Source organism: Oncorhynchus clarkii, chromosome 30, assembly GCF_045791955.1.
Source record: "Oncorhynchus clarkii lewisi isolate Uvic-CL-2024 chromosome 30, UVic_Ocla_1.0, whole genome shotgun sequence".
NCBI classification, from domain to species: Eukaryota; Metazoa; Chordata; class Actinopteri; order Salmoniformes; family Salmonidae; genus Oncorhynchus; species Oncorhynchus clarkii.
In genome coordinates, this window is record NC_092176.1 from 12174321 (window position 1) to 12237408 (window position 63088).

The 63088-nt window shown below is 42.8% G+C and overlaps 2 protein-coding genes across 2 annotated transcripts; one reads left to right on the forward strand and one right to left on the reverse strand.

Moving 5' to 3' along the window:
- The first annotated feature begins 2018 nt into the window (after window positions 1-2018).
- On the forward strand, window positions 2019-28994 carry LOC139389717 (adhesion G protein-coupled receptor D2-like). The gene is made up of 25 exons (XM_071136624.1): window positions 2019-2063; window positions 2326-2386; window positions 2581-2826; window positions 3237-3866; window positions 4983-5108; window positions 5360-5454; window positions 5574-5873; window positions 6910-7021; window positions 7432-7566; window positions 10661-10769; window positions 11026-11131; window positions 11299-11354; window positions 11719-11845; window positions 13256-13359; window positions 13608-13710; window positions 14014-14167; window positions 14642-14775; window positions 14939-15054; window positions 23992-24112; window positions 24913-24954; window positions 25097-25150; window positions 25300-25447; window positions 26904-26965; window positions 27100-27130; window positions 28924-28994. The coding sequence occupies exons 1-25, from the start codon at window positions 2019-2021 to the stop codon at window positions 28929-28931; spliced, it is 3225 nt and encodes a 1074-aa protein (XP_070992725.1). The 3' UTR covers window positions 28932-28994.
- Window positions 28995-32948: 3954 nt separating this feature from the next.
- LOC139389451 (nuclear receptor subfamily 5 group A member 2-like) lies at window positions 32949-58964 on the reverse strand. The gene is made up of 7 exons (XM_071136214.1): window positions 58943-58964; window positions 56761-56879; window positions 56519-56660; window positions 51637-52295; window positions 47432-47551; window positions 46314-46461; window positions 32949-33377 (listed from the first exon to the last, which is right to left on the reverse strand). Exons 1-7 carry the CDS (start codon window positions 58962-58964, stop codon window positions 33124-33126), a joined length of 1464 nt encoding a protein of 487 aa, XP_070992315.1. The 3' UTR covers window positions 32949-33123.
- Between the last annotated feature and the right edge of the window lie 4124 nt (window positions 58965-63088).

Sequence of the window (63088 nt, forward strand, 5' to 3'; positions counted from 1 at the left end):
TAAACAAACTAACCTCTGATCAAAGAAGTTTCCTGTGGTCTCTTGTATGAACTTAGGGCAGAAATCCCTGACAATAACTAGTTTGTTTAATAAGGATTGCAAGCCGGATTGCAACCCGGAGTGTTGTCAGTTAGTTAATGAAACCATAAATCAATATGTTTTTGAATGGGGATTTAAAATGTCCTATGCCATCAGAGACCTTTCCTGAATTCATGCCCCTTTCACACCAACACACAAGACAAATCCCTTGATTCATAAACTTCAACCCCCATGTTAAACGCACAACTTCTTTTGAAAAGTCAAATGACATGAGCCGTCAATACTCCAGTAAACATCATCATGAGTTTCAAGTATTTGCTTGTGTGTCCTTTGCTGCCATCCTGAAGCAGAGGAAACAACTATACCCATTATTTTTGTCAGCTCAGTGTCTAGAGCGAACAGGTGGTAGTTACGTTTTATGCATCAACCTCTAATGTGTTTTACTGCAGTGAGTCAGCAACACTGGGCTTATACTGTTTACACAGAAGGTGGACAGAGACACGTGCTTAGAACCTAATTTATACTCTTCATAAAGCCTGATGATTAATAGGCAATGCAGACAATAGATTTTCTGCAATGAACTGAGGAATTTGAAACAATCTGAAGGTGCAAGACGTAGCCTGTTGCACATCTTCAACCCTTCAATACATCTGGGAGACATGCATCCATTTAAATTGTTCCAAATGCAAACTTGCAAAAGATGTTTACGTGGTCAAACCAGTGTGTATGGTCTGGATGAGGGGAGACAGCCGGCTTCTGTTCAGGTAGCAGATAAAGGGAGGGGAGAGTTGGCCATCTAGATGCAGCAGCAACAGGCTTTGTGGATCTGGGTCTGTGGTGTGGCTTTCAGAGTGTGGGTTAGTTGGAGCTCGGGGGAATAAATAATGCAGCTCTTTGTCTTCCACGCACGCACGCGCGCGCGTGTGTGTGTGTGTGTGTGTGTGTGTGTGTGTGTGTGTGTGTGTGTGTGTGTGTGTGTGTGTGTGTGTGTGTGTGTGTGTGTGTGTGTGTGTGTGTGTGTGTGTGTGTGTGTGTGTGTACTACCTGAAATAGATGATGCCAAATCATTTACTTTGCTTGCATTTATTATCATCTGTAGTGAAATGGCATCTCCTTGACTAATGTACTGATACCGTATGTATACAGTCAACTTAAAGGAACTCAGCAGCAGTAGAAGACATTAATAGAAGGGGTGCTGAAGTGTCTGCCTACCCTGCTGGTCTTGATGAACTCTCTGTGCCAAACGCTTGACACTGCTTGCGTTAGTAGAGATCTTTTTTTATGGCCCTATTTGCATGACAAAGTGTGCTTCTGATTCATGGGTGCTGAGGAAGGTGGAGGGAGAGGGGGGAGAAGGCTGGCTGGAGGCAGAGGTGGACAGAAAGGCTGTGATTTTGTCCCTCCTGGCTGGCAGCAACAGACAGACGCTCCTCACCATGTATGACAGTGGCTTCTCCACAGAGGCCAGTTAGCCAGCACATGCTGGAGACTGGAGCTGGACACTGGATGAATGGACTGGGCATATGTCAGAGGACACACAGTACATGGGAGTAGTGGTCATCAGGACTTAAGGAGAGTTACAGCAGCCTTGGAGTAACACTGAGCAGTAAGACCTGGAGCGTGAGCAGTCTACAGTCTACAGTAAGCCCAGTTACTCATCACATGTTGCAGTCTGGGTCAGAGGTACCGTTCATATGTGTTAGATAAGGAGTAGCATACAGCTATTTTATTTGACATAGTTCTCTTAGAAATATACCAAAAATATAGTATAGTATCTATCATCTTTCAAATATTGTTTAACCACACGGTATGTGTGTGCGCTTTGCTAGACATTTTATTGTTGAACAGAGCTGAATTTGTCTTTGATATGAAAAGAGACGATTGTATGATCCATTGAAGTAAACCTAAATGTTCGCTGAAAGGCAGAGGCCAGTTAAGCGTTGTGTTTTCTTCCAGCTGTGGGACATAGAGAAGTAGAGATGACTGGAACCCTGCTGACTCTGGTTCCGCTCTGTTGCATAGCGGTAATGTCTATTTCTTTCTTATGTAAACTAGGAAATCAACTGGAGAGAGAAACAAGTTCACCATTTTCAGTGTTCTTTTTGAGAAATTCATGCTTTTGTTGATAGACCTGATACGTTTCAAAGGCTTAACACAGCTATTCATTTGACTGATTATTCTGTTTGTTTCTATTTTGAGATTATTGGATAAGTACACATCAAGGATATTACATGTCTATGCCATAGCCAACAGAATAAAGCAAAGTAAATGTTTCCTCTATGGTAGGTGTTGTGTGAATGTGAGCCAACTCAGCCAGGGCTAGACAGAGGAGAGAGGGGCTCAGATGGTGAGTTCTGGAACTGCCAATCACAATCTGATGCACAATGCTTGAAACTCTTTTGTATGCCAAGGCTATTCCATGTTGTTTCCATAGAGATTTGCTCAAAGAGATGACAGAAGTGTTCCTGTAAAGTATAATATCCACATGTGGACTGATCCATGCCTATTTGTGGTTGTGTGTTCCTGGTGTCATATTGACAGAGGGCAGCAGTATGCGCCTGGTCCATCAAACATCAGACTGGGTGTTCCAGCTGGTCAATGTGTCCCTGGCCCTCTCCCAGGCAGGGAGCTTCTGCAGGGGCCAGTTCAGCTCCCTCACCACCCTGGGCCAGCCTGAAGACGAGGAGGGAACCCTGGAGCTCATCAGGCAGGCAGGCCTGCAAGGACCCATGTGGGTCAGAGACCCCAACAGGCCAATCAGCAGGTCTCTGGCCCTTGCCAAACAGTGTGAGTTTAGCAACTTAAACACCTAGAGATGTAGGATCATAATTTGATCACTCTTTTGTTGCTGATAATTGTCCTTCACAGCAGGAAACGCAAACTTGTAGTGTATTTGATTTTTAAAAAGGCTACTAAAGTTTGTCATTTCCACTTTGAAATTTCAGACTTGATTTGCCCTAATGGAAAAATGTATCAGCCCCTACAAAAATGTCCATTAATTATAATCCACATAATAATTCACATTTCCAATTGCTGCAGGATTGTTTTCCTGCTGTAGAAAACTGGCTCAAATTAAGATCTTACATCTTTATGTCCTGATGCCATATTGCATGATGATCTGTACTTGGGTGTTGTGGGTTAGGCTTATGGTTAGGGTTAGCGTTGAAAGTGATCCCCTCCTGTCTCTACCTGTTCAGATGTGTTGTTCCAAGCCCTGAACTTCCCCAGGGACTCCCAGGAGGGCTACGGCCGTGTCAACATGACATTCCCGGCCCTGCCAGCTGTGAGCGTGTGTGTCCGCGTGCAGTGGGACCCCCAGTGGTACCAGGTGTCCACCATGTACTCTTACGCCGCGGCCGTCTTCACCAACGAGTTCCAGCTGCGCGGGCAGTTGGACGGGGCAGGACGCATCTTGCTGGCGCTCATTGTTCATGGGCAGCACCGCCCCTACAAGGCATCCTTCCCCAACGATGGCGCCTGGCACCACCTCTGTGTCACCTGGCTCAAGACTGACGGCCACTGGGCCATCTATGTGGACGGGGAGAGGGGGGACATGGGCTCCGGGTCTGACACCCCCAGGGACATACATGGAGATGGCATACTTATCCTGGGGCAGGATCAGGACTCGTTTGGAGGGAACTTCACCGAGCCCTTTGTGGGGAATATCACAGATCTGAATGTCTGGGACACAGCCTTGGAGCAGAGGCAGTTCCATGCCCTGAATGGCTGCTCATCTTTGACCCAGGACGCTATCTTTACCTGGAGTATAGATAATATGACCCGTCACCCAGTGGTCAGAGAGGTGCCAGCCATGCTGTTCTGCCCAGGTGAGACTCCACCTACAGTCACACAGAATTGAGATACCCCTACATAAAATCTAGCTATAATCTGATCAGCTCTTTTCTATTGGTTGATCTTTTGATTCCAGGTTGGTATATTTTCAGTTTTGGTTGAATTGTCAACTTAGTTGAATCTTTGCCATAACTTACCGTCAGCCATATTGTTTCACCTGCCCCCTTGCTCCTATCGAGGTGCTTCCCATTTATGAAGGATTTGCTCACACATAAAATTCAGCTCACGTTATTTGGGTTGCCTCCTGCAGGTTTTGATCAGAATGTTGGTCTTTCGATTCTTTCACATCGCCTTTCAATGATCTTATGGTACGTCCTCTATAGGACTTTCTATGGCAAACCTACAGCCCTTCTTCCAGACCAATCTGTTTCTATTACTCATCCAATACTGAGGCAGTGGTGGTTGTTCCCAGTCTCCCATCAGTTGGTTGTTTGAATCCTTCTGGGTGATTTACCTCGAAAGAGGCCAGTTAACCCAGTGGCTGTCTGCCTTAACACATCCAGGATGTCTGTCTGAGAGACATACATGGGGGAGAGGAAACTGTTTAGCGTGGTTCACTGGCTAACGGCCATGTGGAGGGCAGAGGGAGGGGAATTCGCGCAAGCATGAGGTCTGCTTTACGAAGAGAATGGAGCTCTACTTAATAGTGAAAACCAATCAAATGTTTAACCGTCATGAAAAATGTCATTGCTGTGTGTAACAAGGGAATTGACTCACAATGGAGGGGCTTTTTGCCAGCATACATTCTCAGTAAAAACACGGTCAAATCAATTGGAAGGAATTGTCTACGTTTTCAAAGGTTGTTGAATATGTGGAATATGAAAGTATAATAGTATTGCACTTGTAAATTGCTATCGATTTCAACAAAGTTATGTTAGGCTACAGCATGCTGAATTAAACCAAAAACTTAGAGGACTACTGATGTGTGTGTGTGTGTGTGTGTGTGTGTGTGTGTGTGTGTGTGTGTGTGTGTGTGTGTGTGTGTGTGTGTGTGTGTGTGTGTGTGTGTGTGTGTGTGTGTGTGTGTGTTTGTGTGTGTGTGTGTATGTGTGTGTGTGTGTGTGTGTGTGTGTGCGTGCGTGCGTGAGCAGCGGTCCACAGGCATAGGGAGATGCAGGGCTGCAAGACTCTGGAGGGCTGGTCTAGCCAACAGCTCCCCCTGTATGACTCTGCAGACTGCTCCACCACACTGCCCTTCATCTGCAGGACCAGCAGGGGTGAGTCAACCACTACCTAGACTGCCACGACCTACGACCAGACCATTACTTACATACTGTAACGAACATGGCTCTTTACTGTACACCCATAAGTTGTCTATTTCTGAACAGACTAGTGAAATTCATTTTGCATCACATTAGGGAAACTGACTGAACATTAATATTTGTGACTTTGTACAATGCTAGTAACTACCGTCACCAAACATCAGAGAGGAACCAGGGACTGTCTTTGACACGACTGTTTCTTACAGAGAGCTATGTTAAGATGAAGGAGTTCAGTGAGTTTCATCACTCCCATCCTAGTCCCTTCATGCACCACCTCATGCAGATCTCCAATGGAACGCAGGTAAAGACTGATTACTATAAATCATTTGTTGCCTGTCTGGATTAGGACATCTCCATCCTCTGCGGTGTATGTGTGGATGCGTGCGTCCCCGCGTGCATCTATCTGTGTGTGTGTATTAGGGCGTGGAGGGTGTGATGGGGGGGCAGCCAGGGATCCAGATGAGCTGGGGTCAGGCGTCCAGTCTGCTCAACATGTCCAGGCAGGCCCTGGAGGACACCAGGGAGGGGCTGCAGCCTGGGGACATGCTGTCCCTGGTCCAGCTGCTAGCGCGGGCTGCAGACGTGCCCACAGACACGGCCGCGGAAGGCAACGACAGCCTTGCCACCATCAGCGCCGGGGAACTCAGCCACACCTTTATCACTGTGGCTGATAGCCTCATCAGCCAGGACAACGCCCCCAAGTGGCAGGCCATCAAACAGGTACCAATCAACTATTCAAATGTATTTATAAAGCCCTTCTTACATCAGGTACCAGAGGCAGGCTAAAACATTGTCTGGGATACGGTGGCGGTATTGCCGCCAAGGTGTTGGGAATATAAACAGGACTACTGGAGTGTTTGGTATTTTGGTATTTTATTAGGATCCCCATTCGCTGTTGCAAAAGCAGTATCTACTCTTCCTGGGGTCCACACAAAACATGAAACATGACATCATATGGAGTGTAGCAGAATTATTTGAGCATATCTCCACTAGAGGGCAGTAAGATCAAGTGGATACTGTGAATGAGAAACTATCAAATGAATGCTTACGCTTGGCTAGATAAGTGTACTTGTACAGAGCACATAGGGTTGAATCTTGATCAAACTTCATCGCAGATACACTAAATTGAATCATGTCATGACAATAAACAGGTCTAATTTGTATATTGTAAGCAGCACTTTTTCACAGACTATTATGATCTCTGGTCATGTTTAAATGTGTGTGAACATTTTGAAGATAATATCCATTATTGTCTTTGTTGAATGTTCTTTAAAGGAGCACAGTGAAGTGTGTTGTGCTATTATGGTTAACATATCACATCCAAAACAATTACTCAGACATGTCTAACATTGTACTTCATATAAACCGCAAGTATTGCAAGTCTATGTATCCTAGTGCTAGGCATTTGAGAAGCATTCATATTGTTGCCGAGATTTTGCCTCCCACATTTCACCCACCTCCCCTCCCCCAGGCCTTTCTACCCTCCAAGGTCACAGCAGTACAGCACAGCCAGGCTGAATGTAGTAGAGCAGCTAGAGGACTGAAACATCCACATAGCAATGCTTCACCCACAGTCTCTGCTCTATCCAATAACCACAGCCAGGAGTCTCCTGACCACCTGACCAAACTCTGGGTCCTAGTTATGGGCTTAATATTCTGGTTAGATCACGTGGTCAGGTGAAACTCCTGGCCCTACCAATGACTAGTGTATCGCCATGATTAAACCCCATTCCCTTATCCCCACCCTGTGCCCCAGGTGGTGAGTGGACCGATGGCTGTGGTCAAGAGCATTGACCGCATGGTGACCAGTCTGAGCACTCAGCTGATGACGGAAACGGACCATCTACTTATCCATAGGTCCAACATCAGTGAGTCACTTAGTAGAGTGCAGTGCATTCTCTAGAATGTTAGTGTGTTCTGTGAGCTGCTGAAAGGCTGAAAGAGCGAACCGACCATAGAATTAAGCAATGAGGCCCGAGGAGGTGTGGTATGTAGCCAGTATTCCACGGCTAAGTGCTTTTGTTACGGATACAGGCCTTAGCCATGGTATATTGGCCATACACCATACCTTTAATGACAACATTCCTATCCACAGTGGCTCTTCCTCAGGTCCCAGCTGGTTGATAGCAAATAGGAACATTTAGTGTCCAGGCCTTTCTGTCCTTTCCATGTTTACTCATTAGCACTTTTTTGTAGGATGTGCTGTTGTTAGTACAACCATTCCTCTTACAATAGTATTCTGTTCATTCCACTGAGAATATGTCTTTATGTGATTCAGAACTGGAGATTCAGCAGCAGAGTCTGGGAGAGGGATCGAGCGGGCCTAAGTTCTGTGGTCCAGACGTAGAGAGCGTCACCAACATAGACTGTATCTCAGTCCCCACGCAGAACATGCAGAATCTCCATGACAACGGTGAGAGACAACCCTGAGAGTGTCCGTATCTCATCTGCACTCCTTCAGCCATGGCCTAGTGCTTTACAGTCTCAACCATGCATTCCGCATTCCAACAGTAAACACCTAGTGAAGAAGGATTCTATTCGAAATACCACACATTTATCAAGCAGTGTTTTATCAGCACATCCCACTGGGCACACCATGTCATTTCAATGTGGATAACTGGCTCATTTTTGGTTGAGATGTTGATCAATGAGATTACAACCTACATTCACCCACTCAAAACTAAAACGTAAAGTTTGTTACATTTCCAGTGTGTTGTCACCATGCTTTCAACCATCTAAAAGCACAACCAAATTGCAATGGAAAAACAATGTCAGATTATTGGGTTGCTTGTCACCCACTGCACTTTCAACCATGTAAAATCACAGCAAAGTTAAATGGGAATACAATGTCAGATATTTTGTTTATTTATATAACAGATTAATGTGTTATCACTGTGCTTCATCTAATAGCAAAACTAAATGAACGAGATTGCATTTGAGATGACGTTAAAAGTACATGGTGCAAGTGATCAATGCCTTTTGAGATTCTGCACAGATTATTGCAGCAATTGTGAAGATCTCCACAGACCTGCGACAACCTATCCATGTTATCTTGAACCTCCACACTTTATATGATGACATAAGAAGACATTTATAGTTACAGTAACTTCAAAATGTGGCCATGGAGGTGTTACTCATTTTAATGTTGAATGTTATTTTAGTTTGTAATATAGGCTATTTACTGTATTACAAAAGTAATATTAAATTGTGTTTGGTTCGACAACCTAACCTAATATCAACATTTAACCTCTTAAAGTTCGGATCCTTTTTGTCAATGTAAAAACTGGTTGTCAGGAAGTTAATGAGCAATTTATTTTATTTCAAAAGTGATTTTGAATTGTGTTTGGTTGTCAACGCAATCAAATATCAACATTTTGAAGGATATTTATATTCTGTATATATATATATATATATAGTTCCATCTGTGCCAATGGCTTTAATTCCAGTTCGTCTACAAATGAATAATGGGTATGTTGAATTTTCGACTCCATCTGCAGCAAAAATCGTTAAAGAACTAAATCATATCAAACATTAAATGCACTTTGAATAAGGTTTGATGGAGACGTGAATACAACCTATCAATTATTCATTTGTTTACAAAGTGGAATTAAAGTCAGACCAAGTCAGTGGCACAGATGGAGCTATCCAAGCAGAAGATCAAGTATCAGTCAAAAGTTTGGACACACCTACTCATTCAAGGGTTTTTCTTTATTTTTACTATTTTCTACATTGTAGAATAATATTGAATACATCAAATCTATGAAATAACACATGGAATCATGTAGTAACCAAGAAAGTGTTAAACAAAGCAAAATATATTTTATATTTGAGATCCTTCAAAGTAGTCACCCTTTGCCTTGATCACAGCTTTGCACACTCTTGGCATTCTCTCAACCAGCTTCATGAGGTAGTCACCTGGAATGCATTTCAATTAAAAGGTGTGCCTGGTTAAAAGTTAATTTGTGGAATTTCTTTCCTTCTTAATGCATTTGAGTCAATCACTTGTGTTGTGACAAGGTAGGGGTGGTATACGGAAGAAGACCAAGTCCATATTATGGCAAGAACAGCTCAAATAAGCAAAGAGAAATGACAGTCCATCATTACTTTAAGACATGAAGGTCAGTTAATCTGGATAGTGCAGTTGAAAAAACCATAAAGCGCTAGTATGAAACTGACTCTCATGAGGACCGACACAGGAAAGGAAGACCCAGAGTTACTTCTGCTGCAGAAGTTCATTAGAGTTACCAGCCTCAGAAATTGCAGCCCAAATAAATGCTTCACAGAGTTCAAGTAACAGACACATCTCAACATCAACTGTTCAGAGGAGACTGCATGAGTCAAGCCTTCACGGTCGAATTGCTGTAAAGAAAACACTACTAAAGGACACCAATAATAAGAAGAGACTTTCTTGGGCCAAGAAACACGAGCAATGGACATGTTTGAAATCAAACAGAACCTGAAACTCTAGGCCTAGTGTATAAGTTGAATTCTGTGTTGAATTGAAACAATAGCTGTTTATGAATTTGGCACAGCAGGTATCCTAGTGGTTAGAGTGTTGGGCCAGTAACCGAAAGGCTGCTAGATCGAATCCCTGAGCTGATAAGGTAAAAATCTGTTGTTCTGCCCCAGAATAAGGCAGTTAACCCATTGTTCCTAAGCCCCAGAATAAGGCAGTTAACCCATTGTTCCTAGGCCATCATTGTAAATAACAATTTGTTCTTAACTGACTTGCCTAGTTAAATAAATAAAATAGAAAATTCTATATAGGCCTAAATAGCATTGTTAATGATATATGAGTGATTAAGTATGTTTACATTTCAGTTGCTCTGTTAAACCTACCCTTTAGAATGATTTCCATAGCAACAATGAATCTATTTAGATTTTAAGTGGATATCTCTCAACATTCATTCTCACGATAGCACATTGGTAATAGTCAGTGACAAAATATCGAAGCTAAGCAGGGCTTGGCTTGGTTTAAACCCTGGATCGGTAGATAGATCCATTTTCCAGTAGGAGGTGCTGCCCAGACAATTCTTTTATTTTTTGATAGCAAATATAATGTTGAAGATCTGACGTTGATTGAAGGGTACAAATTCAGCATATTTTATACAAGGTTTGTCTATGCTGAAATTTGGTTACCATGATGACATAATCCTGTGGTTGAAATTTCACCCTCAAAACAACAGTTTACAATGATTACTTTTTTAAAATGTAATGTATTTTTAACGAAGATTCCACGTCACAATAAGTTGACAAATGACGTTGAAACAACATCGATTCACCCAGTTCATGCCCAGTGGGATATGCACTAATACAGACCGTATGTATTCATCCATTTGCACTCCCGAGGCCTACTCATTACAATCTATATTAACTGGCTATTGTGAGACATAACGTTGATCTGTGTTTCCACTTACTGCTGCATTGCTAAGCTGTCTAGTGTTCTTAGAAGAGAGAGACACATAGTTTGGTTAGTGGAGATATGGATGTTGATGTTGTATGAGCAGGCTTCCAGAAGGTGACTGTGGTCAACACGTGGTACAGTTCCCTGCGGCCTCTTTTCAACGCGGAGGAGAACATCACCATGATTCCCATCGTCACCGATGGCATCCAGAGGTATGGAAGATGAGAACTTCTTTCAGACCAAGGTCACATTCAGTAGGCACGAAGTAAGGAGAAATCATTTGAAACAGGGCGAGTAGTTTTGTTCATGAATGACTGTAGATTTTAATCAGTCCCTTAAGAACATTCATTTTCATTTTCCATGAAGACTTTTTTTTCCCATTAGTGCCTACCGAGCATGATCCAGTGTTGATATCCAGTCTTATGTGTGACTACCACCTTATGGCCTGTGCTGTGCTATGTGTGTCAGGTACCTGGGCACCATCCTGGGCTCCTCTGTCATCTCTACTACAGTCCTGGGGGACGGACAGCCTGTCAGCATGGCTGTGCGCTTCCAGCTCCAACACAGATCTCAAGTAAAGACCTCAGTGTCTCACACTCACATGGACTATATTCCTCTATGCACTATATACCTGCCTCTTCCACAGAGAATATGATACTGAATATCCCCCTTGTTCTCCTTCATAAGCCTGTCCTTTACCGTGTGTTGTGTGAAATTGTCCTTTTCCATCGATTGCTTTAGAATTCTGCAGGGACCGTGTATGACCCAGTCTGTGCATTCTGGGACTTTGATCTGATGTGAGTATCATGACAGCAAATTCTCATTATGTGCAGCAGGTTGATGTTTATTGGGATGAGTCTTGTCCTGGAGGCAGAACTGAGCGATTTCCTCTAGAGGGCCAGCTGGAAAGTGAAAATTGGCTTTATTGTATAAATGTGCTTTTTGGATTTAATTTAAGATTAGGGTTAGCAGTGTGGTTAAGGTTAGGGTTAAAATCAGATTGTATGACTTTGTGGCTGTGGCTGCTAGTGACCACTCTGCAGAGCTGCCTCCAGAACAACATTCATGACAAAAAACAGTAACCTGCTTATATCTATAGAAATCAGATTTATTCGTGTAATGGTTACCATACATTGTTATGAAACTGTTGTACCCCTCTAGGCCAGAGGCAGGTGGGTGGTGGTCTACTAAAGGCTGTGAGGTCATCTCTAAACACTACGACTCCACTGTCTGCTTCTGCAACCACACCACCAACTTTGCCCTGCTGCTGCAGGTCTATGAAGTCCAGGTAAAGGTCCATTCTACCCTCCACAATTCCTCACATTCCACATTGTGAAATAGTACAATAGAGAACAGTCAACAGACACTTATAGTCTGTATAGTTCAGTAGTCATGCCTGGGAACCCCAGAATTATAATGTGACAACTCCAAAACATGTCAAAAAATGGGAAGAAACTTTACAATGCCAAAAAATTATTTACTCTTTAAAATAATGTTATTAATGAAAATATTGAATTCATATTTTGATAAACGATTTGGAAACCGTTCTACATGCCAATAAGTTGAATACAGGTCTTGGAGGGAGTTGTCACACGATCATTCCCGGGTTCGAGGGCATTATCGCTGTTATAAAACGGTTATTAATTCAATGTTTTAAATAAAGGCCTCTCAAGTGGCACCGTGGTCTAAGGCAGTGCTAGAGGCATCACTACAGACCCGGGTCCGATCCCGGGCTGTGTCGCAGCTGGCCGCGACTGGGAGACCCATGAGGCGGCCACAATTGGCCCAGCAATTGGATATCATGAAATTGGGGAGAAAAGGGGGTAAAAAATAAATTAAATTAAAAACATTATTTTAAAGAGTAAATTCGTTTTTGCATTGTGAAGTTGCTACACAAGTGGGCTGGTCGTTAGTTATTTTCTTATGTTTTGACCCAGTCGTTAATTCTAATAATTCATTCAATGTTGCTATGCTAAACAAATTATTGGCATGTAGCTAGCTAGCAGAGATTCAATGATGATGAGAGGGAAGAACTTCAATAAAGAATGAATTAATAAATATCCAATAGGCCACTAGCTGAGCTAACCAAGCTAGTTGGGGATGTTAATAGTGACATTTCCGTTGATGGCACATGAGTGGAAGAACTGTCCATGGTCCTGGCGATGGTTGGTGACAGCCAGTGCATTCCTCTTCTTTCCTGGCACGGGAGAGATTGCATTTGTAAAATAATACATTGTTGAACAGGTCGTGGAGGCAGCCATGTAGGTTTATACAACCCCCGACTGTTGCAAACCAAATAGTAGCATGGAAAAATAGTTTATGAATTTCCTGCCTGTGTTGTGGACCGTGGAGATATGACATTAACACGTTATGGTATTTTTCGGGAGTTGTTGTCCCACAACTCCCGCATATCAGCCAATCAGCATCCAGGATCCAAACAACCTGTTTCATAGTTAAGCAATAAGGCCCCAGGAGGGTGTGGTATATGGCCAATTTACCACGGCTAAAGGCTGTTCTTACGCACGACGCAGTACTTTTTCTACCATTGCTGGTTACCAGCGTAATCAGAGCAGTAGAAAAAAAAAAAAAACGGCATACCCGTGGTATACCACGGCTGTCAGCCAATCAGTATTCAGGGCTCGAACCACCCAGTTTCTAATCTCTGACAAATACCTACCCATGTGTGTCTGTGTGTCAGAGGAGTCCAGAGAGTGAGAGAGCCCTCCAGGTCATGACGTTCATCGGCTGTGGAGTGTCCCTGTGTGGCTTACTCTTCACCTTCATCCTCTTCTTTGCTGTGGGGTGAGTAATGCCATGCTCCAGCGAAGAATCTACTAGCTTGTGGAGGCTACAATACATCTGTCTGTTTGAATGATTCACTCTGTCCCATACATCACTTCTCTTTACTATGCTGAGCAGACAAACTGCTGCTGTGTTTCCTATGACTGTATAATGACTGACTCACAGTCGGTTTGTCTGTATGTTGGTCTGACCTTGATCATCTCTCTGTGTCCCTCTCCACTGTCTGGCCTGGTGTGGTGTGGGGGCAGAGTTCCTAAGTCTGACCGCACCACTGTCCACCTGAACCTGATCGTGGCTCTGGGGATAGCTGAGCTGCTGCTGATGTGCAGTGACTGGGCCTCTGCTAACGAGGTGGGACTCTTTACATGGCTGTGTCTGTCTTTAAACATCTCACTCTCTGTATATGGTCATGGGTACTATGGACTAGAAGAGGGCACAGGGTCAGTTGTGTCAGTGATCCAGGAGTCTGTAGGCTTTTAGCTGCTTCTGTCGTTGAATGTATGATAGGACTCCATTCTCTTTTCTGGATTATAGTACTATATGTGCATTACTTTCTATTGTTTTTGAGCCCGTGCCACCATGTAAGAGTAAGTGGTGGACAGATATCTATGGCGATGGGAACCATGTCAATGCCATGTCCCTCCTGTCCACTAGGGGGCATGTCTGCTGGTGACGGCCCTGCTGCACCTCTTCTTCATGGCCTCCTTCTCCTGGATGCTGGTGGAGGGGCTGCTGCTGTGGAGTAAGGTGGTGTCTGTCAACATCAGCGAAGACCGCCGGATGAAGATGTACTACGGCATTGGCTGGGGTAAAACACCATGCAGAATCACACCTCACTCCGCTAAGATATTCATTATTAAATGATACTATACAATGTTCCCTTACGTTCCACACAGGATTCATCCACTCACATAAGACCTTGGCCTATATGCTATAGTACATAGAAGCATTGTTTGGTAAGAACTCGGTGCGGTCTGGAACACCACTCATCTAGACCAAAGGTTGTGTTCCTACTGACCCCATTGAAGTGTGTGTGCATTCAAAAGCTTAACACACTCATGATGATGTTTTCTAAGATGCCCAGATATACCAGCCAGCTGTCTGAGGTGTTCACCTGTTCAGACTAAATAGAATGGCTGGGGAATGGACAGTTGGTGTCTTCTGTAGTCCCTGGCTCTGTACCACAGCAATGTAAACTCTCTTCACTAAAGACATGCATGTGTTGTATGAATATAAGAGAATTGTTGAATTAAAAGCAAGAAATATTGTGTTATTTTTGCAGGTCTGCCTGTTGTGATTGTTGGTGTAACCTTGACGACATCCCTGGACAAGTACAAAGCAGACAGTCACTGTTGGCTCAATGTCGAGACTGATATGATTTGGGCTTTTGTGGGACCTGTTCTTTTAATCTTGGCCGTATGTAGCTTCACTTCACTTATTTACTGTGTGCGTGCCTGTGTGTGCGTTTCTGTGTGTGTGTGTGTGCTTGCATGTGATGTTTACTAATGTGTCATACATGTGTCATACGGCAACAATATGGCATGTCCATCGGTTGTTCTGAGACTTTGGGTACTCCTAGGTCAATGCAGTGGTGCTGTGCCGTGTTGTCATGGTGACGGTGTCCAGCGCTCGTCGTCGCGTGAAGAAGCACACTCCCAGTTCAGCATCTAAACTCCACACCTTTGACCTGACCTGGTGAGTCCCCACACTATAGCCCATTCTCTCTCTCTCTCTCTCTCTCTCTCTCTCTCTCTCTCTCTCTCTCTCTCTCTCTCTCTCTCTCTCTCTCTCTCTCTCTCTCTCGATATACATATATATATATATATACAGTTGAAGTCGGAATTTGACATACACCTTGGCCAAATACATTTAAACTCAGTTTTTCACAATTCCTGACATTTAATCCTAGTAAGAATTCCATATCGTAGGTCAGTTAGGATCACCACTTTATTTTAAGAATGTGAAATGTCACAATAATAGTAGAGAGAATGATTTATTTCAGCTTTTCTTTCTTTCATCACATTCCCAGTGGGTCAGAAGTTTACATACACTCAATTAGTATTTGGTAGCATTGCCTGTAAATTGTTTATCTTGGGTCAAACGTTTCGGGTAGCCTTCCACAAGCTTCCCACAATAAGTTGGGTGAATTTTGGCCCATTCCTCCTGACAGAGCTGGTGTAACTGAGTCAGGTTTGTAGGCCTCCTCCGTCGCACACGCTTTTTCAGTTCTGCCCACAAATGTTCTGTAGGATTGAGGTCAGGGCTTTGTGATGGCCACTCCAATAGCTTGACTTTGTTGTCCTTAAGCCATTTTGCTACAAGTTTGGAAGTATGCTTGGGGTCATTGTTCATTTGGAAGATCACGGGGGCATTGTCATGCTGAAACAGGAAAGGGCCTTCCACAAACTGTTATCACAAAGTTGGAAGCACAGATTTGTCTAGAATGTCACTGTATGCTGTAGAGTTAAGATTTCCTTTCACTAGGACTAAAGGTCCTAGCTGGAAACATAAAAACAGCCCCAGACCATTATTCCTCCTCCAACAAACTTTACAGTTGGCACTATGCATTGGGGCAGGTAGCGTTCTCCTGGCATCCACCAAACACAGTTTTGTCTGTCGGACTGCCAGATGGTGAAGAGTGATTCATCACTCCAGAGAATGCCTTTTCACTGCTCCAGAGTCCAATGGCGGCAAGCTTTACACCACTCCGGCCCACGCTTGGCATTACGCATGGTGATCTTAGGCTGCTCAGCCATTACACATGGCGGCTGCTCAGCCATGGAAACCATTTCATGAAGCTCCCGATGAACAGTTATTGTGCTGACATTGCTTCCAGAGGCAGTTTGGAACTCAGTAGTGAGTGTTGCAAACGAGGAGAGACAATTTTTACACCCTACACACTTTAGCACTCGGCGGTCCTGTTCTGTGAGCTTGTGTGGCCTACACTTTGCGGCTGAGCCGTTGTTGCTCTTAGACGTTTCCACTTCACAATAACAGCACTTACAGTTGTCTAGCAGGGCAGATATTTGACTAACTGACTTGTTGGAAAGGTAGCATTCTACTGCCAATGTTTCTCTATGGAGATTGCATGGCTGTGTGCTATATTCTATGCACCTGTCAGCAATGGGTGTGGCGGAAATAGCCTAATCCACTAATTTGAAGGAGTGTCCACATACTTGTAGTGTATCTCTTCCCCTCTCTCTCTCTGCTCTCTCACTCACAAACACACGTGTCATGAAAACGTAGGACACATAAATTGTATTTCGAGCCTGACTCAACCCCAACATCCAACCCTTGGTGGCTTTTCACGGTATGCTTTATATGTGTGAGATACAATGAGACAACTCCAGTGAGGGGTGAGTCAGAATGAGTTTCCTTTGAAGCGCAATGGAGTAGGAGGTTTTCAAATCCACAAGTGACAGATCCACACAGACAAACTGAGCAGAGGTGACTGTGTGAGAATGAGGTAGTTTTTAGTTTGAAGTAGTGGGAGTTGTATGGGTCTTATCAGCCTACCACCTGGTCCGAGAGAGAGAGAGAGAGAGAGAGAGAGAGAGAGAGAGAGAGCTTTTCACTGAGCTCATTGTCTGCTTAATGTGGACTCTAAACAGGGACCCGGGCCTAGGGTTCAGTCCTGGCTACCTGCGGAGACAAGATAAATACATGTGTATTGTACACCCTGCTGATCTATGAACGCCAAGAGCGTATTTCATAATAGATTTATGAAATTCTATTTTCTGTTTCATTCATCGCCTGTTAATTTGCTTGTAAAGAGAGTGAAGGAGTAAGCAAGTCATCTCTGCCCCCTCCGCAGTCGATCTGTTCCCTGTAAGAATGTGATGATGTCACAACATTAGAAGGAAGACTCAATTGAAAAAGAAAAGAAGAGGAACTGCTCACTTTGACCTTGTGGACATAGTTCAGTGTGAACTCAATCTCCTGGCCCCTGTGCAGCAAGACGACGGCAACAGCAGTTTGAACAAACAACCTCACAAGGCAACATTAAAGTTATTTCACGTGTAAGCATATAACAGATTAAAGGGATGATTGTAAAGAACGAAGAGCACGGCTGCAGTGTCCTGTGAACTTTTCTGTCTATGTGAGGATGAATACATGATGGTAATGTTTGTGCTCCAATGCCATCGAAGGTCCTCTGTGTATTATGCTTTTTGTTGCATTTCTTTTGATATTAAAGGACAGGTTCACTTTTTTTTAACCAAATCTGTATTTTGGATATAAATGGTATGTTATAGACGGTGTTATGGTGAGTGAATGAGGACCCAAAAGCGAACTAACTTAAACAGAGCTTCTTTAATAACCAAACATAGGTAGGCTCAGATAGACCGGCAGATTCCGACAGGACAGGACAAGGTTACAGCAAACATGACGATAGTCTGGCTCAGGCATGAAACACAAACAAGAATCCGACAAGGACAGGAACAGAAACAGAGAGAGATATAGGGACCTAATCAGAGGGAAAAAGGGAACAGGTGGGAAACGGGGTGAATGGGTAGTTAGAGGAGACAAGGAACAGCTGGGAGAAAGCGGGGGAGAAAAGGTAACCTAACAACGACCAGCAGAGGGAGACAGGGTGAAGGGAAAGGACAGAGACAAGACACAACATGACAGTACCCCCCCACTCACCGAGCGCCTCCTGGCGCACTCGAGGAGGAAACCTGGCGGCAACGGAGGAAATCCTCGATCAGCGCACGGTCCAGCACGTCCCGAGAGGGAACCCAACTCCTCTCCTCAGGACCGTACCCCTCCCAATCGACAAGGTACTGGTGACCACGGCCCCGAGGACGCATGTCCAAAATCCTGCGGACCCTGTAGATGGGTGCGCCCTCGACAAGGATGGGGGGGGGGGGGGGGGAAGACGAGCGGGGGCGCGAAGAACGGGCTTAATACAGGAGACATGGAAGACCGGGTGGACGCGACGAAGGTATCGCGGAAGAAGAAGTCGAACTGCGACAGGATTAATGACCCGAGAAATACGGAACGGACCAATGAACCGCGGGGTCAACTTGCGAGAAGCCGTCTTAAGGGGAAGGTTCTGAGTGGAGAGCCAAACTCTCTGACCGCGACAATATCTAGGACTCTTAGTTCTACGCTTATTAGCAGCCCTCACAGTCTGCGTCCTATAACGGCAAAGTGCAGACCTGACCCTCTTCCAGGTGCGCTCGCAACGTTGGACAAAAGCCTGAGCGGAGGGGACGCTGGACTCGGCGAACTGAGATGAGAACAGCGGAGGCTGGTACCCGAGGCTACTCTGAAAAGGAGATAGCCCGGTCGCAGACGAAGGAAGCGAGTTGTGGGCGTATTCTGCCCAGGGGAGCTGTTCTGACCAAGACGCAGGGTTGCGAAAAGAAAGACTGCGTAAGATGCGACCAATAGTCTGATTGGCCCGTTCTGCTTGACCGTTAGACTGGGGGTGAAAGCCGGAAGAGAGACTGACGGAAGCCCCAATCAAACGGCAAAACTCCCTCCAAAATTGAGACGTGAATTGCGGACCTCTGTCCGAAACGACGTCTGACGGAAGGCCATGAATTCTGAAAACATTCTCGATGATGATTTGTGCCGTCTCTTTAGCAGAAGGAAGCTTAGCAAGGGGAATGAAATGGGCCGCCTTAGAGAACCTATCGACAACCGTAAGAATAACAGTCTTCCCCGCTGACGAAGGCAGTCCGGTGACAAAATCTAAGGCGATGTGAGACCACGGTCGAGAGGGAATAGGAAGCGGCCTGAGACGGCCGGCAGGAGGAGAGTTACCGGACTTAGTCTGCGCGCAGACCGAACAAGCAGCCACGAAACGACGCGTGTCATGCTCCCGGGTGGGCCACCAAAAACGCTGGCGAATGGAAGCAAGCGTACCCCGAACGCCAGGGTGGCCGGCTAACTTGGCAGAGTGAGCCCACTGAAGAACGGCCAGACGAGTAGGAACGGGAACGAAAAGAAGGTTCCTAGGACAAGCGCGCGGCGACGGAGTGTGAGTGAGCGCTTGTTTTACCTGCCTCTCAATTCCCCAGACAGTCAACCCGACAACACGCCCCTCAGGGAGAATCCCCTCGGGGTCAGTGGAGGCTACTGAAGAACTGAAGAGACGAGACAAAGCATCAGGCTTGGTGTTCTTAGAGCCCGGACGATAAGAAATCACGAACTCGAAACGAGCGAAAAACAGCGCCCAACGCGCCTGACGCGCATTAAGTCGTTTGGCAGAACGGATGTACTCAAGGTTCCTATGGTCAGTCCAAACGACAAAAGGAACGGTCGCCCCCTCCAACCACTGTCGCCATTCGCCTAGGGCTAACCGGATGGCGAGCAGTTCGCGGTTACCCACATCATAGTTACGTTCCGACGGCGACAGGCGATGAGAAAAATACGCGCATGGGTGGACCTTGTCGTCAGAGAGGGAGCGCTGAGAAAGAATGGCTCCCACGCCCACCTCTGACGCGTCAACCTCGACAACGAACTGTCTAGAGACGTCAGGTGTAACAAGGATAGGAGCGGATGTAAAACGATTCTTGAGGAGATCAAAAGCTCCCTGGGCGGAAACGGACCACTTAAAGCACGTCTTGACAGAAGTAAGGGCTGTGAGAGGAGCGGCCACCTGACCGAAATTACGGATGAAACGACGATAGAAGTTCGCGAAGCCGAGAAAGCGCTGCAGCTCGACGCGTGACTTAGGGACGGGCCAATCAATGACGGCTTGGACCTTAGCGGGATCCATCTTAATGCCTTCAGCGGAAATAACAGAACCGAGAAATGTGACGGAGGAGGCATGAAAAGTGCACTTCTCAGCCTTCACAAAAAGACAATTCTCTAAAAGGCGCTGGAGGACACGTCGAACGTGCTGAACATGAATCTGGAGTGACGGTGAAAAAATCAGGATATCGTCAAGGTAAACGAAAACAAAGATGTTCAGCATGTCTCTCAGGACATCATTGACTAATGCCTGAAAGACAGCTGGAGCGTTAGCGAGGCCGAAAGGAAGAACCCGGTATTCAAAGTGCCCTAACGGAGTGTTAAACGCCGTCTTCCACTCGTCCCCCTCCCTGATGCGCACGAGATGGTAAGCGTTACGAAGGTCCAACTTAGTGAAAAACCTGGCTCCCTGCAGGATCTCGAAGGCTGAAGACATAAGAGGAAGCGGATAACGATTCTTAACTGTTATGTCATTCAGCCCTCGATAATCTATGCAGGGGCGCAGAGACCCGTCCTTCTTCTTGACAAAAAAAAACCCCGCTCCGGCGGGAGAGGAGGAGGGGACTATGGTACCGGCGTCAAGAGCTACAGACAAATAATCCTCGAGAGCCTTACGTTCGGGAGCCGACAGAGAGTATAGTCTACCCCGGGGGGGAGTGGTTCCCGGAAGGAGATCAATACTACAATCATACGACCGGTGTGGAGGAAGAGAGGTGGCCCTGGACCGACTGAACACCGTGCGCAGATCGTGATATTCCTCCGGCACCCCTGTCAAATCACCAGGCTCCTCCTGTGAAGAAGAGACAGAGGAAACAGGAGGGATAGCAGACATTAAACATTTCACATGACAAGAGACGTTCCAGGAGAGGATAGAATTACTAGACCAATTAATGGAAGGATTATGACAAACTAGCCAGGGATGGCCCAAAACAACAGGTGTAAAAGGTGAACGAAAAATCAAAAAAGAAATGGTTTCGCTATGATTACCAGAAACAGTGAGGGTTAAAGGTAGCGTCTCACGCTGAATCCTGGGGAGAGGACTACCATCCAGGGCGAACAAGGCCGTGGACTCCCTTAACTGTCTGAGAGGAATGTCATGTTCCCGAGCCCAGGTCTCGTCCATAAAACAGCCCTCCGCCCCAGAGTCTATTAAGGCACTGCAGGAAGCTGACGAACCGGTCCAGCGTAGATGGACCGACAAGGTAGTGCAGGATCTTGAAGGAGAGACAGGAGTAGTAGCGCTCACCAGTAGCCCTCCGCTTACTGATGAGCTCTGGCTTTTACTGGACATGAAGTGACAAAATGACCAGCAGAACCGCAATAGAGACAGAGGCGGTTGGTGATTCTCCGTTCCCTCTCCTTAGTCGAGATGCGGATACCTCCCAGCTGCATAGGCTCAGCTCCCGAGCCGGCAGAGGAAGATGGTAGTGATGCGGAGAGGGGGGCAACGGAGAACGCGAGCTCCTTTCCACGAGCTCGGTGACGCAGATCAACCCGTCGCTCAATGCGAATAGCGAGTTCAATCAGGGAATCCACGCTGGAAGGGACCTCCCGGGAGAGAATCTCATCCTTTACCTCTGCGCGGAGACCCTCCAGAAAACGAGCGAGCAAAGCCGGCTCGTTCCAGCCACTGGAGGCAGCAAGAGTGCGAAACTCAATAGAGTAGTCTGTTATGGATCGATTACCTTGACATAGGGAAGACAGGGCCCTGGAAGCCTCCTCCCCAAAAACAGATCGATCAAAAACCCGTATCATCTCCTCCTTAAAGTCCTGATACTGGTTAGTACACTCAGCCCTTGCCTCCCAGATTGCCGTGCCCCACTCACGAGCCCGTCCAATAAGGAGAGATATGACGTAGGCGACACGAGCAGTGCTCCTGGAGTAAGTGTTGGGCTGGAGAGAAAACACAATATCACACTGGGTGAGGAACGAGCGGCATTCAGTGGGCTCCCCAGAGTAACACGGCGGGTTATTGATTCTGGGCTCCGGAGATTCGAAAGCCCTGGAAGTGGCCGGTGGATCGAGGCGGAGATGGTGAACCTGTTCTGTGAGGTTGGAGACTTGGGTGGCCAGGGTCTCAACGGCATGTCGAGCAGCAGACACTTCCTGCTCGTGTCTGCCTAGCATCGCTCCCTGGATCCCGACGGCTGAGTGGAGAGGATCCGAAGTCGCTGGGTCCATTCTTGGTCGGATTCTTCTGTTATGGTGAGTGAATGAGGACCCAAAAGCGAACTAACTTAAACAGAGCTTCTTTAATAACCAAACATAGGTAGGCTCAGATAGACCGGCAGATTCCGACAGGACAGGACAAGGTTACAGCAAACATGACGATAGTCTGGCTCAGGCATGAAACACAAACAAGAATCCGACAAGGACAGGAACAGAAACAGAGAGAGATATAGGGACCTAATCAGAGGGAAAAAGGGAACAGGTGGGAAACGGGGTGAATGGGTAGTTAGAGGAGACAAGGAACAGCTGGGAGAAAGCGGGGGAGAAAAGGTAACCTAACAACGACCAGCAGAGGGAGACAGGGTGAAGGGAAAGGACAGAGACAAGACACAACATGACAGACGGGTTGGTTGTTTAGTAACTATTAGTTTGTTGACAACATGTAAACTACATTTTGTCTCTGACAAAACATACAAATATTTGCACAATGAGCACTTCTCTCAAATACATTGTTACAGTTGTTGGTTAGCTAGCTAGTGAATTTGAGCCATATTAGCATAGACATGACATCAGTCAAAACACCTCAAAACATTACACGGTGTCAAGAACAAGATAAATCTACCTGAAATGAGCCACCTACGATTCTCCACATGGAAGATTCTTGTCATTGTTGCTAGCTATCTGGCCATGCAGAATCCCAACAACACACAGCCTTTTGCCTCATTGAAGTGCACGCATCGTTTTCGTGACGTTTTCCAGACACCAGCAATAGACTTTCTCATGCTCGTTCTGCAGTTGCAGGGGCACAGAGAAAACATGATCAAAGGCTCCAAAATCTGCCAAATACTTTAAAAAAAAAAATGTATACCCAAAACATTTATCTGGACACTTTAACATGCCCTTTACTTCCAAAATACATGTTTTACCTGTCCTTTAAGCAGGACAGAATGGCTCTTACACTACTTGAGAGGAATTTATAGAAGGGAAAAAACATTTAAAGTCCTAACTTCCAAATCAGAGCATATACAGTGAGTGGACAAAACATTAGGAACACCCTCCTCATATTGAGATGCTACCCCTTTTGCCCTCAGAACAGCCTCAATTTGTCGGGGCATGGACTCTACAAAGTGTCGAAAGAGTTCTACAGGGATGCTGGCCCACCATTCTTGATACACACGGGAAACTGTTGAGTGCGAAAAACCCAGCAGAATTGCAGTTCTTGACACACTCAATCCGGTGCAATTGGCACCTACTACCATACCCCGTTCAAAGGCACTTAAATCTTTTGATTTTTTTGACTTTTGACTTTCACCCTCTGAATGGCACACAGACACAATCCATGTCTCAACTGTCGCGAGGCTTCAAAATCCTTCTTTAACCTGTCTCCTCCCCTTCATCTACACATCTACACTGATTGAAGTGGACTGAACAAGTGACATCAATAAGGGATCATAGTTTTCACCTGGATTCACCTGGTCAGTCTATGTCATGGAAAGAGCACTTGTTCCTAATGTTTTATACACTCAGTGTACATATTATTATTATTATGTGACATTTTGAAAAACTGATACGGAATTTAAATTGAATCCAGTCAAATCAAGTATAGCTGTGGTTTTTCCAAACCATTTAATTGTGTGCAGTTATGCAGGATTTTCACTTAATATAAGCGTGCAGGTTTGCGTACGTCAGTGTGTGTGTGTTCATGTGGGTTGGTGTGTGAGTGTGGGTGTTTTCACTATACTGACAGTATGACTTCTGTAGGGCTGTGACACGACCAGTCCTTATTCTACTGCCGGTGCTGGGCCTGACCTGGCTGTGTGGAGTCCTGGTGCACCTCTCCATGGTGGTGGCGTATGTCTTCATTGCTCTCAATGCCTTTCAGGTGAGCAAAGCACCCATAGAAAGATCATTGTATGTAATTGTTTCAAGATAAACTGAGAGTGAGAGAGACAGAGAGGAGGGAGGTGGGCTTGCTGTAGATAAGCAGAGTTGGGCTGCAGCAGGTCCAGTGGAGTGGTGGGTGTGGTGTGGCGTGCGTGTGTGAGTGAGTGAGTGAGTGCGCGTATGCGTTTGTGTGGGGGAGAGGGTGGCTCAGAGTGGGCCTTTGAAGGACAGGTCATGGCAGGGCTCCGGGGTTCTCCAGGCTGACCCATCGCCAGATTTACCTCCACCTCCCTTCCCATCATACCCCTGATAAGCCCTGTAAATCAGCTGGAGGTACTCTGGACTTCCCCTCTATTCCTCTCTCTCTCTCTGCCTCTCTCTCTTTCACTATCTCTCTCTCTCTGTATATCTCTCTCTCTGTTTTCCTGGCTTTCTCTCTTTCTCTTTCTCTCAGGAACTTCAAGCACGGTTGTTAATTAATGTGAATGCGCTGGCCGCTGGCCCCGGAGTACCCCTCAAAGAGATGCTAGTTAATTTAGATTTACTGAGGTTTCATCCAGAAGAGAGGGCAGAGGAGATAAACCTCAGTCTTCCTCAGAGCGGAAAATATACTTATAGAAACAACCCACTGTTCTCACCAAGCAGGAAGAAGTTGGTCATCATCGTACAATCAGGGACTTCTATCTACACAGCCTCATCAACAAGTTGTCTAACGCACTAAAGCCAGGATAAAGCACATATTGTAGGTAGTCTACAGCCATGGGTAATATATTATTGTCTGTCCTTCCCTTTCTGCAGGGCCTGTACATATTCTTGGTGTATGCGGTTTACAATAGTGAGGTAGGTTTTCAAAGAACTCTTTCAGCGAGGCTTCTTTCTCTCCGAATGTGGTTGTCCATCTGTGGCATGCCAACCACTTGACGCTGCCAAATACGTCAGTGGGTGTACAAGCTATTGATGGTATTGTCTGCTTTTCTTAAAGGTGAGGAATGCCATTAAGAGGATCAAAGAGAAGAGGAAAGCCTTGTCTTTCACGGTGAGCCAAAAAGCATACAGCGACATCCTTACTAACATTTTCATGTTCCAACTGGAGAAAAACACTATGCTAATTCAGTATGCACATGCTTTGAATCCACAATCAGACAGCTTCATCTAAACAGTTCCACACATTTTTATTGGTTGTAGAACTGTTCACAGCCAATCAGCTTCCTGCCATCCCAGAGGAGTCCGGCCCAGTCGTGGACACACAGTCTGCCCCGTCCCTCCAGCCCAGAGACCAGCAATACCTCAGGCCCCGGCAGCACCACCTCTACCTCACTGGTCATCAAGAACGGTAGGAGAGGCAGAATAGGGTGGGTGGACCTGGGGCTGGAGTGAGGCATGGGCTGTGGTGGCTTGGGTCAGGTTAGATGGGTTTGGGTAGGTTGGGTTGGATTGGGTTAGGATTGGGTAGTGGTGGGTTGGGTTGGGATTGGGTAGTGGTGGGTTAGGTTAGGATTGGGTTGGGTTGTGGTGGGTTAGGATTGGGTAGTGGTGGGTTGTGGTGTGTTAGGATTGGGTAGTATTGGGCTGGGTTGAGTTAGAATTGGGTAGTAGTGGGTTGGGTTAGGATTGGGTAGTGGTGGGTTGGGTTAGGATTGGGTAGTGGTGGGTTGGGTTAGGATTGGGTTGGGTTGGGTTGTGGTGGGTTAGGATTGGGTAGTGGTGGGTTGTGGTGTGTTAGGATTGGGTAGTATTGGGCTGGGTTGAGTTAGAATTGGGTAGTAGTGGGTTGGGTTAGGATTGGGTAGTGGTGGGTTGGGTTAGGATTGGGTAGTGGTGGGTTGGGTTAGGATTGGGTTGGGTTGGGTTGTGGTGGGTTAGGATTGGGTAGTGGTGGGTTGAGTTAGGATTGGGTAGTGGTGGGTTGGGTTGGGTTGGGTTGTGGTGGGTTAGGATTGGGTAGTGGTGGGTTGTGGTGTGTTAGGATTGGGTAGTATTGGGCTGGGTTGAGTTAGAATTGGGTAGTAGTGGGTTGGGTTAGGATTGGGTAGTGGTGGGTTGGGTTAGGATTGGGTAGTGGTGGGTTGGGTTAGGATTGGGTTGGGTTGGGTTGTGGTGGGTTAGGATTGGGTAGTGGTGGGTTGAGTTAGGATTGGGTAGTGGTGGGTTGGGTTGGGTTGGGTTAGGATTGGGTAGTGGTGGGTTGTGGTGTGTTAGGATTGGGTAGTGGTGGGTCGTGGTGGGTTAGGATTGGGGAGTGGTGGGTTGGGTTAGGATTGGGTAGTGGTGGGTTGTGGTGGGTTAGGATTGGGTAGTAGTGGGTTGTGGTGGGTTAGGATTGGGTAGTGGTGGGTTGTGGTGGGTTAGGATTGGATAGTGGTGGGTTGTGGTGGGTTAGGATTGGGTAGTGGTGGGTTGTGGTGTGTTAGGATTGGGTAGTGGTGGGTTGGGTTAGGATTGGGTAGTGGTGGGTTGTGGTGGGTTAGGAATGGGTAGTGGTGGGTTGTGGTGGGTTAGGATTGGGTAGTGGTGGGTTGGGTTAGGATTGGGTAGTGGTGGGTTGTGGTGGGTTAGGATTGGGTAGTGGTGGGTTGTGGTGTGTTAGGATTGGGTAGTGGTGGGTTGGGTTAGGATTGGGTAGTGGTGGGTTGTGGTGGGTTAGGATTGGGTAGTGGTGGGTTGTGGTGCAAGGCGGTTAGTTGAGTCATGCAGTCTGGATATTACACTCAGGTGTTCTACACCACCTGACATGAATTCCATTAATACCAGGAGAATAACTGGTGGGATTTTGCCTTTTTGTCTTTCAGAGAGTTATGGAAAAGAAAGTAGTTTTGTGAGCTTCTCCTTGAAACCAGCATCAGGAAACCAGGTATGTTTGGTATTAAGCATCTAAAGAGCCCATATCCACCTATTAGGCCTACGATCACTCCTAAATGGTTCATTGTGTATTTGAGAATGCTGCTCCATCTCCAACACATCAACATGTCTGTTTTACTTTCCCAGGTGGTTCAACTGACTGCTTTCAAGCCTTCAGGTAATTTCACAATTTCCTTGACAGTGAATCTGACTTAAAAATTCTTAAAAATCTAACATGCTTGACCACTCCGCTCGCATCGCGTGCTTTGCAAAATAAATGTACACATACAGTACATGTTATTCACTCATTTCACCCACACTGCTCGCATGCGTCAACGAGCGTCTGCGTAGCCAGGCGTTAAAAAAGAACTTGGTTCTATTTGTGACGCTTGATCCGCTGCAAGTCCCGCCTCTCCCATCTCATCATTGGTTTTTAGGAGCATACACCCACGTGGGTGATTGAAAGATGAACTGAGGTCTACACTCCAGTCCAGTTGGTAGTGGTAATGCACCTTAAAGTTGGTTGCCAAACACTATATAAAGTCCAAAGAAGAAGAATCCTGAAGGAGGAGACATTACTAGAAACAAACTCAGTTTACACTTTTATCTGTGGATTAATTGTCAGAGTAGAGGACCTTGTGCATTTCAGGTAAAATAACAACCCGATGTTTATATCCCAGGACAAATTAACGAGCAACAGCAAGCTAGCTAGCTAAATTAACATAAATGTTTAATGCATTTCAACCTGTCCTCAAATTAATATAGTTGGTTCAGAGTTAGTTTTTTGATATTTCAACTTGCGTGTCCTGATCGTGTCTGGTGTAGGGGTCTGGTCAGCATGTACACTGTTGGGGGGAGGAGGGGGTTCTAAGCTGACATATGGAATTGTTTTAAGATGGATGGATCATTTAGCTATTTGATTTAGAATTTTAGGACCCCTTTAGTTATTAAAAATATATATATAAAAAATGATTTGAGAAAATATTGAATTTGGCCTTTAATACTAAAGCCCAGAGAAACGCATTGAATAACACATACATAAATGGAAAAAACATGTATCATAACAAACAAACCTTTGATGTGTTTGTCCTATATCTCGGAAATATAAGAAAGGTCAGGAAATATTTGTAGTTTGTTTTTTACTTATATTTAACCCTTTATTTGGGGTAGTCACAAAACAATTGTCATACTTCCATTCATTCTTTTAAACCAGTACCGGTAACCAGGTGAGAAACACCGCTCTGGCTCTGCCACCGTTCACCGTACGACATCGGCGGATGCGCGGTGGATTGAGCCGCAACCAATGCAACAAAAAAAAGCAGATTGGGATGTTACTCACCGGTGCGTCAATTGACTCTTGGGTTATTCAGCTTGGTTTATTAAAGATAATGTGGCTGACACACATAGAGTAAGGAACCAGGCTACATTGCTGACAATTCCGTCGTAATTGAATTCCCTTCAGTTAGTATCTTTTCTTCAGATTGAAAGTATTTTTTGACTGGACTATTACTTTCCCTACATGTAATAACATCAGGTGTGAGTTCTGTAAACATATGGGCAGCTCTCTTTGGCTCGTTGAAGTGGGCCAAGTCACTTCACCATGTGTCTAATCATCAGAAAGGTTGAAGGCTTTTTTTCTCTGTTCCTTTTGCTTGTCAGAACATTGGAAGACCTCATTTTCCTCATTAGTTAGACAATCAGACTACAGCCGATCATCCACTCAAACACCTGCTCCCACAGAGGGACTGTTTCACACGCACGCACACGCACACAGACAGACAGACACATTCAATCAAGGTTCTGTGTTGGGACAATACTGAAGGTTTTGTGAGGTCTAGTCTGTAAGGATTCAACCATTTATAGATGTTCTGTGTAGTTTCCTTTTTGCAAAGAAAGGAACATGTATTATATTAGACATAAATAATACGATGATAGAATAATACATGTTTTGTTACTCTTCTGTTACTACAGGCTGCTGATGGAATTGGACACCAAGGCACATGTATCATATAAACTGGTGGAAAGAAAGAAGAATTGCACAGTGAATATCACAAACAGATACACACAATAGATACATCTACTCTCATACACATATAGTAGTAGATAGTGTAAATAGACACACACACACACACGCACGCACGCACGCACACACACACACACACACACACACACACACCCTACATACAGAATTAAAGACTCAAATATGTACTCGCAAGCACGCACACACATACAGAGTGTGTGATGCAGGAAGCGTATTTTAGGAGGACAGCTCCTCCTCCACAGTGCCCCAGGGTCAGGAATCATCTGCTGTTTATGAAATGGCTGTTTTACAGAGGCAACACAACGTTTGTCGTGTGCATGTAGATTTCAGTTTAATTTTCTGTTGGAGAGTGGCTGATCACACCTTCAGGCTTTTTTACAATAATATTTGTGTGTGTGTGTGTGTGTGTGTGTGTGTGTGTGTGTGTGTGTGTGTGTGTGTGTGTGTGTGTGTGTGTGTGTGTGTGTGTGTGTGTGTGTGTGTGTGTGTGTGTACTTTTTGTTTTTACAGACATAACTAGACAGTAGTTATCACTGTAAACTGGATATAAACCTTTGAATCTAGGATTAAAGGGTTTTACTACTGTAAGAAATCATATGACCAGACAACAAGATTGTGTTGTCAGTGTGAGAACGTGGATAGTAGGATGACAGATCATCTCATAGATCAACAGTATTAGATAGTAGAGATCGGCTGCTGACTTACTGTGGACTGACTGGGCAGCCCACAAAGAGACTTTATGAAGCCTATCACCTGTTGTCCACCTACTGTATCACCAGACAACCACTATGTGTATTTGAGGCTGTGCTAGTTGCAGCTTGGCTGTCTCCCCAAGACTTTCCTCCCTCCCCTGGCCTCCCCTACCTTAAAACCAGCAGGAGAAATCCTGGCCTCTCACTATCTCCACTACAGGAAGGTGCGCTCTGAACTGAGACACATTATTCACTACAGCTCAAATGGTTGCATGAAACGATTTAGATCCCACAGGGAATATACTGTACTTTCTCGTTTGATGTAATTTTATACTGTTATGATATGGGGGGGGGGGGGGGGGGGGGGTTAGTGTTAGGACAGATAAGCACACTACCAATCACTTCCACACCTCATGCCCAGGGGGCAGGAACTCCCTGGTTCAAGTGCTCAGCCAGGAAGTCTTGTGGATCCTTGTTAAGTGTTGATTGGAAACAAGAGTGAGCCAGCTTGCAGAGCAGTGAGGCTGCTGGGTTTTCTTGGTAGCCATGTGCACCCTTGACTTTGTTTAGAATATTTTTTTGGTCATGTTTTTTCCTTTTTGTATATATTTATTTTCATCACCTCTTTGAACAATCAAAATGGTCGTGAAGGAGCTGCCCCTGGATCTAAGGTTGCTGTCTCCTGGGTACATGTACATACAACACTGTCCTCATGCACTGATTTCTCACATATATACACATCTTAAATTAGGTTAGAGACCAGTTGACTAGACCTAAGACCCCTATACTTAGCGAGTGCAACAGTATTAGCATGCTAGTTAATCTGTTTCGTGACAATACATTTTAAGATTTGTATGAAAACGATAGGTTTTCCAAAGCCCTTATACTTTGTTCCTCAAAAGTATTGTTTAATTACTGTTAATGGCCTCCAATCTTTGTGCCCTTTGTAGTCATTGGCTGAAATGTACATTTACACATGTATTTGTGAAGTAGCCCTGGCTTATCAGCCAAAAATCACAGACTTTCACGTTACTAGGAATTACATTATCATGACTCATAAATTGCTGCCACTATCCTGGATAGCCTCCCGAGTATTTTAAAAGAATGTATTAGGTATATATGACCCCAATGTCATTGATAAATTGCAGGATGGTTCAATAGAAATGGACAACACATAAGTAGAGCTTTACTTAATTGCATTTATTGGTTTGATGCTATAACAATAAAATATATTTCAAGAAAGAAAAAAAACAGTTTGATTGTTTGTGTTTAAAAGCATTCAAATTGCTGAGAGAGGAAACAAAGTGGACCAGCACAGACAGTTTGAGAATGAGGACTATAAACAGATCTCATCACCAAAAACGACTAAGACTGGGACCGCACGGAATAAGGTAAAACACAATAGAAGCAAAAGCAACATCAAGAGAACCAATTACAGACAGAGACATCTGTTTGTTGAAACATCTGAGCTTGGTACAGCTCACTGTGTTAATCTTCTCATGTTTCCCAATTGAAATGTACTGCAGCGGAGAGGTACAGATGACTCTCACATCAGTTACTAAACCATGGTCCATATATTCACAGACAGACAGGCCAGGGTTATCTTAAGGCAAGTGTTATGATTGTCTAGAAGAAGTTAATAGAACCAACCCTGCCATGTCTGTGTGACCAATTCAAACATGTTGCTTCAATATGTGCTGAAATTACAGATATGTGCTTGTTACATGTTGTTTTTGTTGATGTTGTTCCTCATACCTTTGCAATTCTGATACTTGTTGTTTTGCACTTCATCTGCCATTTCTCAAATACAATTGGTCTGTATTCTCTTTACACTTCAATACAATTGGATTTCCCTATATCTCCTTCACGTTTACCTTGGAAAGCAAACATTGCATACATCGCCAATTGCATGTTTTCATTCATTATGTGACTACAAAAGGACTGGAGAACATCCACAGTGCACGACCCCATATCCTTGACCTGGCTCTGTTGCCAGGGTGGATAGGTCTTTGGTAAGAGGATTTACACCGTAAAGCTTCATGTTTAACATGTCTACTTAATAAGAGATTGCTTTCTTTGTTGTTCATTTTTCTGTCCTCACATGTGGGCTTCTCTTTCTGGGGCCCTCCTCCAGTCATCTGTTAATAAGAAATGGCTGCAGACAAAGATGGCTTCCTTTCATTCTGTCCCACACATCACTGCCACATTTTCCATCTCCACTGTTTCTCTCTCTCTTTCTATCACTTTAAGCAAATATCTCATTGGTGTAACAGACTGTCATTAACCCACCCGGGGGGTTCTAAGCTATATGGAATTGTTTTAAGAAGGTCATACCAAGGATAATTTCGCTATTTGATGTTTGAAGTTTAAGAACCCTTGAAGTATCCACAAAAAAATATGTACAAATTATTTGATGAAAAATTATTTTTGGCCTTTACTGCTATTTTTGGCCTTAAAAGCATTGAATAACAGATTTACTACATGGAACAACAGATAGTGAACTTCCCTACAATTTTTCAACTGGTACCGGGGGACCTTCAGACATGTCATGTGAGGCCTGTGGGTGTCCTAGAGCAGACCGACATGTTTGTGTTTGTGATAGTCTCATTTTTCCATGGAGGTGATTTTGTGAGAAGACTGATTTTCGGGATGTCTCATGGTCTGTCAAACAGCGCTCTAGCTCTGTCACCTTTCACCGCAGATGCGGAACTGCGACATCGGGTGATGTGGTGGATGGAGACGCATCCAACGCAACATCAAAAATATATCTCTAGCTTAAACTGACAGGTATTTATGTCGATTTTTGTATTATGCTAATTCGATTTCCACGGGGGCAAAGACATCGACTCTAAGGTTAAACTGAATATGAGTGTGCTTATGTGATTCTTGTAAACACGTGCAGGTAATATATTAGAATATCAATATCTAATAGAAAAAAATATATATTGAACATAACTTATTTTTCACACAACAATTTCTTTGTGGTAAAGTTGGTGACAATTTACAAAGGAACAAGTGCTCAAATAAATGTAGTGTTTACACTATATTTGAAAGGCTAGGACAAGTCTGAATGACGTGTGTTATAGTGCCTCTTTCATCTGAAGAATGTGAAATATCTCCACTAGCTCTGATATAACACCTCACTCTGCTGAATTCAAGAAAAGGGCAAAGTTACATTTACATACAGTATGATAACAAAGCTTCTTTTGTAAATGTTATCTATGTACATTTAAAGAACTGCCAAAAACACAAGTCCATATTCTGTTTACACACACCTAGGACAGAGGGGCTGCTCACGCACACACGCATGCACACACACACGCACACACAGAAACACACACATCATTCTCTCTGGGCTGCAATCGTAAACCCTGTCTGGCTTCCACAGCGTCAGTCCCACAGACAGTCTGTTGGTATATAGGGATGGTAGCGTGGTGCTCATACACAGGCCCTCTTGGCATGCAGCATCTCGATGAGCAGGTTGTTGCAGGGTACCTCCCCACTCAGGTGTTTGTAGCACAGGTAGTCCTCTGCCTGGGTGCTGAGGGCTCGCAGCTCTGGCAGGCGCATCACCACCTGGCTGAACTTGTCCGGGTACAGGGGGTAGGTGCACAGAGTGTATTCCAGCAGAGCCCCATTCACCTGCTCCTGAACACTCTCCACAAACGCTTGATTCTCCAACAGCTTTACATCTGGACAGGGACACAGGAAAGAGCTTTAGGGGGGATTCAATTACTCTCTAGATCAGGTATTCTCAAACTGGGGTACGTGCAATACCATCGGGGGTACGGCAAAAATATGTGATTCGCATTTCAAATATATAGATTTTTTCTTCACGTTTTCAAACAGTGCATTTAGATTTTCCCGATGAGGCTATACATTTGGGTGAGGTTATTTTCTCGCCTGAGTAGCCTCGTTTCACTGCCAAAAATAAAATGAAACCATCTAGTGTTCAGCGAAATGTCAAATACAGGTAGCCTAGTCAAATAATTAACATCCAATCACATTAATCGTTACTCACTCGCGGGAAACCTTCACTCTTGTGCAGACATTTAGAAACTAAACATGACCATTTGAAAAAAAAGCCATGTGAGTTTTTTGAGCGAGAATAAAGACAACTTTCGAGTAGTAAGAAATGTGTAAAAGCAACAGATACCATTAATAAGAAGGGTCTAGAAGCGTCTTATATGGTGAGCTACCGAATGGCTAGGACAGACAAGTCCCATACTATTGTGGAGGACTTAATTCTTCCTGCTGCCGTGGATATGGCTGGGACAATGCTGGGGGAAAAGGCCAAAAAAACTATACAGACAAGGTCTTCATCAAACAACACTGTTTCACGACGCATCAGTGACATGGCAGGAGATGTTTTGAAACAATGACTGCTTCGCATACAAGCCAGTGAATTGTATGTTACAGGTGGATGAGTCAACAGATGTGGCGGGCCTGGCACAGCTCCTGATATATGTCCATTACATTTATGGGGGGTCAATTAAGGAAGACATCCTCTTCTGCAAACCACTGGAAACCAAGACAACATGAGAGGATATTTTTAAAGTACTGGACAGCTTTGTGACATCAAATGGACTTTGGTGGTCAAGATATGTTGGTATCTGTACTGATGGCGCAAAAGCCATGACAGGGAGACATAGTGGAGTGGTAACGCGCATGCAAGCAGTTGCTCCCGACGCCAGTTGGGTACACTGCAGCATCCACCGAGAGGCTCTTGCTGCCAAGGGAATGCCTGACAGCTTGAAAGACGTTTTGGACACTACAATGAAAATGGTTAACTTTGTTAAAGCAAGGCCCCTGAACTCTCATGTATTTTCTGTATTCTGCAATGATATGGGCAGCGACCATGTAACGCTTTTACAATATACAGAAGTGCGCTGGTTATCAAGGGGCAAAGTATTGACACGTTCTTTTAATTGAGAGACGAGCTTAAAGTTTTCTTTATTGACCATCATTTTCACTTGTCTGACCGCTTGCATGATGACGAGTTTCTCACACGACTGGCCTATCTGGGTGATGTTTTTTCTCGCCTGAATGATCTGAATCTAGGATTACAGGGACTCTGCAACTATATTCAATGTGCGGAACAAAATTGAGGCTATGATTAAGAAGTTGGAGCTCTTTTCTGTCTGCATTAACAAGGACAACACACAGGGCATTCCATCATTGAATGATTTTTTTGTATGCAAATGAACTCAAGCTTACGGACAATATCAAATGTTATATAGCGAAGCACCTGAGTGAGCTGGGTGCGCAATTACGCAGGTACTTTCCAGAAATGGACTACGCAAATAACTGGATTCATTATCCCGTTCATGCCCTGCCTCCAGTCCACTTACTGATATCTGAACAAGAGAGCCTCATCGAAATTGCAACAAGTGGTTCTGTGAAAATGTTATTTAATCGGTAGCCACTGCCAGATTTCTGAAAATTTGAAGGGGTACCGGCCTATAAAAGGTTTGCGAACCACTGCTCTAGATGATCACATAAATGGGAGAATATTGATACATATATTTTAAACTGCTCCCAGTGTTAAGTCTTAGGATCAGCATCTTGTTGAGATGTGGGCCAGCAGTGTTGTGTGTGTGTGTGTGTGTGTGTGTGTGTGTGTGTGTGTGTGTGTGTGTGTGTGTGTGTGTGTGTGTGTGCGTGCGTGCGTGCGTGCGTGCGTGCGTGCGTGCGTGCGTGTGTGCGTGCGTGCGTGTGTGACAATAGCTGGACCATCAAATTGACTTCTATTCAGCATCAGCTGAGTCTTGCCAGGAGAGGTATTCATATAGTAATTCAATATTTTGAATAATCTTTTCAAAACGCTTAAGGGCAACTAAATTGCCCTGATAAACCTGACTCATTGATTGAAAGACGAGGGAGAGGGAGCGAGAGAATGAAACATTCAACGGAGATGGTAATATTTTCTGTCTGTGACGAGTGCTCTCATTATTCTAAATCCTTTTGTTCCCAGCTCGCTGGCTCTAAATAGCAGTCGCTTAAGGGAATCTGGGCAACTGCTGTCTATACACATACAACATATGCAGAAGGCACTGCATGAATGTCAGTCAGACTATCCAATGATAGGCCCATCCATTATTGTTCCATTGAGTGCTATTAAGGAATAATGGGTAGAGTTGTCTTCTTTGTTAATGTTGCCTTTTGATAAGGCCCTGCATTTAATTAAGTGAATTTACCTGAGAATAAAGGCTTGGTTCAGACAACAGTTGGATCCTTCTGGAAAAATATATCAATGGCTGTGACATTTCCATTTAAAATGTCACTACTGCCTTTCAAAATAAATGGGACAGCGTGGGTTGAATAGATCCGAACCATCTTGTCAACTAAATTTCCAACAAAGCTTTTGAAAAAGTTATTTGCCCAAACCACAGCAACATTACAAAAAAGTGTGTAGAAGTACTTCAAACCTAATCAAATTCAGAACTTGAAAGGCCATAATCATTTTCAAGGATGAGAAAAAAAGTCCTGTTATGTGGTCTATCACAAATCCATTCCATTCTTGGACTAGCTGTAATGAGCTATACATGAGCTGTATGTTGTGCTTACACTGTGATAATCTAATTTAAAAAGCTGTTATGAAAAGACAAATAGAAAATAAAATTATATAAAACTGTCATTATGTTCTGTTATTTAATGTTTTTTCGAAATTATTCTGTTGGTTTTTTTATGTGCAAAAAATATATAATGCAAAAACTGTGGGGGGGGGGGGGGGGGGGGGGGGGGGGCTGCATGTAACTAACTTCCCTCATCCTATAACTTCCATCATCAAATACATAGGCCTAAACCGACAAATAAACAGTAGAAAATACCCTGTTGAAATGTCACGTTCTTTCAATTGCATTAATCTATCTACTCTGCCTGTCTGCCTCCCTTTCTATCTGTCTTGACTTTAGCTATGCTGGTGAAGTGCGATGTATCAAATCATTCAACTGGGTCAAGCCCAAAGCTGTCACTAACAAACTTGCAACATTGTATCAACTAGCCTATTTTGGGCCCTCAGACTTTCCTGCACCAGTGAGCTCGGGACAGACAGCTGTTTTTTATGAAATTTCCACTGGATACGGGATCATCAGACCACAATATTTTGCTCTTTCACATCGAGGGTTGGTGATTATCGAGGCCAGGAGAGTGTTGGAAAGATTTTTCAAATACTGTGAGGAATTATTATCATTCTCAATGGATGTTTAAAAAACAGACTTCGTTGACTTACTGTGTGAGGTGAAGAAAAAATGAAGGAGAAGCTCACTTTATTAGTGGTGGAAGTGATGAGTTAAAGGACAGGTTTACCCATTTTGGATGTAATATTGTTTTTGTGCATCTATGAGTGATGTTCCATCGATTCCTTGGGTAATTTCATGTTTTCATGTGTATCTGAGTTATTGGCGTTCAAGCAGGCAGAAACGTAGCACTCTAAAAATTAAGGGTTCAAGAAGGGTTCTTCTAAGATCCTCAAAGTTCTTCAAAGAACCTTAGGGTTCTTGACACTGAAAATTGTCCCCAAATGTTCTTCCAAGAACCCCATAGGAGGTGGGTTTCATCGAGGAGCTTCATTAGTTGCCCAACTGAAACATTTAGTTTTGAATTTGAAAGGACAACAGGTGCAGGCACTTACCTGAAAAATGTAAAGATCTCTTCAATTTAACCTTATCACGCGAGTTCCAAATATCTCTAACCGTTGCCCCTGCCTGAGTTTTTTCATGCAGGTGATGTCAGAATGCTGTCACTGTTCCAAAATGTGATTGTTACACAAAAGGACAGTTACCCATGCTGCCCTCAAACTAAGGCACGCTGCCTGCTAATTATATATAGGCTATGTTGCAACTTGCCAATTTCAAATTATTTTCAAACAAGTTTATTTTTCTAACAATAGTTTGAATTGAGGTGTGACCCGCCTCCTCGTTAATTCGCATAAAAAGTAAGTAATTTCACTGTTGCGCACCATTTATGTTTGAGGCTTTATTGAGCGGACAAACTTCTCTCTTCAACAAGAGCCCAATCACTTCCCTAGTGTTTCCCAAGATGAAGTACATTGCGCATCTCTAGTCAGAACAGGCCTTGCACAAACATTTTCCCCCAGCACATTTTCTGGCTGGCGCCCACATTGCCTTCATATTTGTTTTCCTTACAAATGGGGCTATGGACATGTGTGCGATCCTATCAAAGTAAGTTGCTTATTTTCTGTATATCATGTTGTCGTTTCTGCTGTAGCACACCATATGTATGTATGGATCATAATGTATTTACTGTTTTATTCACATGTTTTCAAGTACTGGCGACAAATCATGCATTACGATTCTTGCATCGATTGTAATGGACACACATGATGTGTGTAAAATACTTATTTGAATGTTGTACTGATGATGATGAGCTACTGCTAAGCTATTTGCCAGCTATGTGTGGTGCCATGTTTGTTGACATCATACAATGCATTCTGGTTGTCATGTAAGCGTCTGTCAGACCAAAGATGTTATAACAAGGGATCGACCACTCAACTGACTTATGGTGCTTTCAAGACAACTGTGAATACTAGGTAAAATCATGACGTCAATGACCTTCAGGTCAGAAAGTCGGAGCTCTAGAAAGAGTTCCCAAGTTGGAATTCCGAGTTGGATGACCGGTCAAAGGGATTTTTCCCAGTCAGAGCTCATTTTTTCCTAGTTCCTAGTTGTCTTGAACGCATTAAAGTCGGAAGTATGAGATTTCCCAGTTCCCAGTTGTTTTGAACTGCATCAGATTGTAACTTTGGTACCTCAGGGTTGCCAGCTCAGTCCCCCCTTTCCAGGGGTTTTATTTTTATTTAGCGTATAAACTTATCTTGTGGTTGTCCCCCATTTATTGATAAATCCCCCATCAAAGTAATATTTCCTGCATCATATCCCCCCATGATACCTTCTCCTATTTCTACACCCCACGGACCTGAAAAAAATACACAAATTAAACGAACCCCCCCACAAATCCCCCTAAAATGTTTTTATCCCTGTTTAGCGTTCTCGCTACGGTTAGGCCAGGCAGTAGGCTTGTATTTGGTGTGATGATCTGTGAGGTGAAAACACTTGATTTGTTTTTTGATTTGTCAAGATTTGTCAACAGTAAACGACTTGTCAAGTAATGTGCTCCGGTTCTTGTATACTGTACACTGTAACAAGTACATTGACGATTTGTAATATGCTGAAAAGTGGCTCAACTAAATTCAATTTTTTTCAGGCAATGAGTGCAGCCATCTGTGACTTTGCATCTTATAGTGAATGGCATTCTGGGATTAGGGAGTTTTCGCCAAGTCAAATATAAACAAACATGTCTGCCATCATAAAGAATTTAGTTGCTGTTAGCTTCTCTGACACCCATTTACTTTCTAAACAACATTACATTAGTCTCTTGTGCTCACCAGAGATGTGGTACATTGTAAACAAGTCTAGCTGTTAGGTTGCTCACTTGTGTTTTGTTTCGTTGTCAGCGCAACCTGTTATTTAGACTGGTTTATGGAATGAGTTTGGCTGTGGATGTGTTCCGTGTGATGCTTGGCGATATGAATGTTGGGCTAGCTGTATTGGGTACAGATGACTGAACTGCTCACTTTTGTGTCTGTGTCTGCAGGTATACAGAGGAGCCATACAAATATATGTCAATTGGTATTGGTGTGTTATGCAGATCACATTTATCATCCTCCTCCCTTACCTCGTCAATGAAAATCCCATAGGCCTCTACATTATGGACAAGGTATGCGTTTTAAAACATTATCAAAACTGTTTTTGTTTTCATTCACATTAACCACAAAAACCAAGGTATGAATTCTGTCCTGTATACTTTTTGTTAATCATCTGTATAATTTAAAAAAATTGGATTCACAGACTTCACTCTCCCTACACCTCTGATGAATATAACAGGAAACCTGTTCGATCACCATTCACTGCAAAATCAGTCTGGCAATAGATACAGAGAACATCAACACATTAACATCAACACTCCAGAGGGTATGCCCATTGAACTTGGGGATCTGCTCGGAGTTTACCTCATATTTGATTTCTTGTTTATTCTGCTTTGCCACTAAAGTCATAATAAACACTGAGAACTAAAATATTGTGTAATTGTTATGCATATTATTAATATGCATATTATTATTAATAATAATAGGGGGAGTAGCTCAAAAGGATCTTCGAGGATCCATTAAAAGGGGTTCTTTGAATAATTTAGAGGGGTTCCCTCACAGTTTCAATTTGAAGAACCCCTAAAGGATACTCAAGGAACCTTTTCTCTTTAGAGTGTAGCACTCTAAAGAACCCCTTTTAATGGACTCTGAAGAACAGTCAATTACTGTAACTGATACATTCATTAACATAAATGAATGTACCCAAATTACAGGGTTTAACGGTACATTTACTAGGCCTACCGGTGACATATGTAATGACATATGTAATACAGTATATGCAACAATTCACACAATGAAACAATTATGCGCAAGAATTGGCGGGGGGACAGCTAAGCACATTCCGGAGAGCTGAGTGCATGTATTTTGGAGAGAAACGTGGCATACCTTCGCCACACACCCCTCCCCTTGTTCTTGTATCAACATTTTAAATTATACTCAAGACACATTATCTTCACACATATTTTACATGCCCCTCTGTCTTGCTATCTGTAGCACATGTATCTGACGCTGTCTGGCCAGAAATAATATGGCTTGCAATACTATTTTTGTCCATAGACTATACACCTGCCAAAACAGGGGGAGGCTGTTTTGCTCGCACGGACGCTTTATCTGAGATTGATGCGCCTTTTTGTCGGTGCGCGTCTCAGTGAAATAAATTATATACACTGCCATTCAAAAGTTTGGGATCACTTAGAAATGTCTTTGTTTTCCATGAAAACATACATGAAATTATGTTTAGGAAAAGGAATAGGAAATATAGTCAAGATATTGACAAGGTTTTTAAATAATTATTTTTAATTGAAATAATAATTGTGTCCTTCAAACTTTGCATTTGTCAAAGAATCCTCCATTTGCAGCAATTACAGCCTTGCAGACCTTTGGCATTCTAGTTGTCAATTTGTTGAGATAATCTGAAGATATTTCACCCCATGCTTCCTGAAGCACCTCCCACAAATTGGATTGGCTTGATGGGCACTTCTCACGTACAAAACGGTCAAGCTGCTCCCACAACAGCTCAATGGGTTGATGGCCACTCCATTATAGACAGTATACCAGCTGACTGCTTCTTCCCTAAATAGTTATTGCATAGTGTGGAGCTGTGCTTTGGGTCATTATCCTGTTGTAGGAGGAAATGGGCTCCAATTAAGCGCCTTCCACAGGGTATGGCATGATGTTGCAAAATGGAGTGATAGCCTTCCTTCTTCAATATCCCTTTTACCCTGTATAAATCTCCCACTTTACCACCACCAAAGCACCCCCAGACCATCATATTGCCTCCACCATGCTTGACAGATGGCATCAACCACTCCTCCAGCATCTTTTGTTTTTTCTGCGTCTCACGAATGTTCTTCTTTGTGATCCGAACACCTCAAACTTAGATTCACTTTTTTTCCAATCTTCCTCTGTCTGGTGTCTGTGTTCTTTGCCCGTCTTAATTTTTTATTTTTATTGGCCAGTTTGAGATATGGCTTTTTCTTTGCAACTCTTTTGCGGGTACTATTTAATAAAGCTGCCAGTTCAGGACTTGTGAGGTGTCTGTTTCTCATACTAGACACTCTAATGTACTTTTCCCCTTGCTCGATTGTGCACTGGGGCCTCCCACTCCTCTTTCTATTCTGGTTAGAGCCAGTTTGCGCTGTTCTGTGAAGGGAGTAGCACACTGCATTGTACGAGATCTTCAGTTATTCTCGCATGGAATAGCCTTCATTTCTCAGAACAAGAATAGACTGACGAGTTTCAGGAGAAATGTCTTTGTTTCTGGCCATTTTCTGAGCCTGTAATCGAACCCACAAATGCTGATGCTCCAGAAGGCCAGTTTTATTGCTTCTTTAATCAGGACAACATTTTTCAGCTGTGCTGACATAATTATAAAATGGTTTTCTAATGATCAATTTAGCCTTTTAAAATGATAAACTTTGGTTAGCTAACAGAACATGCCATTGGAACACAGAAGTGGTGGTTGCTGTTTAATGGGCCTCTGTTCACCTATGTAGATATTCCATAAAACATCTGCAGTTTCCAGCAACAATAGCATTTACAACATTAACAATGTCTACACTGTATTTCTGATCAATTTGATGTTATTTTAATGAACAAACAAAAAAGTTTTTCTTTAAATAATCAAGGACATTTCTAAGTGAGCCCAAACTTTTGAACGGTAGTGTATATTTCAGTATTGTATTTGGACGGGCAAGAAGGTGCAGTATGGCGGGCCAGGCCCCTTAAGGCCCGCCCATAATCCCCTTCTCCCGGCTGCGGTGCTCCGAAGCACCTCTCACGCACATTGCTCTCTCAGATGTAGCCAATGCCGTCACGTAATCGGGTCCTTTCTCACAGGCATTTTAGCAAATAAGTAGGCTACAAGTGGATGAAGACAGACACATTCGGGATGTAACTGCACGGGTCCCTCTTATCGAATTCCGAGGCGCATATTGAAGATGTTAGAACTGTTCACATTTAGCCTACTGTTAGTCAGCCAACAAGAGTAGGCCTGATGAACAGCAAAAGCACTAGCCTGTGTCAATCTACTATTCCCCACAGTACAAAAGTTGACCTATTCTGTTGGCCAACTTGTCCTTCTGTGCAATAAATAAATATTCCAAACATACTCTGGGCCAGTTGTGGGATGCGATAGATCCTAAATTAATGCAACCACTAGCATTAAAAAAAATAAAAGAAACGAGGCTGATCGTTTAGCTTAAACTGTTCATAACCTATTAGGCAATTTGTTCACATCAGCGCAGCAATTAGCTCATGGCAGAAGGCAATAAGCACAAATGTTCAAAAATGCAATCAATTAGCGGGAAAACTTTTTGAAGGACCTTATTAGAGCAACATGCTACCGAGGGAAACAAGAGTTCGAATTTCACGGTAATGATTAGCGTACAAGCTCATGTAATCGTAGCAACTATGTGGCGTGATTGTATACCTTTGCTGAAAAATATGAAAGGTTAGCTAGACACCTGGAGACTTCCACGGTGTTTTGGGGTACATCAAACAGAATACAGAATGATTTGATTGAAGCAGTCAGTGATGTGATTCGAAAGGACATCCTTCTAATGCAGGCCCATTTGATGTGGTAGAAGTAGATGAGACCAAAGATGTTACAAACAAAGCCCAGATCTCTGTGATGTTGCGCTATGTGACTTTGGGGATTTGATGATGTAAGCATGACAAACGAGCTACGGCCTTTGCTGATGTATTGGGAGTGTTGGGGAAGTACAACTGCAGCATCCTTGGTCCTCATGTCAATTGAGACTGAGAGACTTTTCAAACTCCAAAGGATTAAATAAGACTTATACAACGCTGTTACCAACAGTTTCACCCTGTTGTACTTCATTTACAAGTAAAGGTAGACTTCAATGCAATATTTTTTTTGTGAGTTAGGCTACTGTTGAATGAACATCAGAATAGTGCTGCTGTCCATTCAGCACCACGGAGTTAATCTGTAGACTATCACATGATAGGACAGCCCCCGGGGCTGAAAAAGATTTGACTTTGTAGCTTACTTCCTCATTTTCACCATTGTCTATACTTTAGTGGCTTTAATATGTATTTCATGTCCTAAAGTAGACGAGCTGTTTATTGTTTGGATTTACGGACAACATACCTTTGATGCATTTGATTTATCAAGCAACATTTTTGTTTCGATGAGACACTTTTTTGACGTTCTGAATGGCATTTTTCAGTCATTTCGATTCTTGACATGATAATTTAGTTAGAACCTTATTAATTACACTTAATTACACTTTTTAATTACAGTTTATTAGCTACACCCATCTAGTACTGGGTCAGATCCCCCCTTCTGCATACAGAACAGCCGGAATTCTTCGGGGCATTCGCCACACCATCACTCCACCGCCCCCAGCCTGTACCGTTGACACCAGTCCGGATTTCGCCATGGACTCATGCTGCTTACGCCAAATCCTGACTCTGCCATCAGCATGACGCAACAGGAACCGGGATTTGTCGGACCAGGCAATGTTTTTCCACTCCTCAATTGTCCAGGGTTGGTGATCGCGTATCCACTGGAGCCACTTCTTCTTGTTTTTAGCTGATAGTAGTGGAAACCGGTGTGATTATCTGCTGCAATTGCCCATCCTTGACAAGGACCGACTGGTTGGGCATTCCAAGATGCCGTTCTGCACACCACTGTTGTACTGCGCCGTTATTTGCCTGTTTGTGGCACACCTATTAGCTTGCACGGTTCTTGCCATTCTCCTTCGACTGCTCTCATCAACGAGCTGTTTTCGCCCACAGGACAGCCGCTGACTGGATGTTGTTTTTTGCCGCACCATCTTCGAGAAACCCTGCACACTGTCATGTGTGAAAAGGCCGTTTCTGAGATACTGGAACTGCCGTGCCTGGTACGGTCGATTATACCACACTCAAAGTCAATTAGGTCACTTGTGTTGCCCAATTTAACGTTCAGTCGGACAGTAAATGAATGTCTCAATACCTGTCTGCCTGTTCTATATAGCAAGCCACCGCCACATGATTCACTGTCTGTAGGAGCTAACTATTTTTGTTTTTTTAAACTGGCCCTGAGTGTATATATGTATATATTGGTCTTTCAGTGCCACCTATTTGTTGTAACTGTGGATGCTACATCGCTCTATGGCAGAGCTCAGTGTCATTTTGTCAGATCATATCAAACATGTCGCCATCGTAGGCTATCGCTTCTGTATTTTGTCTACATTGGTATTTACATTTGGTGAGAATTGTTTGTCAATCTCAGTTAATAGCCTATGTCACTCTGGTTGTCGGAGCTATCTGTTGCACAGTGAACTTGGGCTTCAAGGTTTATTTGTGAGTAAATCTGGCTTTGATAATAGCCCGTGCTTACCAAGCCACCAACCTCACTGCACGGCACTGGTATGCATGCATGACTGTAAGTCACATTAGATAAAAGCATCTTCTAAATGGTATATTAATAATATATATATTATAAGACTAATAATCATAATCTAATATGGTAGAGTACACCGTGAATATACATTAGCAGTCAGAAGTTTGGATACACCAAATCATTCAAGGGTTTTCATTCTTTTTTACTATTTTCTACATTGTAGAATAATAGTGAAGACATCATAACAAATCCAAATATATTTCATATTACAGATTCTTCAAGTAGCCATCCTTTGCTTTGAGGACAGCTTTGCACACTCTTGGCATTCTCTCAACCAGCTTCACCTGGAATGCTTTTCCAACAGTCTTGAAGGAGTTCCCACACATGCTGAGTACTTCTTGGCTGCTTTTCCTTCACTCTGTGGTCCAACTCATCCCAAACCATCTCAAATAGCCCTTACACAGCCAGGTATCTTGGGTCATTGTCCTGTTGAAAAACAAATTATCGTCCCACTAAGCTCAAACCAGATGGGATGTTGTATTGCTGCAGAATGCTGTAGTAGCCATGCTGGTTAAGTGTGCCTTGAATTCTAAATAAATCACTGACAGTGTCACCAGCAAAGCACCCCCACACAATCACACTTCCTCCTCCATGTTTCACAGTGGGAACCACACATGCGGAGATCATCTGTTCACATACTATGCGTCTCACAAAGACACAGCGGTTGGAACCAAAAATCTTACATTTGGAGTCATCAGACCAAAGGACAGATTTCCACCGGTCTATTGTCTATTGCTCGTTTCTTCTTGTTATTGGTGTCCTTTAGTAGTGGTTTCTTTGCAGCAATTAGATCATGAAGGCCTGACTCACGCAGTCTCCTCTGAACAGTTCCTGTTTGGATGTGTCTGTTACTTGAATTCTGTGAAGCATTTATTTTGGCTGCAATTTCTGAGGCTGGTAACTCTAATTAACTTATATTCTGCAGCAGAGGTGACTCTGGTTCTTCCTTTCCTGTGACGGCCCTCATGAAAGCCAGTTTATTCAAAGAGCTTGATGGTTTTTGCGACTGCACTTGAAGAAACTTTCAAAATTCTTGACATTTTGATTGACTGACCATAATGGCTTAAAGTAATGATGGACTGTCATTTCTCTTTGCTTATTTGAGCTGTTCTTGACATAATATGGACTTGGTCAAAATACCAAATAGTGCTATGTTCTGTATACCAGGAAATAAATTCCACAAATGAGCTTTTAACAAGAAACACTTGTTAATTGAAATGCATTCCAGGTGACTACCTCATGAAGCTGGTTGAGAGAATGCCAAGAGTGTGCAAAGCTGTCATCAAGGCAAAGGGTGGCTACTTTTCTAGAATCTCAAATATAAAATACATTTTTATTTGTTTAACACTTTTTAGGTTACTACATGATTCCATATGTGTTATTTCATACTGTTGATGTCTTCACTATTATTCTACAATGTAGAAACTAGTCAAAATAAATAAACCTTGGAATGATTAGGGGTGTCCAAACTTTTGACTGGAACTGTGTATATATATATATATATATATATATATATATATATATATATATGTATCCATGTGGTCTACTCACTGGGATTGAAGAGAAGGAGGAACTTAAGGCAAGCAACCTCTCTCCTGTCCACCTGCAGGGTCAGCAGCCTCCCAGCCAGCACCTGTCCTCTCTGGACCAGTCCTGAAAGAGTCACCCCTGCCTGGGACCCCATGGATGACAGATCCATCTGCAACACAACACCGGAGGACAACATGATGTTTTGCTGTATACAGGCTTTAAATTGTGCCGGAAACACACCACATACAGTACAAATTTACTGAATTACAGTACAGCTTCAGTACAGATACATAGATGCCATACAGTGAGTCAGCTGTATTTACAAAATTACAAATATTTAGCCTTTATTTAACTAAGCAAGTCAGTTAAGAACAAATTCTTATTTGCAATGACGGCCTACCCCGGCCAAACCCTAACCCGGATGACGCTGGGCCAATTGTGCGCAGCCCTATGGGACTCCCAATCATGGCCGTAGCTGTAGTTTCTCACCACTTTCTATATTAATGAGATTTATGTGTTATGTAACATTTTGGACGTTAAATCCTCCAATTCCCATAGTAGCTTCTAGAAATAATAAACCTTTTCCATTGCTGTCTTATGAGAAATAAATAGTGCCATTTTAACAAGAGAAAAATAAAAACAAATATTTCCCCTCTCTTCCCCAAACCCAGACGTCAGTTACAAGCTGCAGAGACAAGCTGAAGCCTGTCAGCTGATGGTTGTTTTTTCCTGTTCTGTTCTGCATCTCCAAAACATGACCAAATGTGGAAAAACAAGAGCAGGCATCTGTGTGGGTCATCATTTGGTCAGGGATAGGCACTCCTTACACTCACAGGGTCTCCACATACAGTAGTAGGCTATCTATCTATTTGTGGATATAGTCCCACTTTATATTGTGTCACTGAAATAATGTGTGGTAATTACATTGGAACAGTGTAATGACAGTAATTACGGTATAGATTCAAGTTATTGCAAAATACATCTAGCTACACTAATATTTATTGCTATCCATAGAGTTTGCATATTTGTCATGACTACATGATGAATGTGCATGTGTGTATGACTGTGTATGTATTTCTGGTATTCATGAATACATGAGTATTGTATTAGTTTTATATTGGAACTGTGTGGCTGCTTACCTCCTGGCCAGTAACCAGCAACAGGCTGCTCTCCTTCCCGTGCTGCACTTGTCTGAAGACATGGTCCAGAACCAGCAGCTCAGACCAGCAGTTGTGAAGAAGCTTCATCTGATCCCCCACCTCAAAGAAGAGACAGAAAACAGCAGGTCACCTCAAAGCTTAAACTCATTCCACACAGACGGCAAAACTTGGTGGTAGTGGAGAACCAATCTAATGTCAAACTCAATGTCAAATAAAACAGCCTACACTGATATTACAAACTCAAGCGGGCATCAATCTAACATCAACCCCCTTAAAAGCTAGCATCCACATGGGATCGTGTGGTTCCACCTGAAACACACATAGCTACATGCACAGATAAATGGGGTGACTATAAAACCCAGGGAGGAAGATGAGGGTCCTTGTGCCATATTTCCAGCGTCTGGGTCTGGTGTCAGTGTCTCGCAACTCATCACGCTGCATTTACGAGCCACAGAGATGACCTCTCCAACCTCCTCACCTCTCCGTGTCCTCCGTCACCCTCCTAGCTAGCCCATTAAAGCTGACGGTAGCGTGTGGTGTGTGAGGGGCTGGCCAGGGGGAGGTGATTGGACACTCCTCACTGCTAGTACATATGACTCTGGGAGCCGAAGGACGCCTCAGTCAGTAATTCTGCAGCTCTGCAGCTGGTGACACACAGAGTGTTGCTGTAGCCCCCTAATAGCGTTGTCCCGCACCCGGACACACATTCATCTGGCACGGGGATGACAGAATTACTACCACTTGAATGAAACTATATATCTGTCCAGAGGAGAAGTCCAATCTTGCTCCCGGTTGGAGCTACAGGACCAACACAAAACGTCTTGATTCATCAGGGGGGGTCATGGGGAGGAAGCTGAAGGGCACAGCAACCTACTGTACTTTCTCTCAAGGAGGAAACAGACACAACATTTCACACACCCACACTCACATACACACAGATACACACAGGCTCTTACATTTTCCATAAGCATAATCCCATAGCTAGATGAGATTACATAACATTTTATAAAATCAGATATGATGACCATTTAATCTGATATTATTTCAAAACAAAAGCCCCATTACTATCATTGATGTTATGTCTCAGACTATTGTGAGTCCGGGGGCAGAATTCTCCTCCCCAGTCAGGTCTTACACCATAGTACTGATGATACTGCACTAACTCCTGACCACTGATCACTACATCAGAACATAGGTCCTCAGAGGCATATAGTCCTACCAGCCCTAAAATAACCCAGTTGAAAGACTAAAGTGAGGGGTCACGGGCCCATGTGTGTATCCCTCTGACACAGCCTATACAAAGATACAGTGCCTTCAGAAAGTATTCATACCCCTTGACTCATTTCACATATTGTAGTGCTACAGCCTGAATTCAAAATGGATTAAATAGATTTTGTTCTCACCCATCTACACACAATACCCCATAATGACAAAGTGAAAACATGTTTTTAGACATTTTTGCTCATTTGTAAAAGCACCTTTGGCGGTGATTATAGCTTTGAGTTGTCTTGGGTACGTAAGTATTCAAACCCCTTTGCTATGACACTCTAAATTGACCTCAGGTGCATCCAATTTCCTTTGATCATCCTTGAGATGTCACTACAACTTGACTGGAGTTCACCTATGGCCATTTCAATTGTTTGGACATTATGTAAAAAGAAACACACCTGTATATATAAGGTCCCACAGTTGACAGTGTGCCAGAGCAGAAACTATACTATAGAATTGTGATGCGGCATATATCTGATGAAAGGTATAAAACCATTTCTAGAGTGTCAAACGTTTCCAAGAGCACAGTCATCTCCATCATTGGGAAATTGAAAAAATGTGGAACTACCCAGACTGCCTAGAGCTGGCCGTCCGACCAAACTGAGCAACCGGACAAGATGGACCTTGGTCAAGGAGGTGACCAAGATCCCAATGACCACTCTGAAAGAACTACATAGTTCCTTGAAGCCACTCCCGAGAAAAAGTCACATGACAGCACGCCTGGAGCTGAATAAAAAAAGGCACGTGAAAGACTCAGAGCATGAGGCAATAGATTCTGTGGTTTGATGAGATAAAAATAGATATTTGGCCTGAATGCAAAGCGCTATGTCTGGAGAAAACCAGGCACAGCTCATCACCCATTTAACATCATCCCTTCCGTGAAACATGGTGATGGTAGCATCATGCTGTGGAGATGCTTTTCAGCGGCAGGGACTGGGAAACTGGTAAGGATCGAGAGAATAATGAATGGAGCCAAATACAGGCCAATCCTTGATGAGAACCTGCTTCAGAGTGAAAACGACCTTAGACTGGGGAGAAGATTTAAGTTCCAACAGGACAATGACCCCAAGCATACAGCCAAAGTAACGCTGGACTGGCTTCAGAACAAGAATGTGAAAGCCCTTGAGTGGCCAAACCAAAGCCCAGGCTTGAATCCCAATGAAAATCTGTGGAAAGACTTGAAGATTGCTGTTCACTGACGCTCCCCATCTAACTTAACAGAGCTTGAGAATGGAAGAATGGGAGAAATGGGAAAGCTGATAAAGACATACCCATGACTCAAAGCTATAATCGCCGGCAAAGGTGCTTGTAAAAAGTATTGGCTCAGGGGTGTGAATACTTATGTAAAATAGACATTTCTGTATTACATTTTCAATAAATTTGCAAACATGTCTTAAAAAATGTTTTTGTCATTATGGGGTTTTGTGTGTAAATGGGTGAGGATTTAAAAAAATATTTAATCCATTTTGATTTCAGGCTGTAACACAACAATGTGTGAAATAAGTTAAGGGATATGAATGCTTTCTGAAAGCACTGTACCATGTTCCTTTCTCACCCAGGGAGTGTGGCCCATCAGATAATCCACACAATGGACTCACTGTCACGAAGACAAGGCTGAGAGAGAAATAACAATAACGTGACAAAAAGTTGCTTCTAAATGTACACTTCAATTCAGATCTGGTGCTACAAGAACAAACAATTCATTAGTAAGTTCCCGTCGCAAACCATTCTCTGGCTGAGGACATCATGAACAATTAGCACAGTGACCATTGAGCAATAGCACTGGTCAGCATTCATTATGGATGGGCAAAAAGAACAAAATACAATTACAAAATACCATTAAGATCAATGTATCAAAATAGACTACAAAATACTTATATTTTCAAATGCATTTAATTAAAATACATGTATTTTCTATTTTAAAGTACAGAATTTAATTTGCAAGTAACTGGCCCAAACAACAACAATATTCTCAGTAACTGATACCGAAACGTTTTACTTGCTATAACTGATAGCAAGATATGTTGTTGTTTATCTACCTTAGTTGAACGCACTGTAAGTGACTCTGGATAAGAGTGTCTACCAAATGATCAAAATGTAAATGTATACATGAAAATACACATCCCAAAATTAACTGCAAAGCACACTGGGTATTATTAATGGCCTTGTGTCAGGCGGAGCTCATTAGAATAATTCTCAGCATGCTTTGCAATTGTAATTTTTTAATTTACAATTATATTTACTTAATTTAGCAGATGCTCTTATCACAACGTAGTGCCATCAGACTTCTGATACCAATGCAGGTGAACCGCTCTAAAAAAAAATGTAAATAGAAAAGTATTTTGTAACATATCCAGGTCAGCCACCACAGTGTCCGACAACAGTATTGATGTCTTTCTCCTTTGGGGCCGGGAGTAACATTTGACTGGGGCCATAACTTGTGCTGTACCGTATGGCACAACTCAAATGCACCATTCAGTTGACAAAGGGAATTAAAGTACAAGGCCTATCTGGCTTGGACAGTGATGCATCTCAAATCATTACCCAGAGGGAAACAGAATGGGTTATGGCGTCACCTCTTTAACTGCTGCTGTTTGAGTGCCTCCACCAGGAACAAGGAGATACAGAAACAATGACAGCAATCTGTCATAATAAATAGATCATTTTACACAGGCCTTCATTCTTTACTGCCAATATCTGTGTACGGGTGCAACGTTTTAGAAAGAACATCAGGTAACCAAAAGATAAAGCTCTACCTCTATCATTTTTTCTTGAATATTCTTGATATTGCTTATCTATTAAGTACGATCATTACAATGATAAGATATGATAATGCGATCATGATTATAAGGATAATTTCTCAATGTGCATCTCTCGCCTATTGTTTCCCTGTGGACTGGAGCCTGGGAGCTTACCTTGAGCTCCTTGAAGAAGATGCAGCTCCTGGCCCACTCCACTATGGAGAACAGAGTCTGGTCGGCCATGCGACACATGAGGCTGAAGGTGCTGAGCTTTTCCTGCCGGCCCCGGCCACTCTGCTCCTGCTGCAAGAAGGCCATGATCTTACTCTGCACCTGCATCTCATCTGGGTCGCAGCGCAGCAGCTCCAGCACGAGGGGGGGCTGGCTGGGAAGCTGCGGGGAGCCACCGGAGGGGTATCCGTCCGGTAAGGGGTACCCCACCAGAGACTCTGGGGAGCTTGTGTAGGGGTCAGGGTACTCAGACTTGATGGCCCTGCTGGGGAATGCTGTGTACTGGTACTGGGTGGGCAGGGGCCCATGGGGTTGCATGGCCACCCCCAGGGAGGGGGGTCCGTAGAGGCTGGCCTCGTAGTCTGTGGGGTTGATGGAGGTTGGGATGGAGGGCATAAGGCCTTTGGAGAGGGATGGGAGGCTGTGCAGGGTGCCGGTGAAGCCATAGTTAGTCTGTACAGGCGAGAGCTGTGGAGGAGCAGAATCTAGCTTGAAGCCTGTGGAACGGATCAAAGCCTTCTTCTGCTGCTTCATGGCTCTGTCCCGCTTGTACATGGGGCCAAACTTGTTCCTGCCCCCACGCATGCGGTCTGCACGCACCGCTGTCAAAGAAGAGACATCACGTTGAGAAACAGAACCGCTATCGACAACAGTGGATCTGTTATATGCCATTTGTTACTAGGCTCCTTTAGCCAGAAAGATATCATAGAAAAATGTCACTCATGTAAAATAACTCCTTATGTAAGTCCTTATAAAGAGAAACTCATTCAAACGTCTATCATTGAAAATACAGCCATAACAAGTGCACAGGAAAATGTCCTAATTTAGTCAGGAATGTTTGGCAGTTTCCTGAACCAATTTTTTGAAAAAGCAATGTAAAACAACCGCCAGGGTATCATACTCCGGTAACACTTTATTTGGATAGACTACAGTATCAGTAGCATTTCAGCTAACTATCTACTAACCCTAGCTGTAACCCTAACCTTAACCCTTATCCTAACCCTAAACTTAACCCTTACCCTTATTCGAAACCTTACCCTAACCTTAACCCTAACTGTAGCAAGCAGTTGCTCATCAACAGATAGTTTGTTGAAAGTGTGACCCATTCTCCTTTATTCTACTACACATTTGAATGATCTTTTTGACAATTTACTATACACAACATAATGCCTTTGACGTTACGTAACACTAAGCTTGTTGATGTAAATAGAACGCTTAAAACCATCAGCGAGAAGCCCAGAGTTTTATCAGCAAGTCAAGAATGTGTCATTTCTCCACGGAAACAGGTGCTTTCTCGCATCGCATGCCTGGGAATCACTGGTGAAATCGGCGCTCTGGCCACCGTCGTGTTTTGCATGCTCTATCCCCTCACAAAACCACATGGACACTCAAGTCTGTATGTTGTCTGTCCCTAATGCAAAGCTACCACAACAACTTTTGCACAAACATTTGACAATCCAGATGCAACTGATTGCTAAGACAGGCTATAAAATCCATTCTATACTCTAAAATGTAGGGGTTCAACAAGGGTTCTTCTAATATCCTCAAAGTTCTTTGAAGAAACTTTAGATTCTTGACACTGAACATTTCCCCCAAAAGGTTCTTCCAAGAACCCCATAGGAGGTGGGGTTCATGGAGGAACCTCCTTAGTTGGTGGGGTTTCTTACATGAACCTAACTGCCAAACTGAAACATTTGAATGTGAAAGGACAGCAGGTGCAGGCACTTAACTGAAAAATGTAAAGATCTCCTCAATTTAAGGTAAGGTTTGTCCCTTATATGATCTATATTGATATTATTTCATGATGATACCATCTATCTTTCATATTTGTGCAAATCTGTAAAACAGAAAATGGACACAATTCAAAGGAAATCAATCAACAGGGGTAAGAATATGTACAGTTGAAGTCAGAAGTTTACATACACCTTAGCCAAATACATTTAAACTCAGTTTTTCACAATTCCTGACATTTAATCCAAGTAAAGATTCCCTGTCGTAGGTCAGTTAGGATCACTACTTTATTTTAAGAATGTGAAATGTCACTATAATAGTAGAGAGAATGATTTATTCCAGCTTTTATTTCTTTCATCACATTCCCAGTGGGCCAGAAGTTTACATACACTCAATTAGTATTTGGTAGCATTGCCTTTAAATTGTTTAACTTGGGTCAAATGTTTCGGGTAGCCTTCCACAAGCTTCCCACAATAAGTTGGGGGAATTTTGGCCCATTCCTCCTGACAGAGCTGGTGTAACTGAGTCAGGTTTGTAGGCCTCCTTGCTCGCACTGAGGTCAGGGCTTTGTGATAGCCACTCCAATACCTTGACTTTGCTGTCCTTAAGCCATTTGCCACAAGTTTGGAAGTATGCTTGGGGTCATTGTCCATTTGGAAGATCCATTTGCCACCAAGCTTTAACTTTAACTCAACTGATGTCTTGAGATGTTGCTTCAATATATCCACATAATCTTCCACCTCATGATGCCATCTATTTTGTGAAGTGCACCAGTCACTCCTGCAGCAAAGCACCCCCACAACATGATGCTGCCACCCCCGTGCTTCATAGTTGGGATGGTGTTCTTCGGCTTGCAAGCTTCCCCCTTTTTCCTCCAAACATAACGATGGTCATTATGGCCAAAAAGTTATATTTTTGTTTCATCAGACCAGAGGACTGTTCTCCAAAAAGTACGATCTTTGTCCTCATGTGCAGTTGCAAACCGTAGTCTGGCTTTTTTTTCTGAGATCTTGGCTGATTTCTTTTGATTTTCCCATGATCTCAAGCAAAGAGGCACTGAGTTTGAAGTTAGGCCTTGAAATACATCCACAGGTACACCTCCAATTCACTCAAATGATGTCAATTAGCCTATCAGAAGCTTCAAACGCCATGACATCATTTTCTGGGATTTCCCAAGCTGTTTAAAGGCACAGTCAATTTAGTGTATGTAAATTTCTGACCCACTGGAATTATGATACAGTGAATTATAAGTGAAATAATCTGTCTGTAAACAATTGTTGGAAAAATTACTTGTGTCATGCACAAAGTAGATGTCCTAACCGATTTGACAAAACTATAGTTTGTTAACAAGACATTTGGGGAGTGTTTGAAAAACTAGTTTTAATGACTTCAACCTAAGTGTATGTTAACTTCCGACTTCAACTGTATGCTATAAGAATAATTTGAAGGCTGGCTGTATTGGGTGCGGTTGACTGAACTGCTCAATTTTGTGTCTGTGTCTGCAGGTATACAGAGGAGGATGCATACACTACTGGTCAAAAGTTTTTGAACACCTGGCATTCTCTCAACCAGCTTCACCTAGAATGCTTTTCCAACAGTCTTGAAGGAGTTCCCACATATGCTGAGCACTTGTTGGCTGATTTTCCATCACTCTGCGATCTGACTCATCCCAAACAATCTCAAATTGTTTGAGGTTGGGGGATTGTGGAGGCCAGGTCATCTGATGCCGCAATACATCACTCTCCTTCTTGGTAAAATAGCCCTTAGTGTGTTGGGTCATTGTCCTGTTGAAAAATAAATGATCGTCCGACTAAGCCCAAACCAGATGGGATGGCGTATCGCTGCAGAATGCTGTGGTAGCCATGCTAGTTAAGTGTGCCTTGAATTCTAAATAAATCACAGGTACCGGAGCATCAAGTCTAGGACCAAAAGGTTCCTCAACAGCTTCTACCCCCAAGCCATTAGACTGCTGAACAATTCATAAAAATCTTCTTCTCATTGGTGCCCTTTAGTAGTGGTTTCTTTGCAGCAATTCGAATGAAGGCCATGAAGGCCTGATTCACACAAGTCTCCTCTGAACATGTTGAGATGTGTCTGTTACTTGAACTCTGTGAAGCATTTATTTTGGCTGCAAATTTCTGAGGCTGGTAACTCTAATGAACTTATCCTCTGCAGCAGAAGTAACACTGGGTCTTCCAGTCCTGTGGCAGTCCTCATGAGAACCAGTTTCATCATAGCCATTGATGGTTTTTGCGACTGCACTTCTAGAAACTTTCAAAGTTCTTGAAATGTTCTGTATTGACTGACCTTCGTGTCTTAAAGTAATGATGGACTGTCATTTCTCTTTGCTTATTTGAGCTGTTATTGCCATAATGTGGACTTGGTCTTTTACCAAATAGGGCAAGGTAAATACTGTCGTGTGCATATTCTGTTAATCATCTGTGTAATTACTATTTATTGGATTCACAGACTTCACTCTCCCTACACCTCTGATGAACATAACAGGAAACCTGTTCGATCCCCATGCACTGCAAAATCAGTCTGGCAATAGATACAGAGAACATCAACACATTAACATCAACACTCCAGAGGGTATGCCCATTGAACTTGGGGCTCTGCTCGGAGTTTACGTCATATTTTGATATTTTATTCTGCTTTGCCACTAAAATCAAAATAAACACTGACAACAAAAAAGTGTGTTATTGTTATGCATATTATTATGAATAATAATAATAGGGAAGGGGGGATTGTTCAGAAATGTACCTCAAAAGGTTCTTCAAAAGGTTATTTGAGGATCCATTAAATGGAGTTCTTGGAAGAACTTATAGGGGTTCCCCACAGTTTCAATTTGAAGAACCCCTAGGATACCTTTTATTTTTAGTGTAGGCCTACTGACCATAAAGAAGAAATGTACATATTTTAGATGAATAGCAAATGATAAAAAAAATGCAAATAGATCTACAGCAATAAAATTTGATTTGCATATGGAAAAATATGCCACAACATTAAGGGCATATTTCTTCTGGACAATAATGTTGAAATGCTCTCACTGATAACGTCAAATTAAGGGGTAAAATGATGAGGAGAACCATACCTTCTAATCTCATGCCAACATTGAGGCATTTCTGGAATCGGCAGAAGGGACATCTCTTCCGCTGTGTTTTGTCTATTTTACACTCCTGGTTTTCTGCACAAGTGTACCTCTTATTATTCTGGACTGTCCTCTTGAAGAAGCCCTGGAGAAAATATCTACATTAGGTTGACGGGCCACAATACCCACAAACACAAGGGGGGAAAAGGACATTTTAAATAATGAGTAATTCCAAATGAAAATACCTTACAACTTTCACATGTAAGGAGTCCATAGTGGTATCCTGAGACCTTATCTCCACAAACTGGACACAATTCTTCCAAATCGGCATCATAGGTGTAGTCCATTACTTTCAAAGGGACGCCTAGTTAGCGAATAAAATCAAGGGTCAAGAAAAACGGTGACGCAGGGATGTCATTAATCAATTCATTCAAATAATGTACCGTTTCTTAATCGAATGCATTTACTGCCCATGACACATTGTAAAATGCAGGACGAAATTGCAGGATTCATAGCAGTTGTGACAAAAATGTATGTTTTAAATCAAACGTAATTCCAATAGTCCTAAAACCTAACAAAAACAAGTTTGGCTAATAATAATTATGATCTTAATATGGGTTGACAAATCATAATGTACATAGGCGAAGAATGCAGAAGTTTCTTGATTTCCACAGTGAACATGATAAATAGTTGATCTAGTGATTTTCGCATTTTAATAATGAGAGCTGATTGGCAATAGTTTTAGTCTATTTCACACAAAAAAGACGGATGATTCCATACTGTATGCGAGCATACATACCACTTTTATATTAATAGTTTATACAAATCCAATTGAATTTTATTTTTATGTTACGTCTATTAGGGGTAACAAACATCCTAAAATTAAACAGGCACATGATTAGACAGATTCATTGAGCCCAAAATACACCAAATATAAGACGCATAGATGGATACCTTTCTTGTCCCCTTCTTCCAAGTGCTTAATCCTATAAATCATGAAATGCCCCAAACAAGGATAGAATAACGCGTTGTATAATCCAAACACACAACACCGCCACGCGCTCTTCAGCTTCAGTAGTCTTCTGTCTGTATAAGCCTCGCACGCATAGCCTTCGACACAGGTCCTGTACTCAAGGCTCTTCTATTGGGAGATTGGTCATTGATCAGTGGATGCGACCACCTATTTTTCGGAAACAACCTACGCGGTACGGTGTACTCTTTCTTGCAACATAATAAACGGTTAGAGATGTCAAATCTGAAGGAGAATGCCGTGAACCATCAAAAAGGAACATAGGATGACCGAAGGTTATATTAGCCATTACTATTAATATTGTTAGTAGGCCTATTATTAGTATTATTTTCTTATTAATCGTATTAGCATGATGATTAATAAGAATCATATTTATATTAACATTATGTAGCATTGTTAGGCTATATCGATCGTTATTACAATTACTGTTATTATTATTCATGCTTTTGTTGTTATTGATATTACTACTCTCATAATCATCAGTCGTTTTAGTTTTCGTTATTTTAATTATGTGACTAAATTAGGCCATATTGATGTGAACAGCAATATTGTTTTTACAAGAAATGAGTAGGTCTATAGCCTACGCATCAAAGGATAGACGTATACTTTCACATCAATAGGCCTTAGATATATGCTAGGTAGATTTATAGAAGGAAACGCAGACCCTTTGCATATGACTTAATTATATTTCAAGGCTGTTTCAACAATACATTTCAACAAGGAGCGTTAGTCTATTAACTATTTTTTAAAATAATTATTCATTACAAAATAGGAAGATTAGGTTATATTTGATAAGTAGGCTTAATTATTTTGTTCGGGTATAAGCTATTTTGTAGAATTAAATTAGATTCATTGATTCACACTGACTCTATTTGACGTTCTGGCAATTATGCAAATCTATTAGCCTACTCTATACCTCAAGTTCAGATGTGGAGAGGAAGCATTTCATTTTGTACCACTTTTATTCCAAATGCGCCAAACTAGGTAGCTAGCGTAATATTTTTCTTATTTTTCTTACTGGGACATGAAGAAGCCAAACAAACAAAAAATAAAAGTGTTCAAGGATAAATACTTTTGAATAGCGTATTTCCCAGATTGCCTACTGAAGGCTTATGCAAGGTTTATATAATATTTGTCAGGATGCATTATGCTTTACGGCCTAGTCACAAATATGGGAAGTGCAGACAGAATTTCTTTATTAAAATTGTGGTCTATCTCAATCTTAATGACTTTAAATGGGCTATTCAAAATGGGCTTGCTACAACAAAACATTAGAGGCATATTGCTATATGTATAAAATATTGCATAAGCCTATCTGTATGTTTACAAAGTTAATGTTGGCATATCCAAAGTTTAAGACAATTGTACAGATTCAACTAGCGGATTATTAGACTTACCTTGTGCCTTTTCTCCCAACATTTGATTGCCTATGAGGTAGGCCAGACGTCGACGATAATAAAACCTTAAATAAGATGCTGCAAAGCTTTGGCCACTTTGGATAGCCTATAAAAAACGAATATACAAAACAAATACTTAGCCTAAAAACAGATGATTTAGGAAAATGGGGATCTCCACGAATAACTGCAGTCATTTCCAGCTTTGCCTTTGCTCTTCCTTCTTTATTAAATAGCAAAAAAAAGTTACTAAAGTTCTTATTGGTCATCGACATGTCATGTGACGACCACGGATACGACGATGCGCCCTTTTCTCACAATCCAAGCAATATAATAACTGAGATGCACACATACAGACACAGTGTATCGTACGGGGCTATCAGTGTCCTCAACCTCATCAGTATCATATATGCCAGAAAATGGACATATTTCACTGTGTATGGCAGTTCCATCAGGTAATGTAATTATGAATGTTTTATTACTGTGAAACTGGCATACTTTGGCTATGACAAAGACAATACGGAATCGCATTACAATTGTAGAAAATATGTAATTAATATACTTCAGAAATCTAATGACAGTAGGTCAATGCATTGTGTAATGCAAGCCCCTCGGTGACCATAGAGGCACACATAATCATCTGAACCACTACCATCTATCTATCTATCTACAATTCCCGAGGATAAACTCCAAGGGAGAACTTGAACTTAGTGGTTTAACCAAACATTGTACATTTATAAAATCAGGAATGATAATTACCTGAGTCCATATTCAATGATATTGTTGCCACCAGCGCAGCCTAGTCTAATTAATAAAACTCGAGTTTTTTCTTGAGTTCTAAGAAATAAATCTGCAGTTGAATCAGGTCTGAAATAACCACTTCTGTATACAGTATGTTCTGTGTTAATGAGAGTGGTGTGTACAATTAAGTGATAATGCCTGAGAAGCCGGTGTTAGGAGGATATATTGGCATGGGTATTGGTGGGCTCGAGAGGTAGTCGAGGGCCGGCAAACCATGGCAATAACACCGGCTTCGAGGGCATTATCACTTTTGTACAACGGGTTACCAACATATTCGAATAATGACTGACATATTTTCATAAAAAATATTATTTCAACCTTCCACAAGATATAGTGCCAACACAAATTGAGGGTTGCTACCCAAGCCGGCTAGATTCATTCTATCTGTTCGGTTCATTCTATCTGTTCGGCTCTCTCTGACACTATTGTCCAGAGGAGAAGCCAACAACACAGCTAACACACTCACTTCAAACTGAAGCTGGAAAGAATGCAAACTAGCTGCACTTCGTTGGGTTTGACATTTTTTCAATTTACATTTCTTTATATATATCCATAAAAATGATGCCAGTTGATTCATGATTTCGATTGGCTGAGAAACACTGTGTGCCTGTCTGTCTAGTCCTGACTCCCAACATGTTCATTGCTATGGGACAGCTGGATATTTTTAACACAAGTCTACTCTGAACAGTTGATGTTGAGATGTGTCTGTTACTTGAACTATGTGAAGCATTTATTTTGGATGCAATTTCTGAGGCTGGTAACTCTAATTAACGTATCCTCTGCAGCAGAGGTCATTCTGGGTCTTCCATTCCTGTGTCGGTCCTCATGAGAGCCATGAACAAATTTGAATATTGAAACAATGTTCCAAATGTCGGAGAGACAGACCGCAAAGTTTATACACATCTTCCGCTGTTGAAACTAAATGTTGGCCTAAAAAAAATGTGAGATAATGTCTAGATGCTTTTTATAGTGGAGATCAAGTTTATAAATTGCTTGGCTGCACTGATGAGCCAGTGGATTGTGCAGTCAGATGGAACAGAGTAAATAGGCATTTTAATGTAATAGATTTAGCCTGGTGGTTACTTGTGGAATACACACTGACTGGAATGCAGTTTTAAACAATCAGCATTCTGGATTAGACCCACCCGTTGTATAATTAAGCAATAAGGCATGAGGTGTGTGTGGTATATGGCTAATATATCATGGTTAAGGGCTGTTCTTATGCACGGCGCAACACAGAGTGACTGGATACCCGGAGGTGCCTTATTGCTATTATAAAGTGGTTACACAAATATACCACGGCTTTCAGCCAATCAGCATTCAGGGCTAGAACCACCCAGTTTATGATGTGGATTTAGAACATTGGTTCGGTGAGGGGAGATATTGTATAGAGATGCTATATTCTTAAAGGCCCAGTGCAGTCCAAAATGCAATTTTCCTTTGTTTTATATATATTTCCACACTATGAGGTTACATATCCCTCCCATTAGGCTCGTCCAATTAGGCCCCTCACTCAGACCACTCCCAGACAGTCCTAGCAAAATTCTTGCTTGAGAAATTGTGGGTTATTTATTACCTTTGTAATTGAAGGAAATTACATTAAAGTGCTTAATTGTTACCCAGAAATGACTTGATATTGAGATAAAACGGCTGTATTGAACCTTTAAGATATTGTGCTCAAGTGCCTGTCTATTATAATTACATGAAAGCCAAGATCGATTCAACCTCTTATTTGAATGTGTAAAAGCTCATAAAGTTTGTGGTGAAACATTGCAAGACTACACCAGGCATTTGGTTATCTAGTCATTCTAGTTGTATCAATTGGTCTGCATAGCTGGAGAAATACAAAACCCACAAGGTATGTCTTTTGGAATTCCTGTTCATGAATCATGATAAACATTTGCTCCATTCTCCATTCTGCCCATTGTTTGCAGGTTGTAAACATGATTATTATCCTATGAGGTGGTGCAAAGCAGGAGTTTTAAACTATTACATTTGAATTACACTATTCACATACGGTTCACCGTTGCAAAGACGGAATGAAAAAGAAACCTCTAATTGATTGTTATTGCACCAGCAACATTAACTGTTACTGTAACAGAGGCATTAGCTCTATGAGACTAAGACTAATGAGACATTCCCTGTTGTATGTATCCTATAGTGCCCTGAGCCCACTGCAGTGAAGGATCTTAGTAAGGGGCAGTGACCCTCCAAGGTCTCAGTTTAGGCAAAAACAAGGTCCCTGATTAGGCTATCAACACATCCTATTATTATATCTAAGAGGCAGAAAACAAACATTGAGCCTACTGTCAGGACAGGGTGAGGAGGAGGAAGAGGGCCTGCAGAGGCAGACACCAGGCTAGGCCTCTTGTCAATGAATCCCAGAAATATGGCCTATCTAATGTTTGTCTCCAGCACTCTTTTGTTTTGCGAGTGTGCTGTGGCTACAGGTCAATGGTACCCCAGCATCAGAAGCGCTCTGTCTCTGTCTCTGAGATATATTAGGACAATAAATAAAGAGCAGGATTGGGGCTTCGATGTTGTTTTGACTTCATCATTTATATTTTGCTCATTTTGCCCTCTGCAGCTATTTTCTGTTAAAACAGCAGAATCTCTGGGATAAAAAAAATGTATCGGAAAACAATTGCTTTATAGGTGAAAGTGCATTTATGCTAATCTCTTTTACATGTGACACATCGACAAAACCAAACAGAAGAGTAAATATGTCACGCAAAACAAGTCATTCAAAAAGTACCTATTATTTTCTATGAACATTTCATTGAATGCATTCATTATATAATTATGCAATGGAAAATACATGCTGATGGTTCAGACAAGGATGGAATTACAGTAGAACAGACTGACTGGATGCAACATGTAGAACGCCCGTTTATGTGTAGCCATCTCACCCAGGTGTAACAACCGTTTACCAGTTATTGATTGGATCAGTCGTGCCTCAAAGAGGAGCTATCTGAACGATACAGAAGAAAGTGTAAGGACACTGCTTTCTCAGAAGAAAGTGGAGACTGCATTTGAAGAAGAGTATACGCATATGGAGAGACTACATTTCTACTTGTCAATAGCAAATCACAAAGCAAGCATGAACAATACGATAACCCCTGGCTCAATACACATGTCAGTGTCTTCCGTTTGTCCTTTGGGTAAGGGTACTGCACAAACTAAACCAAACAAAACACTTGGAGGAGGAGCAAAGATGGTCAAACTACAATAGCATCTTAAGAAAGCAAACGTGCAAGGGGTTTCCGCCAGTGTCTTCCCACAAGGTCAAAGATTAAAACCACAAACTCTTAACTTAGAGCTAGAATTACTTTGGAACTCAAATCTTTT

Coding starts and splice junctions, on each gene's coding strand:
- LOC139389451 (XM_071136214.1), bottom strand. CDS start 58,964: ATGTTGGGAGAAAAGGCACAAG. Junction 56,880..58,942: donor GTTGGGAGAAAAGGCACAAG/GTAAGTCTAATA, acceptor TTCGCTAACTAG/GCGTCCCTTTGAAAGTAATG. Junction 46,462..47,431: donor TGCTGGTTACTGGCCAGGAG/GTAAGCAGCCAC, acceptor GTTGTGTTGCAG/ATGGATCTGTCATCCATGGG.
- LOC139389717 (XM_071136624.1), top strand. CDS start 2,019: ATGACTGGAACCCTGCTGACTCTGGTTCCGCTCTGTTGCATAGCG. Junction 11,355..11,718: donor TTCTGGGACTTTGATCTGAT/GTGAGTATCATG, acceptor GTACCCCTCTAG/GCCAGAGGCAGGTGGGTGGT. Junction 14,776..14,938: donor CTGTTCTTTTAATCTTGGCC/GTATGTAGCTTC, acceptor GGGTACTCCTAG/GTCAATGCAGTGGTGCTGTG.